The sequence below is a fragment of the Calonectris borealis genome, chromosome 3 (genome assembly GCF_964195595.1).
Source record: "Calonectris borealis chromosome 3, bCalBor7.hap1.2, whole genome shotgun sequence".
In the NCBI taxonomy this organism is placed as follows: Eukaryota; Metazoa; Chordata; class Aves; order Procellariiformes; family Procellariidae; genus Calonectris; species Calonectris borealis.
The window spans coordinates 63388014-63448961 of NC_134314.1; the positions used below are offsets into that span (position 1 = coordinate 63388014).

Consider the following 60948-nt stretch of genomic DNA (forward strand, 5'->3'; position numbering starts at 1 on the left):
AGTGTCCGTTTTAGCCTTGAAAAGCGTAGAGCAGATACCACATGCAAATCTCTCAGGAGGCAGCAGAGAGTGCTGTTCAATAAGCAGTTATATTTTTTTTCAGTCTGGTTCTCTGTTTTTTTTCAAGTTTTAATGCAAAATCGAAGAGGAAAACATGAAAGGGGGAAAAAAGATGTACTTGATTCCTGTGCTCATAGGAAAGAGCCCTCCGTCCTCTGCAAATTAAGTTGGAGTACTAAATACCAGCTGGTATGGGACCAAAAAAAGACATGAACAGCTTGTCTTGTACAAGCCGTACATCTCACTGTGCGCTTGGCAAGTCCATTTCTCCTGCCTGGGTATCTGAACCGCACATGGCTTAAAGGCGAGTGGGTGGGGATAGTGGGGCAGATCCATAGCATAGCGTGGGGAAGGTGGCAGTTACCTGCTACCAAGTCCGGAATTCAGCCCTTTAAAATTCCTCCTCTGCTGTTACCCAGCTCTGCAGGCAGGAGCAGAGCAGCACCCTCGTTCTGGTAGCCATCAGGGATGAACAAGCAAAATAACTATTTCTTTATGCCAGCCAGATTAAAATAAATGGCTTTTCTTCTTAGGAGGCAAAAGAAAAATGAAAACCTTGGTAGTAAAAGCAAGATCAACAAGGATCTTGTGTTACACGTGATGAGGTAGCGGAGGAATAGGAAATTTCCAGCTAGGGCTGTGGAATAGGGAGGGAAGCCAGAGAAAGGAAATTATAGAAGTAAACCAGCCAGCAACTAAATGCAAATCAATGAAGATAACCCCCAGACCAGCAAGTACTGATTGAAAGGGAATAGCCCTACTTTTCCTGTTAGTGCAGAATTTGAGTACTGAGAGTTTTCAGTGAAAATTAAACTTTGAAGAGGACACTGTATAGATGGATCTATTTTGCTGTCTATGATGGGGTTGAGGCTGACTAGCGAATTTAACACATATATTTTTCCAATATGAAATCTTTTCATCAACTTGCAATTTCCAAAATTTCTAACCTGTTCCAATGTCACACAAACACTTTTTAAAAACAAATATATAAAGACACACTCTGTGAACTCATATTTAAAAAACAAAACAAAACAAAACAAAAAATCCAGAAAGGAACCATTTCTGAGTATCAATTTTGGCAAACAGATATTAGTTCTTTAACACAGTTTTGGTTATGAACATGGTGCATGCAAAAATATATGCTTGGAAAAGGCATGTTTATCTTTCTATTCGCAAGGGAAAGTTCTTATCTGGTTACCAGACTGTCTTCTGACAATACAGGAATGTTCTATAAAGTAGACAGTTTTAGTCAAATCTAAGATTACCCTTCCCAGACAATAAAGCCCCAGGATTTCAAATAGGAGATGAACAAGCAATTGGACAGATTTCATAATCAAGGAGTCTTCGCTAATTGCCTTTTCCAGCCTTCCAAAATTTTAGTTTGCCTAATTGTCCCAAAAATCCTTTTAATAATTCCTTCTCCTCTTCTGCACCAATGCATCCCTCTATGTTTCTGGCAGTCCTCTATCTCTGTGGTATCCAGCTCCCACATGCACATTTTCACAGATTTATCCACCATCGCCCTCTTTGGAGTGGTTTGGAGTGTGTATTAGATTAACTGCAGGCATACTTCTGGCGATGGCATGGGTGGGCTACTGAACCCGGGACTCCTAAGCTTCATTCAGTGCATTAAGCCAGTTGTTCTTTCCATCACACCTTTCAAAAATACCCACAGATTTCATATATAGGCATCTCTTCTCTCTACAGCTCAGTTCTTCCCCACCCTAGCTAAAGAGCACTAGCCTCTGGAGGTATGTTCAGCTGGACACACTTTACTTTTTTTCCTGCTGTCTGGTTCCTGTGGTGCCTTCCTCAACTTTCTGACCTGCTTTTCTACATCTTGCCAACCTTGAAGGGCCAACTCCTCTGCTGTTGAAGGATGAGGTAGACTCATATAGCCCTATAATGGATTTGTGTCACCTTACATCAGCAGTGAATCCAACCTGTTAAGTCTAAAAATATGTCCAGGTTCAGTATTTCAATTACGGTCTCCCCAGAGAGGCACAATCTGGGAATAGCTTCTCCCAGACTTATTACATGATGCCACAAATAATGGCCAACACTTGAGCAGCTTTTATGGCTTTCACAGCATATTGCAGACCTGTAACTTGATGTCTAAAAGACATAGGTATTTATAGAAGTTTGCTGTATTCTCCAGAAATGCCTTGCAAGGTTTTGCACAGGTTATGAAGAAGTTTTCAAACCCTATCCCCTTAAATATCGTAAAACATCTGATGACAAGCCCATCATACAATCTTAAGACAACCAGTAAAAAAGAAAAATACACTGCACAGTATGCTCTTTTAGACCTGAGAACAGAAATTCTCAGTAAAACCAACAGGAGACCCACAGAAATGCTCTTTGTCTTGATGAAGTAGGCATTTTTAATGTATTTTCTCTTGTACTGATAATCTATGCTTAAATAAACCTGAAAGGCATTTGAGATTGTCACATTATTTTTGCTCCTTCATAAAGCAAGACTCTTCACAGTATTGTGTCAAGGTGTAAGAACCTTTTATCCCTGGTCCCTAGGTTAGAGCAGGGGAAGGAGTCAGCATCCTGGATTTTGCCAGGTTTCCTTTCAAGAGATTAAAAATTTCCAGTGAAAAATACCGTTATCTTTGTTAAACATCACTGCAAACAGGGAATTTAAATCATGACTAAATAATGACAATGTGCTGAGGAAATGGTTGCTCAGGCCTGTAAAACTAAAAGACAGAGTAATTTTTTTTACTTTGCCACTATTTCATAAGGGAGTTGTAAATCACCTGTAATGAGGCTGCCTGGTGGTTAATTAGTAAGAGAACTACATCCAGCTCCCAGCTTGTTTCTTGCTCACTAGGATGGAAGAAGCTGGAAGCATTTACAAGGTGATGTATATGTAACCCATGGGAGGCATACATAGGAAGGAGAGAACAGCCTCACAAAAGGCAATTTACTTTGCCAGTAACTTTCTGAGTCTCCAGGAGTATTTATACAATCTGTTTGTGTTTTACAATAAGAGTTTTCTGTCTCTCAGAGCTCCCCTCAACAACACAGTGTTAGTTGTCATTGGTAGTGAAATTGCAATATGTTGTCCTAGATCAGATGTGATGCACCAGATTTGCTGTTACAAGAGTCTGTGGCATACAGAGTGGCAAGTGTAAAAAGGCATTCGCTTAAAGTAAATATTTTGTTAGTATGATCTTGTGCAAAGTGTTCCTTCACATGAAAAACTGTCAAGGGAGGGTTGACCTTCTAGGAAGACCCACGTTCTGCACCGTCCTCCTCTGCTACAAAGAGCAACTAGAAGCCTCAGCTGGCTTGAAGCTAGGTAGAGGCAATAACACTCGGTGTCATTTAAGGAGCTCTGGCATATCCCAGGTAAAATCAAAGTATGTAGGGATGCATAGCAGCTAGGGAAAAAGGGCGGCCTTTTGTACAGTAAGTACAAAAAAAAAAAAAAACAACCCACGTACGCTTTTAGCATTTGAGGCTTAAAAAACAAGGAAAAGGTATAAGTTGAATGAAAAATATATCCCACTGCATATTCTGTATCTTTTCAATGATTAAAAGGTCATGATATTTCAAGATAGACAGTCAACCCTCTCCCAAAAAGCATGCTTTGCAAGCTAAGAACTGCTGCAATATATATCTAGTTAGTTAGTTATCTATATGCTGCCTATGACATAGTAAAAGTTGATTCTTGCAGTATGATCTGGACTTGATCTTAGTAATTAAAAACATAATAGAAATAGTTTAACTCAAATAAAATTAAACAGAAATAGTTTAATCCTTGTAAGTCTGGGAGATGAAAGCTTTTGCCTGTCCTAGCTGACACACGCCGTGCTCTGTCCATCCGGGACTCTTCCAGTCAAGGGAGCAAGCAAAGAATTGCACAATGATTTTATTCTGAGCAAGTGGTGATAAGGCAGTTGCTACCATCTGAGCCTGTAACATTGTCACTGCCAGCATACTGCCCTTCCTCTTTCTGAAGTCATTTATTTACACTTTTAGGGTTTGTTTGCACTTAACTAAAAAGGTGGATATTTAATTCAAAAGACCTTCTTAAAAATCTTAACAATACAGTTTAAAATTCAGTAATTTTAAAAGGACACTCCAACAGTATTTAATCAGCCACCTCCACACCATTCATCAACCTTCCTAACCATGCATGATAGTTATATGTTATAATGAAGATTTTGCTTCTAAGGCAGGTATTCACATGGTACTGAACATTTTCCCTGTATATCAGAGCAACTATCCTCCTTTGCACTGTTAAAAAGTCCGACTTTCTTTATACCTTTACATTCAGCAGCCATGCATATTTAAAATCCATGTAGTATATATACAATCCAATTATGTGGTTTCTTCAGTTCAGGGCTCCTGTCACATATTAAAATACAGTTTTACCCAATTTTGTGAGTGTATTTTAAAAACAAGGAAACATATTTCACCTACTCCTTATCACTTTCATTGAGACCCAAGGCAACTTGCATGAAAAAGCCAGTGGCCCCAGCCAGTTCCAGCCCTCCTCACCACGGCCAAGGGGCAAAGAGCAGCAGAGCCTCTGAACTTCCCCAGGCACAGCCAGCGCAGAAGTCACCGCTGAAGCCATAAATGACAGGTCGCCATCAGTGCTACAAAGACTGGAAAGGCAGGTCATGGAGCAAACAAATGTTGCTGGAGTCAATGGTTCACTCACCACCGCTGTCTGGGAAAAGCTTCCTGTTCTCTGCATATTTTTACAGCTGTGGTACATGTAGTCTCGAAAGTTTTTACAGGTTGTCTTGAAGGTAGTCAGATTTAGTGAAGGTACTGGAGACAGGAGTTACTATTCTTCTCTGCCTTCTGCAGTTACATAAACCAGGGCAAAGTAGATTTTAGAACAGTTATGTTAATGACAGCATTTAAAAACCATTTTGCACCATTTAATGTTGGCACTTTCACATTATGCGGAAGAAAGTGGTCCTCCATGAGCATTACCTCATATAGCTAATACTCAGCTTACGTTGAAGAAGAGCAGGATGAGTAGGAGAAACAATCACAAATTTAGCAAACACATTAGTACCTGTAAAAAATTTGCGGTGTAACTGTACCTGTTGAAAATGCTTTTCAACATTGAAGTCTGTGGATACAATGCAAACCGAGTGGGTAATAGGGAGAGTTGCATCTAATTATGCGGAATGGTTCAAGTGGTGATAGGTGTGATTCTTGTTCAGTGGTTTGGAAGAGCTTGTACTGAATTTTAGCACCTCTTCTTTTGAGCAGGATGCAATAACTCATCCTAAAATGGCCAGCTCTCAGAAGCAGACGTCATGTTTTTAGACATCTTAAATCAGCTTATGTTCACCTGATATCTTACAGTTTTCCTGCAAACTAGAGTTACCACAAAACTAAAAATTCAGCCTGGGAAAATATTCTACTTTGCTAGTTTTGATGTACAAACATAAATTATGTTCATACCTTTATCCTAGGTGAGTGCACTAGGCACCAGTAGTCGGGGGTGGGCACCTGCACCGCAAGCACTTTGCAGGGGCTGAAGAAGGGAAACTTCATGGCTGCCCCCACCCATTTGTTCACCCTGTGCCAGGCTCGGTGTGCCCACAGGACACTGGTGTCTGGGGGGGCCGATGCTCCCAGGGGTACTCATGGTCTAGGGAAACCTCCGTGGGGCTGGAGGAAGCAGCCCATAAGAGCTCTCTGTGTCACAGCTGTTATTTTCTTCATCCAGCTTTCACCTCTGCTAAAAGGTTCGGGATAAGTTTGCTATGTCTCTCATGCAAGACAGGGATGTACCAAAAATCAGAAATAAGAGGCAGAGAGCGGAAGGAGTGGAAATTCTTAAACATTCCAGAAGTAATAATTGGTCTAAAAATAGTCACTTTCTCCATATGGGGAGGAAAGAAGAGAATGAGGCCAGTGTTTCTGCTAGATTTTATTTATTAAATTTGTGCCTCTTCAACATCTGGGGTAATATGGCCATACAGTCCCTCTTTTTAACCACCCAGTCCGGTTACCAAGCCAGACCTCCCCAGTGAAAGGGCTTAAGCCCAGCAGAGTTGCACTTCCACTGGCTGCGGCTCTGCTTCTCACCCTTGCGTCGGTCCACACTTGCACCCAGCCTAGATGTCGTTGTGATGCAGGCACAGACAGGCTGACACGGGCTCGTACGATGGGCCTCGTGAATGGGATATGTGAACAGCAGCAAATCGATGAGCTACATAAATTCCAATGCTCCCTTCTCAGTCTCCCTGCATCCTGGTTTTACAACAAACAGGCAAAATCCCAAATGGTTGCTGATTCAGATAACGTGAATATTTGAAGAGAGCCATATATTCATTAAATGGAAGCTTCATAATGAATAAATAACAAAACCAAAAGGGATTAAATAGTATTAATAACATATCTATAGGTAGTCTACAGGTAACAGGCAGATGGACCATTGTGTGAGGAATTGGATTTTCAACTGCTATTCCAGAATGCAACTTCTTACCCCACTAAAACAGTTACATATTTAGCTTCTCACTAGCAACTCTTAATACTTTTCTTTGCACAGAAAAGCTCTGAAGAGCAAATTGTTAAAAGGAGGTATTACGTTTAGTCATTTTTTGCTCATCATTTCTAACTCATTGATCTTCCAGCTTATACTCAATATCCTCTCCTCTACCGTGGTGTGCTTGAAAACAGTATTTAATGTATATACTGTTAACTATAATGTTATGAAAGTTTAGGTAACTATACAATGCAAGAGTATTTGTTTTAGCATAGCACAATATTGAAAGAAAACCACAGAAATCTGTGCCTGAGAGCTTTTTCATGTAGGTATCTTTTTGCCCCACCTGTTTTTTCTTCAGTGGCATGGTGTTAGCTTGTGACATTTCTCACCTTTGTCCTTGCTTTGAATTTTTGACAATTTCAGACTTTCACCTTTTATTTATTTTCTTATCTTGCGTTTCTTTCATAATGTAATGTGCTCATTGTTTTGGATCCTTTTAGTTGGAAGTATCCCAGAACTGTATCACCAGTCTCTTTATTTACCTGTGAAGTAAAATTTTCCTTTTCATTCCTCCAGAAGTCATAAAACAGTTGCAGGTTAAACAAAAATGAACTTTTAGTGTTTACGGCAAGTCCTCCTGATATACTGGCAGTTATCTCTCACAGACATCCTTTCTGAGCCAGCTTTGCTTTACATCATCTCGTGGCCTACTGGATGGCAACAACAAACACCCATCTGTTCACATGTTCTTCTTAGGATGGGTGCCCGTGGAAAGGAAATCCCCATAGATAAGAAACTGCATCAAATCAGAGAACAGCCAAGTGAATGGAAAATAACCCTAGATCTGCTTTATCTCTGTTGCAAACGAAGTCAACATAGGACTGATGCCAGTAGCCCACGTCTATTAGCAAATGAGAGACCACACTGCATGTGAAAGGGCTTCCCTGTCCAACACAAATACTCTTTTTTCATTTTGTTCCCTATTATTTTTGCCCTCGCTCCCTGACAAAAAGCTGTTCAAACATGCCCACTTTGAGGATGGGTTTAAGTGCAAGAAAGACCAAGGCTCCTGCTGACTGCTTTTACAATAAGGTGCACCCTGGACTCTGTGATATCTCAGTTGGAGGATGCCCTGGCTTTTCACGTTCAGAACAGATATGTACAAATAATCACTGGGAAGATTTTTCTGCCATTCACCGTGACTGTTATTTTTTTCTCATTTTTCAACCAGTTCTATTCAGGAACATGCAACAGAAAAGTGTATTTCTTCTGCTGGCAGGAAGGAGACACCTAAAAAGTTACATTTCTTTATTGAAACTTCACGGGTTTGACCCCCAAAAATCCATATGCTGTTTGGCATACACCTTTTCCTTACCTTATCCAGCACCAGTGGGAAGGACAGCAGAACATACCACTGTCCAGGTATATTTAGAGCAAGCAGCTGCCCAAAAATGGTGAAGAAATTTCCCAGGATTTGGTGGGAGTTGCTCTTACCCCAAATGCAGACTGCAGCATCAGGAAGATTTAGTAGGCCCTGTGAACCTCTATCTTCATGCTCATTTTAAACTCCCTTTATGCACAAATTTTGTAATGAGATTGTTATATCTCCTAGAAAATTAATCTTGATTAATTCTCTTATGTCTACTTGAGGCATTAGCTACTTCAGTGCCTCTCTTCTGTGTCGATTATCGCACACATTGTCATTTTGGCTACCCACAAAGGAGCCTTACCAGCTTTGTGATGCTTTCCTGCTCACTTCTCAAATACAGAGAAGACAGTTCCGAAACCCTCTCCTTCTTTTGCTTCTTATGTGATATTTCTTTGCATCAGAACAGCCTGCCCTCTTTGAGAGGGCAGATACTTGCACAGACAGGTATCAGTTGTTAACAGTCAATGAACAAAAATGTTCAGAAAACCACTTTATCTCAGCTCGGTCAGGTTCTTGATCTATTCTGGACTCATCACACTGCACAGGAGTGCTCAATCTCATAAAATGTATGTAACAAAGTCCGTAGGTAACTAAGTCTACAGAGGTTAGTTGTAGTGCAGGTGCTGAAGCGGTGAGGGAAGCACTCTCAACATCCAAACCAACTTATTTTTATAACCACACTCCAGTAAAGATTATGCAGCACTGTGGAAAAATTATAGTTTACTGTAACTGCAGTGTGGCTATGAAAAAAAGGGGTTTTTTGGATGTTCAAAGTCCTTTTCTACTGTGTTGCATAATTTCATTGGGGAGCAATAAACTAGGTATGTTTTGCAAATCTTCCCTGCCCAACACTATGTGAGTGAAAAAATTGCAGATTTCCAAATAAATAAAATAAATAAAAAATTTTACACATAAGACATAAAAATAACCTCTTAATCAACAGTTTGGCCTATCGTGATGCTCGGCATGTGCTAACAATAACTCCTGGAAGGCTCGTACTCTGGTTCCCTGTGCGTGCCAGAGCCTGGCTGTGAGATAGATCTTTATTGCTCCTGCTATCCAGATCAAACCTAGCAAAGGCATGCCTACCCCTCGCCAAAACTTTACTAGCTGTACAAATACCTTAAGACAAAAGAAACACACTGAATTGCCAGGGACTGAGAAAGAGATAAAGAACAGAAAAGGGGGAAAGAAGTTCCTGCCAAGTTGAAGGACTCGTACAGCAATCGCTATGGGGAGATTTGGGGTTCATCCCTTTCACACCCATAGCGCTCGCTTCTCTTAAGGTGGAGAGATGGTTTGCGATGTGTTGCTCCCAAGAATGTCCTCCCGGAATGAATCCTTCCTATAGCTTTACAGCAGATGTCGGTCAGACATGCCCAAATACATGTTTGCAATACCTGTCCATACAGAAATAAGTTCATAACCTGCAGATGTCAAGAACCAAGACAAAATAATACAGCACACACCAGGTTGAATGTGGTTAACTAAGTTGCTTTTAGTTTATTAATTTTACCCATACACATAGTTCGTTTGGAAAACACCACATGAAAGAGCCAGGACAAAGTGTAACAAAATGGTACGATTCAAGATTTCAATATGCAACGTGCCAGTGTACCTACTGTGTTTTATACATACTTTACATTGAAAACCAAAACCCCACAGTTTTCAGAGGAAGTACACATTTTATTTTGAACGGAAAATTTAGTTTATTAATATGTAAAAAAATAAATCTACAATAACAACAGTGCAAACACATCAAAACTTGCATGGCATACAGAACACAAATGAATAAAAATTATTATACAAAGGGCCCAATGCTTCCTATGGTACTGGCTGTGACATGTACAACAAACAACAGGGTGAGGAATAAACTGCAACGTAAACAGGAACATGAGCTGCATATTACTGGTTCTGTCTTGTACGGTCTCTCTATTTCAGGTGGTAAAGCTGTCATACCTTGGATCTGCAATTAAAATAATAAAAATTGATCACAGCTTTGTCATATAAGATTAGAAATCTGTATTTTGCTCTCTAACTAGTTGGCAGCTTGCATGAGAATCTATTGTTAGTTTTGTACTGGGGTTGTGACTCTTGCTGTGGAGACATCAAGCTCAGTAAAAATATCAATATGTTGCACGCCAAATGATCAACCAGTGTGCACATCTGTTGTTCTCAGCTCAGGAACAGCTGTACTCACTGGCATCCTCTCCAGTAAAGCGAGGTTAGGCTTTTGTTGGTTGATTTGTATGACCTCATTTTGCTTTGTGGGATTGTTTGGTTGTTTCGTTTTTGTTTTCATCTTTCTGGCAGATAAAAATGGAAGTTTATAGTGTTACAGTGCTGTAGGGATATTGGATGATATTTAAATGCATTCATTTGTACATACAAGGCTTACACTTGCATGCACAAGGCAGTTAATTGTGCACATACTTATTTCACAGAATCACAGAGTGGTTGAGGTTGGAAGGGACCTCTGGAGGTCATCTGGTCCAATGTCCTGCTCAAGCAGGGCTGCCTACAGCAGTGTCATATTTCTATATATTGAGCATTGTTTACTTTTCCCTTAGAACTCAGTGCAATTTTTATGGAGTTAGATATAACCACCTACCTGTCCTGGCTTTGACACGAAATTGGAGAGATTTGGGTACACCTCTTGGCTATGCTTTTCCTAAATGTACTCCCTACACGTTAAAGAACAGAAGCTATGCAAAAATCAAGCCCCTGGACACAAACATTTTTGAAAGTTTGAATGCCCACCTGCACAGCATGTGCTTGCTTTGGGTTTTTTCCATTTTTGCAATTATCCTGCACTGCAGAAAAAAACCCCTAGATATTGACTTAATCTTAGCAAACACAATACAAATCAAGGAACCATCCCTACAGAAGGTTGAAGGTATTTTCAATTCACTTCGTCTGCTTCAAGTTTTTTCCTTCCTCACTGATTGTTTGGCCATTCAGGTTAAATCTGTTCTTGATTTTGATGAGGATGGCCAATTTAATGTAATGTCTAATTACTAATAAGGGAAGGGAAAGGAAAGAGTCCTAATCTTAGCTTTGATGAATATGCCCTAGTCATTTGAAATAGGAAACCATGATTAAAAGGAAGAACTAAGCACTCCCAGTTCCAGTGAGCTCACTCTTTGACTACATTCTTTAAGTCGTAAGCATTGTTCCTTCATCCTGTAAGATAAAGGGGAACAGCATTTCCCAGAAAGCATACCATTTTTAAAAAAAAAAAGAAGCCTATCCCCTCCTGATAAAATTTCTGTGTGCTTTTCGTCATCTTAACTTGTCCTCTGACAAATAACCAGTGAAAGAGTGGCTACGCAGCTGGTACTGGCCAGCAGTTGCAAAGGTCAAGAAGTTTAACCAAAACTGGCAAATAATCACATGTACTGTCAATAACTACTTTTCACAGAAGGTCTGCAGTGGGACAAATATTAGAAAAAAACAGAACCTCTTTGGTTACTTATAGCACACAGCATTTCATTGACACCCCATGGGCAGAACAGTTTGATCGATGTTGGAAAGACCCCAGAACGCTGCTGCAGGAAGGGCAATTTCCCCTGAAAGCACTGTGTGACCCACTATGAGGCAGCGTGGGCTGTTTTGCGGGGTGAGGAGAATGAGGCAAAGGTCCTTTCCTAGGAAGTATTTCATCAGTTGTATCTGGTATCAGCTCTGATAGGCTGGCCTAAAATCATGGTAGGAGATAAGCCAGTACAATGAGACAATCTCCCTGTCTGAGCAGAAAAGCTCAAAAAAGTAAAATGGAGTCTTGAATTTGGAGCAATACATATTTTTCAGCATCTCCTTCAGGGATGATACTACATGCACTAGCAGTTCTTTATAAACACACATCAACGCTGAAGATGACAGCTTTTCCCAGCAGTCCTGTTAAAATACCAGTAGACATTTAGAATAAATAATAACTTACTGGGGAATTATTTTTTATCTTACAGTTTTTTTTTCACCAAGAGAATTGGGAAAGGAAAACTATAGAAGATCAAATCTTCCAAAGGTACACAAAGGAAATGGACAATCCAAATGTACTTTTTTTGGCCCAATACTATAGACATCTCTAAGACATAAGACCAACAAAAAAGCAAGAGATATTGGAAGAGTCCTCATACAACTTTAGGTAGTCTAGATGCCTGAGTTAAGAAGTTAGATTCCTGGGTCTTCCTTATGCAGTCAATAAGCTTCCTCCTACAGAGTGACTCAGAGAAGAAACCTGATTTAGGGATTTTGATCCATCACAAGACCCTAACATCGCAAGTCCCTGACAATGGATGCAGCCAAGGGAAAAGAGCTTTCTAACTTGGTCACCTAATCTGGACACATATGGTTATTCTCTGATCAGTCCCAGACACACTGAAAGGCTCCATACTCCTATTACTGATCCCAATGCTGATCAAAGCTCCAACTTTTCTATTCTATTTTTTTTAAATACTTCCAGAACTCAAGTTAGGTGAAAGCATTGATAAAACATTCTCATCATTTGTTATTGTATGTAAATGCAATATAGCCATGTAAACAGTCTGAAGACATATAACCAGGTATTATTCTTACACAATGAAGCACAATAAATCACATTTGTTTCATGGCATTGTTGCCTCCTTTTCAACACTTAGACTTACCGACCATTCTGCGTTATCTGTTTTTGAACATCTCACGTTCACTGGCAGTTTAAGCACAAGCTCATTATAGGAGACACCCTCCGATCTGGACCATTTGAATTTGTTCATTGCATCCATAAAAGACAGGTTTTTATATTGCTTAGGACTCTTGATAATGAAAGGCCAAGTCCTAAAGAAAAATAAATAAATAGATTTTAAAAAACAGAAAAATTCCATCAAGTTGGAAGTGATGAGGAAAAGCTTTCGGAGAATCTACTCAGAAAAACAAAAGTACTATTAACATGTATATTATGCCTAATTCACATTCTCAGCTAAGTTCTCTGCTACCGAAAACTGATGCAGTTTCATTGATTTTAACGGACTTATGACAGTTAGTCAGCAGTTTAGGACTTGCTGCCACATGCTTTTAGAAATGAAGGACTTTAAGTTAAGAAAAAGAATTACATTGCTGTTCTCTGAGCTACAAACTGAATACACAGGCAATAAAAAACAGGTCTTCTGTTGTAACTTCTCAAAAAAAAACAAAACAAAAAAAAGCCACACCCTCTACTAGGCTTGGCACACAGTGTTGTAAAGAAACGTTTGCCATTAGAAAGCTGCTTCCAGATGGTTCCACCAAGCTCTGGTCATAACTCAGATAATAGGACAAAACTCAGCCTAGCACACCAGTTGCTCTAACATGCATTGGTCGGCAGCAGTGCCAAAAGATCAAATGAGAATAACTGGTGGTGTGGGCATTGCCTTTTGACATGTCCCTACATGCTGGCTGCAAGGGGACTTTTGGCCAGGGGTGGGATAGAGATCTGCTGTGCTGCTGTGAGAGACCTGACTATTTGCCCACATGTGGGAATCCTCCCCATGAACAAGTGTCTTTCATTTAGTAAAGAAAACTCAAAAATAATAGCGAAGGAAAATTAAAAAAAAAACAGCTAAAGAAAACCTTTTCCATTGTTCTTGCTTTCTCCTTGTTTGACTCTACTGGGATGAATGGAAACAACATGTTGGACGGGTCAAGTTTTTAAAAACAGAAAGTCCAATACAGCTAGTGGAAGAATGAAAGTAGCTAAAACTTTATCTAAGTAACCTAATTAATACTTTGTTTGGAGCATGAGTTATCTTAGACACATCTGTGTTATCTTGCAGTAGGCTGTCTCCCACTTGCTTTGGGTAAAGTGCTGCCTATGCCAAAGTTCTGCTCTACTCAACACCTAGGCACGGAGGACATAATTTTAATCAAGCACCTATTTTACACTATTGTGGCCCAATCACTTTCATCTCAGCTCCTCATGATTTATACCACTGTCTGTGCCACCAGACTGAGGAAAAAAAGAATTTTAAAGTGAGCCACAGCACCTTGATCCTGCTTCCAGTTTGCCTTCATGTGTAAGTCAAGAGAGACTTTAGAGGAGTCAGTGAAGCAATTCCAGTGTAAGACTGACACAAGAGAGATGAGTATCAGGTCACATATCCTTAGGCTGACAGAGCTTAATGAAACAAGAATTGTGGATTAGGTCATAAATACTAGAGGCAGTAATAATCTCTTCTTCTAATTACTATTCCATTTGCGGCAGACAGTCTGCATACTTGTTCTATTCAAAACATCTTTATTTCCCCAGGCCAAATGTGCATTTTTTCCTTAAGTACAGTTATCATGAATGAACACTCAAGAGAGCATACATTTGTTAGAATATTTTCTTTCTAAGCTCAGAAAGACTCTTTTAGCTAGGACTAATTTAGAAACTGTGTTCTCCCTCTATTAAAAGAGATTTTAAATAGAAATAGTGTGGAAAATGAAGTAGACATTGATTGCATTGTGACTTTCTTCAAACTCTTCTGTCTTGGATATAAATTTCAGAACTAAGACCAGTAAGCCTGTACATCAAATTACTTTGCAATAATAGTTTTATAGGGTTTTGTTAAGATAAACTGTATAAGGAAAGACAACTTTTAAAATTTAAATGTGATGACATGCTATTAGTCTATCCATTTTATTTTAAAATCTTACTATTACCTTACTTTAGTGCAACTAACAATACAACTGTAATTCACCTTTCACCACTAATAGTGCATTCTACTTTCTATTGTTTGATTATTTTTCTGCATTTCATTCATTTGGGAACTTTTCTCTTTAGACTATTCTCACTCTGTTTACAATCACTTCCACTGCTGATCTGCTATTGAGATGCTTTAATTTTAAACACTGTAAGGAATACTTAAAAACTGAAATACACTATTTATTGATTTTTATATATTCACACACATTTATGCTGTCTATAGTGGGCTTCCTCCCATCTCCTACCAAAACTTAAATTTTATGTTAGATTCTGGAAATCACTCTTGCTCTTAGTGAGCAATATCGTTGTGCAGGTCATCCCACTGACCTTAAAGGGCAGAAAAGCCAGATCCAACAACACACTGGGAAGCATTTTGTTCTTGCCGAGGACTCTCATGATGAAGGACAGCAAGACTTCTGCTGGCTTATCAAACAAATTGTAACACCTTGTTGAAAATTCACCAGCCCGTGGTTTACCCCAGCAGTCAGATGCCAGCTGAATTGCACGGACCTTCGAGGTGGTTGTTATAGATCCTGAGTGGCCTAAATGGTAACAGCCCCCACCCCTCGCCATTCACAGAGGGGATATTTAATATTTGTGGAGCACTGAAGTAGACAGCTCTTAGAACAAAATGGTATTACCCCTTTTGAGCTGAGCAGCGGGCCAATATTCAGATTCTTGTGGGTTATTTTTATTAGGAAGAAAAATAGGTGAATGAGCCTGGGATTTTTCTTTCTGACACGGATTTACATCTCAAAAATGTGCAGTGTCCTGCTTTTCTGAACAGTAGGAGTCCAAGACTCGTGAGACAGTGTTTTTGCACAGCATTGCAAGCCCCTGAAGCCAACAGTTCACCTAAAAAGCTCTTTCCTTCCTCCAGATTCCTACCACTGGTTCCATGTTTTTGTCTCTACTTACTTTGCATGTCATCCTCTGACTTGTTATTCTTCCAAAGCCTCCAATTCTCTCATTTCTCTCCATCATGGTGCTTATCTACCATTTATCTTTTACTATGAACAATTTAATATTCTCTCAATCCCTCCATTTCCTTTCCAACTTACAAATTCTTCCCCTTTTGTGCATTTTTGTCAGTCACCAAGACAGCGTTAAGTACTATATGTGAGCAACAGTTCTAGGATCTGGTTGCGCTGATTGACTTCAGCAGAATTACTGACAGCAAATCTACCCAGGGTAATTCGATACTCAGGCTCCCAAACCCCTTTTGCAAAATTATCTCTATATATGGGAAACACTGATATGTTTTAATAAATCGATAGATTTGAAACATTGATATGGCATTGATACATAGTCTTTTTACAGATGGTTGTAGTGAAAAAAAAGTGCTGGGAGAAAATATTATTTCTTTAATTGAAGAAACTGCTTTTTTATTAAAAAAAAAAAAAAGCAAAATAATTTGGCAGGAGAAATAAGTAGCAGCACAGCGTATCGACCAAAAAAAAGTGGCATGAGTGACCCTGCAACATGTTGCACTACCAGAAAGAAATAAAGGTCGTATAAAAATGACCCTGTAATCCCACAGACAGAAATAGAGGTGCTACACATATTCATAAACATTTTCATAAACTTGCCTGACTGGTCTATAGATTTCCTTAACACCAATGAACTGGAGCTGTTCCATTATATCTGGAATACTTGCACATCGGGTGAGGTTGATTCTTGGGTAATAGAGCAGATATGACAGGCACATTTCGTTCCTGGTGCTCAGACCACCCTGAAAAAGGTATTTTTCTTTTAATCAAGATAGCATCAGAATCCCACAGATAAAAACACTGATTAGCATTTATATGCTAATGAAACGTGTATCAGGAGGCCCAATTCAACAGGTTTATCTTGCACATTACGTTATCAAGTAGCAAGAAGTTATTACATAATTCATTACAAAATACACTGCAAGCTCAAGCAATAGCTCCCAAGCTTAAAAGATGTCAGAAAGAACAACTATCAATAAAATAAAACTCCTATTATGTTGAAGAGAACTATCTGAGAAGTCCAGGTTTATTTTCAACTATCTCCAAGGTATCTACCATGTTTCAGAAAAAGGGCTTCAAAGTGGAGCAGATGTAGAAAAAATCTGGTAGGATAATTAGGTTTTTTAATAAGAAATTAAATGAGCTTTGTCTAGTAAAATGGAGGCTGGGATGGAATATGTATCTATATTGACTCTCCTTGTAAGTACATATACAGATAAAAAGTAAGAAAGAAAATAATTATTTAAATTAACAGATAATTTGACTCAAGAACAACAGAGCACTGACTATAAAATAATTAATTAGAGTAAGGTTTTTAGCTAGCAGAAGAAAGAGACTCTTCAACAGCTTTCCATTGAGCGCCATGAGGCAAACAACTAATTTAAAATTAATCTTGGTAAATATGGACAAGATTATGAGCTGCACGTTCCCAAATCCCATGTGGGAACAGTTCCACAAATCTCACAGAACCACAGGAATAGGAATGAAGAAGGCAAAACACAAGAATCAAGGCCCAAGAGCTAGTATGGTCACCACGCAGGAAAATAGGACAAAAGCTCAAACGCCTTCATTCTCACTCTTTTGCTTTTCTTTATATACCTACTGCATGTGCCTACATGCAAGCCATGATTCAGGGAGAGGTATCCTTTTGCTCTCTGGATGCCAGGAACAGGTCTTCCTTGCCGAACAGAAACCTCTCAGGTCTCACCTCCTGGAGGTCTAGATCCAGCCCCTCCTGAGGAAGCGGGATCAGCCCCTGGCGAAGGCTGGGTGCCGGCAGCTACGTCCCTCCCATAAACATAGTGGGTCTGGCATCACTCACTGGTTTCGTAGCCAGCTGGCACAGTCCAGCTCATGTCCCAACCGAATTTGCTTCACCTCCAAAACCAAGTGGCCACATTGCAATGGTCGGTGCCTGGCCTCTGCTAACCTAAAAAGCTGCAGTTGGGAGACCATGCGCTGCCATGCGCCAAACCTGAGCCGGACCCCCTCAACCCCGAAGGGGATGCTCCCTCCGGCCATGGCCCTGCCTTGTCCACTGCCGTGGACATGCACTCAGGGCTGCGGCACAGCTGCTCCTCGTGCCTCGGCTGCAAGGGCGCGAGAGTACGGTGCAGGCTCCTCCTGCGCCGCCCCAGGGGAAGCAGTTGTCCGGGGGGGTCCCAGCCACTGGAAAACCCACCGCGTGAGAAAGGTAACGCACAGAGGCTCACGGCACCCAGCCTCCTCCTCCCAGCCCAAAGGACCTGCATTCTGCCTGGATTCTACGTTAGGCACAAAAGCAAGCGGTCCCATCTTGGTCACAGCACAAGTAAAAATCAATATGTAAGAACTGGCAATTACAACCTCGGGGAAAAATGCGTAACAAGTTCATAAAAATAATTCATTAGAATATGCAGAATTTGCATACATAATACATGTTATGAAGAAAGCACTCCTTATACTAGCGAAGTCTGATTTTTAAAGATCTTTTATGAGCTGGTTGCTTATTTTTATAAACTAGTCACATGAATGCCTTATGCAAGAGATCAGACTATGATCATAATAGTCCTAATGAATTTAAAACTTAAGAATCTATGAAAGGAAAGATAATACATAATTACATACACCCAGGCGTTAGCAAGTAAGTTCACACTTTTTAATAGCATTTTATGAAGAAGATTTTAGTCTCCAATATTATTATCTGTGTGGTTATTTTGATCCATTAAAACTTTTCTTACCCATGTCATGCGAATTCGGTCCACAGTACTGTAGTGGCATTCTGTGATTAAATTATCCCCCTGAAACACAAGATTTAGGAAGTTCACAGTTCTGAAGTTTATCAACACCAGCTTCAGGTAACCACAGATGACAGCAAACACTTAAGAAATAAAGATCAGAGCAGTGGATATGACTTTTTGAAAGAGCAAAGGATTAGGTAATTGGCGCATGCTGAGGCCTTGGCACTTAGCATTCATATTATCCCAGATCCTCAGGGATCCCCCATGGATTTAAACGGTGTCTTATTAAGACTCTGGTCTGTTTTTTTAAAAATAGCAATGAAGGTGCCCAGTTATAATCCTATTTTCAGGAAAATTATATATGTAGATGATGTATACCCATGATTCTTGCTACTTTGGATAGCTTTCCCCAGGCTAATTTATCCTGCCAACTTCAATAGAAATACTTGCCAAATGAGGAAAAGAAGGTTTTCCACATCATAATAACAACTATTTATCTGCCAAGCCTGGGAGTAGAGGAGTGGCAGGCAAAGACTTAACTACATTGACAGATATGTATGGGAAAGGCTGAATACTTACCTTCTCAAGTATATACAATTAACTTTTTGCTGTCTTGACAAACTGATCTGCAGTTTGGTAGTACCTTTATTCCCTGTACCTAATCAAATACAAATCTCAAAATCACCATGATAATCAAGTGGAAATTAAAATATTGAAGAACATAGCCAGACGTCAAAAACTGATATTTTTGGGCAACTTCCTATCACAAGGGTGCCAGAGGTTTATTTGCTTTGGTTCATTTTTTTTGAATCAGCATCTTCCCGTATCACCCATTGTATTAATCTTCCCTGAAAAAATCAGGTCACCCTTCAAAGGTTGAGAATTTCTCCTCTCCTGCGGGATATCTCGTGCCAGATCAATGCTAGCACTAACCGTACTCCGGGCTGCTGGAAGAAGGTGCGTCAGCCTCGTGTCGGCCAAGCGGAGACAGAGCCTTCTGAAGCAGCATGAACTGGTACAGCTTTGCTGCTCCCAGCGGGAATATGCTGGTTTCCATTAGTGAGGTCTCTGGCTCTCATCGTTTATGGACTGGATAACATTCACTGAAAGTGTTCCTTCTGTGAGATTAGATCTTTTGCTTCCAAATTCAGAAGAGAGTGCTAGTACGTGAAGAAAACAAATAACCTGGACTCCATGAGCTGAAAGAAGGATACACCCTTGGAAGAGCTGGCAGAAGGAGAGAATAACAAGAACTTCTATGAAAATTTTTAATATTAATAATTAATTGATTAGACCATGGTCCGAATTACACCAGAATGATGTATGTAAAGCTGTACTGGTATGTTTGCATAAGATGAAAACAATAAAAGGCATGAAAAACGCTCACTTCAGAGAAAGAATTCCTGCTTCTACTCGAGCTGTCTTTTTTAAGTTGCTGATACTATCAAATACCTCTTTTAGTCTTTCTGCTGTCTACTCCCTTTTCTTCTTGAATTTTAAGAGGCCTTTCTCTATAATCTGCATAGATTTTCCTAAAAATATTACAGGCTTTTTCTGCAAACCTGTCATCTTCTGCCAGCCCTCTTCCTAAACCCTTCAACACTTCTTTCCTGGAGGAGGTAACACCGGTTTGTCTTTGAAGTCCCCGTGGAGTACAAGCAGTTGGACTTCAAAGAGTAAATGCTGCACCTGAACATCCATGTTTTGCTGTAGAAATTAAACTAGAAAGTTAGCATTTTAGCTTCTTGCCTTTAAAGGACAAATATCAAAATATCCCAGGGTGGGAGAAGAGACATAAGAGAGGAAGGGACTTGAAGACAAGCCTGGAAGTTTAAACCATGGGGCTCCTGACCATACTTGAAGTTCAGTCATTCCAAAGGTCTTTCCACCTCCCTTCCCTTACTGGCTTCAATCATTAAAAAAATCCAGTTGTTTGATATTTTGCATCTGAACAATTCCATCAAGTAACGGGCTTGTTCACATGCACCCGGAGAGGCACACCTCCAGCTGCTCTGCTGGTCAGATCTGAAGCACCCAACCTTTGCAGCACTAAACTTTCTGTCCTCAGGCCAAAGCTTCAAAAATAGATGCCAGCTGGAACTAAAAAAGGTTGAGTGAATGATTTTTAAATGAGTGACCCAATCAAAATATATAGACTGTTTTCATGCAATACCTATGGATAGCTACAGCTTTATAATATAACTGTAGCTGGGATTTTTCTAAGATATATTACATTATTCTCACAAGGACAGCAGATAGAATTGCATGATTTCTTCTTCCGAAGGATTTTGTTTACTCAGTGAAACCTCATGTGGAACATGAGCACAGAGTTTTACTCCCAACAACAAATAAGAATGTGAAACAAACAGAAGACTTGGCTGATTTGTAGACACATGTTTGCAAGGCTGGATACTTGCTGTGTGCAAATGCTCAGGATGTGCTACTTGGCTCCAGTGGCTCCGTAAAGCCATGCAGTGGTATTCCCATTCTTCAGCTGGCTGGACGCACAAAGATGACACAACCAGGCACACGTGTCATTTTACAATCTGCTTTGTTCAAACATGTATAACAGTAAAGTTCAAATCAAGTAGGTGTGGACACCAAACGCACCCAAAGAATAACTTGAATTGATGGGCCAAGCCAGTTCTGTAGTGTCTCCTGAGACACTGCAACTTTAATGCATTAGTCACTCTGCAATAAGTGGAAAACATTCAAGAATTCTGTAGCAAAATTAATCCTAAATGTGAGTAAATCTTAGGCACACGATCTCTTAAACACTTTCAGGGAAAGAATTAAGAGTGTTGTACCGGCAAGATGGTTCTTTCTTCTTTCAGATACTGAAACTCCTGGAAGTTGAAGTCAAACTCGTCATCATAAGCAAGCAGCTTCTGCTCCTCGCCGTTGTGGAAGTGGCGCATCCTGATCGCTCTGCCAGCAAGATGAGCATGAAGAAGTACTGCAAACACATGAATCCCAGCAGGTCTCTCAGCACCTAGAGCCTGGCCAGGGGAAACCAACACCATCAGTGTGCCCAGATGCAGCGTAATGTAATGTAATGTAATGCAACGTACAAACAGCGTGAAAATATATTAATAAATGCATTTTACATTCCCTCAGTTTACAGCAAAATGCAGTCTGGAGCAGAAATAAATATGTATGTGAAATTAAGGTTTTATATACAAAAAAGTCTTGGTTGTTTTCTGTGTTGTGGGTTTTTTTTTATAAAAACATGTTTTGACTCCTAATGCACACAATTTTTATGAAAATCAACTGGACTGCCAATAATTCTCAATAGATTAAGATTTTCAAGGGTATTATACTAAACCCTGCACATTATTTTGCTGCTATTGGCCAATACTGCTGAATGTGGATGTTTATTGTGAGAAAGAATTTCTATGCAGTTATGAATGATGTTACCATCAATATTGTGCCAAGAGAAGCACTTTAAATTAAGAAGTTGTAATTATATGTTCTACTTCCCATCTTCAAGTCAACTGGTAGTGCAATACTATGTGTTCACTTACATCTGAGACTTTTTTCCAGGTCAAAAACATTTTAAAATTAACTTTTCCAAACTGACACAAATCTGACATCACTCCCATTCTAGCTGAGATCTACAGATCTAAACTTTTGGTATGCTAAACTTTGATTCTTGTTCAGAGCCCAAGCTAGAAATAATCTGTTATCACAATACCTTTCAAGTACAGCCTTAAGGTCAGAAACCTCATGATAATAGATTACTTAAATGTTTTTAGGCTGCAAAATGCTATGACAATATGCAACATTTAACACCACCAAGAACAGATCTAAATTCCATATCTAATTTGTCTTTCACTCCAAACCACATCATAACAAGCATTGATTCAACCTTTCCCTATAAATGACAAAGTATATGAGAATCTCTTGTGATATATTAATCACAGACTTTAGACAATGCTTCCATTGTAGAGATATTTAGATTATCCTAATGAAACCAAGTGTTTAACGAATGCATAATTTTGTACTTTGGGCAAAACCATTTCAGGTCTTTAGTTTCTGGGGTTGATCTAAGAATACCTTTCGGGCTTTCACTTCACTGTTAGGAGACTTTTGCACATGCACAGATCTTTATTAGTCTCTCTCAACATTTTTTCTGGGCTAGCTATTCCAGGCTATTTATAGCTTTGCCATGGAAAGCAATGTATGCTTATATATTGAAAACACAATTAAACCATCGCAAGCACTGTGTCATCCGGTATTACTCATATCAGTAAAGCAGCCTGAATACTGAGCACCTCAAATACCCAGATCGAAAAGATTCAACATTCTGGAGGGCAGCCTGTAGCAGATGCCTTTGCTCACATGTCTTTAACTGGTAACTATCAATCTCCCCAAGAAGTTAAAGAGGCTGTCCAAAACTGTTTCTAAGAATGAAAACCAATGGATTCAGGCAGGAGACATACCTCTTCCAGACATTCCAGTGTGCAGTGACCCTCTGACACAAATTCAGGCATGCCCGGTGGGATATTGTGGAAGAGGCTGACCCAAAGACCGGCTTCAATAACCCCAGCATCGTATTTCCTTATAACTGGAGTATAAATTAGCCTCAGACCAGAGTTATCTATCAAGCCTGCAACAAAAGAACACAGTCAGTCATGGCTGTAAATCAGTATTTAAAAAAAAAATCAAAAATCCAATTGTTTCACATTTTTCAAGGCTTGTCTTAAGTTTTTTACATGAAAATCAAGAAATCAACCTCAGTAACTGGAAATGAGTCAAACTATATGCAGGAAATAATAAATAGGGGCAGCCCACAGGAGGATTGTTAAACATAGTATGTTGGTGTCTGTGGTGCTCAGATGAGAATGAAAAATATGTGCTGCCCGTAGCCCCTGTGTCCCTTCCACTAAGTTATCCAACATGAACCTCACAGAAAAGAAGGTAGATCACAGACAGAGCAAACAACACAAGGAAATAATAAGACCTCAAAAGGTGCCATGTATGATTTTCAAATGAAATATTTAAAGCAGAGCTTAAAGTTGTTGTGGTTTTTTTTCTTTAAGATTTTTAAGCCATGTGTTGTCTTCTACTTGTGGATTTATCTATTCCTTCACCTTGACCCCTAGCATTAATTATATTTTTTCTTTGTTTTGGACGGCTTGTCATGTTACAGCATACCTCAGATGACCAAATACATCCCTTTTGCAATCTCCCCAATTAAGATAGCATCAACTAAACCTATGAAAATTGGCTTCCTAAATCCCAAACTTGAAGATAATACCAGTACCTTGAGTAAAGCAGAAAAGAGAACTACATAGGATTTTAATACTGCACTCACTCAAGGACTTCTCTTGATTTCAAAAAGTAGTTTAAGGAACCAAAGCCTGATGTAAAAAGGTTGTGGTTTTTAAGAGTCAAAATGATATGAATCTATTTCATTTATCTAAATGTTTAGCCATGTGCATTTGTTTGTGTATCTAATTAGAATTTATGTTGCCTCTATCATCTAACTGCTCATAATTATTTGTCTTGTTTTAGTCTTTTTTATTAGGAAAGCTACCAGCAAAAAACAAAGATTAATTTGTGTTGCACAAGCCCTACATTCTGTTAGCTCGTTTCTTACCTTCTTCTTTGTTGTCCATTTTCAAATTCCGGTTTTGAAAATTAAAAATGCAAAAAACCTACCCAGTATCTCAGAGAAGGTAAGAGCTTCCTAGCAACCTATATCGGTCTTCTAAAAAACATAACAGACATAGCAGTGCCTGAAACCAAATTTTACATCAACATGAAACCAACAGGCTATTTTAAGATAGGCAAATGACAGAGGGGCAGAGCAGGGACTAAGTTACCCAGTCACTAAAATACCTAACAAAGAGTAGTATATAATTATTAAGAAACAAAGGATATGAACTATGCATAGCCAATTAAGAGTGGTAATCAACTATGAGACATTCTGCAGTATACAAATCATGACATTTCAGGTGGTATATACTGTCCCACAACATCCCAATTTTCACGTGTTTGGGAATCCATACTCATTCCCTTTCTGAAGCTATTTGCACAATCTCATCAATTTGAATTTTTCCTTGGTGGTATTTCCCCTTCAAGATTGTTGCTAACATATAAATGCCAGAAGTTTTTACGATATGTAAGAGTTTTTGATAAACAATCTCAAAAGAGGCCACCTTTCCAATTAAAAGTGTATGTTAAGGATTTCATAAACAGAAACATTCAAAACCAGCCAAGTTAGGAGCAGTTCAAACATTTTCGAGTCTAACTAGGAGCCAATGCTGACTACCAATCTGAGTCACTTAGGAAAACATTACCCTGGATCACAACGTGAGGCTAACAATGCAGCCTTTAACTGCAAGACCTAAGCTGGGAAAATGCAGATCCTGAAACTGGAAAATGAAGGTGACCCAGTGGCAGGTTGGGTGCTGTGTCAGGAGGACTTGTGTGCCCCCACCCGAAGCAGTGGGAGCACCCAGGTCTACTCCCTCCCACTCCTATCTTATACCATGTATTTTGTCAGGGAGGAGAGAAGCATGACCTGGATTACAGACACCCCACTCTGCCTATGCTGTCTGAATTTTCCCAGGTCTTTGGCGAGACCCTGTGTTCACCTGGGACTGTCCCAACACGGCAAAATTGTCCCTGTTGCTTAAAAAGGAAACAAAACATTATTGATCCCCAGTTTTTGTCTGTCCACTTGAACTAAAACAATGGTATCATACAACACAGTCGATTAAAATAAAATCGTGAATTTGGGAACACGACCAATTCGAAAACAGTTTTTCTGCATGCGACTTCTCAGGCTTTTAGGTAATATTTGATGGAAAAACAAGCAACACCAAGGATGCAAATGAAGTTTACTGTATCCCACACAAATGTGCATGCTGAAGGGCAAGAGTCCATCATTAAATAAAAGAGTTTTGAGATAGTTCATCTAGAACAACAAAAAGAGGGGGAATAACAGTAAGACAGAACACCATAACCCACACAGAGGATTTTATTTAAACACATGGGGGTGTAAAGAAAGGCCAGTACACTGTGCTGCACTGGATTTTACTCAGTTCATATATAGCAATCACCAGAATATTCTCAGGTACCGTGGCTCAATAAACTTTTGTTTAAGAACAAAAAAGTATCTTTCCAAAAGTTGGCTTCAAAGTTCCCTAGATTTTCTGGGGCTCCCTGGTTTCTTCCTTTTGCTTCTTCTAAATATAAATGAATTTTAGAAAAAAGATTAAAAAACACCATTATAAGTGAAAAGTTTATCTTTTAAGATAAACTGCTTTTACCCAGTAAATGGTCTAGCAACCTGAGTCTATACTTCACCTTCAAAAACTGCCCACAGTTCAGGTAGATGTCTTAAAAAAATGTTTAAAAAAAGTAATAAAAGGCTTATTCCATGTGTTGCTGTCTCACAGGCTGGGTGCTGTGCTGCCCTCTCTCAGTCTGATTAGATTTCCCAGCAAAAGGAACGGAGAGAGAGAGAACACGGAGAATGTAGTGATAAAAGAAGATGTATTTGCCTGGTCCACAATTCTTGGTATATCTGAATCTCCCACTGACTTCAGGTTAAGCTTTTGAGTGCAGTGAGAAAAACACTGGGAATCAGAAACTATTGAGGAGGGAAAAATAAGTCTTAGCTTTGTATTTGCTCTGTTTGACATGCAATGCAATGAGAAGCACTTGTGTCTAGTACATTTTCCAATCTTGCATGTTTTAAAGAGTGTGAGGGTACAAACCTTCTGTGTATGATGGATTGTCATAATGCACCTCCATAAGAACGAACTGAGGGTCAGCTGCTGTGCCAATGGATAAGCCGACATGAGGAGGGTAGGTGAAGCCCTGGAAATCAACACACACATACAGAGTTAAGGCATTTTTGCTATGGTTAAGAGTTAATTTCATTTTATGAATACATCTACTTTTTTTTGCAATGATACAATCATATTAATGATAAAATTTACAAAGGTAACTTCTTTTAAAACTTTCTGAACATGGTATTGTGGCATAATATATGTATTATATACTCAATACACTAAATCATTATGTCAATATAAAATAGTAGATCCTATGCTTGCTAGAGGATAAAGCCCTGAGCAAACTGGTCTGACTTCATTGCTGACCCTGCTTTGAGCAAGAGGTTGGACTAGAGACTTCCTGAGGTCTCTTCCAACCTGCATTATCCTGTGATCTTATGATTATTTATCCTGTATTTATTGCTTGAGTGGAAAAGGAAAATTCCATTTTAGATGTATAAACATGGCATCATCAAGCAGTTAGTCTGGCAATAAAACCCTTATGAAAAAGTGAATCTACATTTTAAATGTTCCCTGTTTCTAAAAGCAGTAATTTCCAGAGAATACTGAGGCTGTATGTAATTAGATTGTTTTTCCTGCACAAATCACTGCATTCTAAGTAAAATGATTTGAACAATAACGATGACCTTCAGGATTACATTTATATTAGCAAGCCATGTAGTGCAAAAGAAATAGCTCTGAACAGTGCAACATCTTGTGCTGGACCCACTGTCCCCAAACGATGCTCCTTTGGACAAGCTCTGGTCAGACCCTGTGCACTGAACCCCATTTAATGCTGGGAGGTGCTGGGTCCAGCACGTTCAGTTTAACTTCATCCCACAGGGGGCTGTGCAAGTTCTCAAACCACTCGTGATGATAAACAGAGCTTGGTAAGTGGGGATAACCAGGAGATTTACTTCAAAAACTCACTCCTGATTCAGAACGAAATACCAGTATCTTCTAAGTGAACTCATTTACCATATCCACTTTTATAGGAATTAATCTGCATAATTTTAGAGTATATAGCTAATATTTTAATATGCAATTTGATACTCTAACTTTCTGAAATATACAATTTGAGATCTCAACTTTTTTATGCTTGATGGACATTAATGAATTAATCATAGTATATAGTAATAAATACTATCACCTCCGTTCTACATAAGGGTAAACTGAAGTAAGTGAAGTGAGTACTCCAGTAAACTTGAATGTAATCCAGATCTGCCAGGTTCCTCTCTACAGTTCTTTAACAACGGGATCATCCTTGCAAAAGCCTCCATAGTGCTTGTCAAATGATAACTTATTTATATGAGTTTTTTATTTCACTTAGATTAAGACAGTTGAAAGTACAAATACTAGGTCAGAGCATAGCTGATGGCAAAAGTGCACAAAGCGTACATCAGAGATGATGCTTATAGTGGATTAAACTTCTTTTGATGGGTCCTTGTAGCAGCTCTGGCTTCCTCACACTGCAGCACTTGAAGGCAGTTTTGGATGGCAGGCTGGCAAATGAAGGCTCCAGAAACTATCGTCACCCCAGTCCCTCTCTGTGCCCACACCATCGTCCGTGTGGGCACACAGTCAATCAAGGCGATAAAGAAGGGGTGGGATTCTTTTAGCAGTGATGCTCCCTTACATCAGCTGAAAGCATTAACTGCAGCCTAAATTAACATATGAAATAAGCTGAAAATACAGCCTGGGGTCAACAGACACTGTGTTTTCTGTAGCTATGCCCCATTGCCATGAGCAAAGTGGTCCTTGTGCTGGCTCTGCGTTGACACAGCATCACTCCTACACTGAAATGATGTCTCTTTGGGCTGGGTAGGTAACTTCAGAATGATATGCCTGAATGGGGCAACACTGTAACCAGGTTCCTGGTGAGGCACAAAATGAATTAAATCCATGTCGAACTTCATTTGGAAAATATTGCCTCCATGTCTTTTATGCAGTCACCTACAGAGACTTACTTTTCTTTCTGTCATTCTCCACAGATAACAGATACTGGTTATTGCTGGAGGCAGTGTGTTTCCATATCAGATGGGCCAAGCTGATATGGAGACAGACTTCCATGCTCCCAAGTCATCTTTTTTCCCCTAAGGCATCAGCTCTCTCTATACTATTTTCATTACTTTTAGCCTGTCGCTCAGGATGTTCATTGCATTTCATACTTAAGAGGCCAACAAGAAGTTGAGGACTTACTGGTGAGGCATTTAGGGGTTGGGATTGTGTACCCTTAAAAAAAGACAGATTAAGTAATCATCACAGGAAGAAGCTTCATTATGATACACACCCTCCTAAAGCCCCATTGATGAGCCATGCTAGACAGACATTCATCCTACCTCTCCTCCAATGGCCCAGGCAAAAATGACCGTCTCACATGTAAGAAAAGAGTCTGGCATGTTGGGGTGGTAGCACTCATGCCCGTAGTCCAGCACACTGTCATTCAAATTGCTGCTGCACTGGTAGAGCAGGATATGGTGCACCAGATTCTCATGGCCTTTCTGGATCAATGGCTCAACCTGTCAATGTTAAAATGAAAAAGAAAAAGAAAGAAAACACATCTCAAGCATGACTGTTTCAATCCAGGTATGCAGACAGAACTAAAAATTATATGGTGCATTTATTTTAAAAGAGGAGACTTGACGTTAGATTGTAGTTAGTTTGAGATGTTACTTCAGCACTCCGCAACCCCAAGCATTAAAAACGTCATTGCCCAAGTGCATCAACAGGGGGCAGGAAGAAAATTCTGTGTCTTGATGAAACCTCTGTTGCCATCTGTCTTCTTCTCCCTTCTCCCACTCCAATCTTGCACTGTCACTTGCCTTTCTCCCTGCCCAATCTTGTTTAGCCACATTCCAGCATGAAGGGGGTATAAACCAGCTGAAAGTCTGTTCAGTTAAACCAGATTGGTATCTGAACTACTCAGAACTTTTAATCCCTGTTTCTGCCTCTTTTGTACTATTTCTAGTACAAACTAGAGCTGCCCGTAGATTCTGTACATCTAGGGTGAGCCTGGAGGTATACCCCACATTCCTCAGCAGCTCAAGATGGACTTTCAAATTTTTTTGACATCTACAAGAAATTAGAATTATTTTACAATCTGCTCAGTTGTAAAGACTTTATTAACATGAAGTCATTCCTGAAAGGTCGGGTGCTGAAGCCTGTTTATGGCAGTGATGAGCTGGAGGGCTCGCAGGGATGCCCGGGTGCCCCCAGTATAATTTGACCGTTGAACTTGAGAGTAGGCTGAAATTATTTCATTCCCATATAACAGTGTTCACTCACTGGATGGATGATGTTAAATCATCTCTGTCAGAGATTACAACCCTGGAGCAAACACGAATACTTCTGAAAAAAAATATTTTGCTTTTCAGAAAGATCATACTCCACAAAATATCAGCATATAGAAAACAGTATTAAAATTAAAGGAGTTTTTCCCTTGCTTTTGCTTTCAAAGATTGCATCCCGTTCTATCATATCTTACCTTCAAGTTGAATAAGATAAGCACTAACTTTTTTTACAAGAAAAGTAAAGCTTTGGCAATACAACTCTTAAGATGTAGGGTGCCATGCAGTATCGTCTTTTAATATTAGGAAAGAGAAGGTATTTTAAACAGGCAGAAAATGTATATATATCCTAACTTTGCATCCATTCGCTTTACAAGCACATGAACCCCAGCTACCAGAGGACCAGAACAGGGTAAGCAAGAACAGTTTATTATATTATTAAAATATTGTCAGCACAATATTGTTCCCAGAAATTTATCTCTCTGCCCTTTTTTCAAACCACTAAACCAATTACAAAAGAGGAAGGGCAGGAAGAAGCAACCAGAGCCTGTGCATATCAAGACCACCCTCATTGATATGAATCTGCAAAATACCATTGAAGTTGGGCTCTTGGGGAGTCCAGCTGCTGCTGAGTACCTACCTGCATGTCTGTCCAAGAAGTGCACAACCCAAAACCACCCACTTTGCTGCACTTAGAAGTCAATGGAAGGATGCCAATTTACATGGATGCACCAAAGTTTTGTTCTGATGGCAAGACTGAAATACTCCACAATAGATCTTCTGTACTGTTCTCAGTAATCCCTATTTCAGTTAGCGTTACCATCATCATGAATTACTGTACTATGGAAGTAAAAGGTATTTTTGAAGGAGGTAAGAGTCAGTTTTCCTCTCAGGTAATAATTTATTCCCAGATATATCAGACTGACTGGCAAAGATTCAGAAATCCATTTCAGCTTAATGTTCCTTCTTCCCTCTGCTCTGTCATACACCTGCATATTTATCCAAATACTGCAGAATGAAAACACATTCATATCATGGCAGCTTATACATTAAATGGCAATATATATCTCAAGAATTCAGAAGCTCCACATAATGTATAGGTTAGTCAGGGAAATGATTATGGGAATATTATCCCTGTATCTACCAAGAAAAAAAAGAGTATTTTTGTCCCAACATGCGATAGTTCTGCCTGCTGCTACAAGATCCCAGCACCTGCTGTGCTTACAATCACTACTTCAAAACCGGCTTCCTCTCAAAACAATGGGACATCACCAAAATTAGAAACTCACATCCTGTCATCGCTTTCTTAGTGTCGGTTACCTAAACAACAACAGCACTTCAGAAAGTAGGTTTGTTCAGCTTTATTAAAGAAAAGCAAAAAAACTAGAACAATCCCTTAAGCATCTTTCTGATGCATCTTTAGGACAATTTATCTTCTTCAGATGCACAAAAAAATAATGAAAAGCAGCAGTGAAATTACACTTTTTACACATTTTTATTACAACTTGTTTGTGCCACCTTTCTCCTGTTTTAAACAAAAAAAAGAAACTATTAGGAGTGGTCAAAAATCTATTAACAAAAATCTTAGGAAAATCTCATCAACCAAAAATTGTTCATTTCCCAGAAATGTATGGAAATATTTTAATAGCCAGCTCCTTAAGGATCACAACATCATTTCTGATTGAAACGAGAGAAGGAAGAGGAGCAGACCCCTAGACATGTTGGGTTCCCTTTCTCTGATCCAATGAATAGCTAACTGTATTTACTTGCTAGAATAACTTCAGCAGAAAAGAAAATTAAGAAATGTGATTTAATTCTCTACTGTAGTGATTAACTGGAACAGGGATTTAAACATGCCATTCTACATCCCAGGTGAGTGCTGCCCTAGTTACTCAGCCATGTTATTTTAGCTTATAGAGTAAGTCGGTTGTTTAGGCTGCCTGCCTCTTCCTCCCTCACTTTCACAAAGAGCATCTGTACAGCTTAGTTTGCTCCAAGCTGAACAGAAATTCCAAAACCTAATTTTTTTTCCAAATAAACAAAATTCTTGTTTTCTGGCCAGCCTTACAAACAATGATGAACAATGGGGCCAAATTCAGCAAATCACTAATGCATTTAAACGTGCACATAAGTAGTCCCAGGTGTAAAATTAGTTGCTAAAGTAGGTATCTACAATTAAATATCTAGATCAGGGTGGTCTGGTTTCCAGAGTACTTGCAGCCCCAATGAATGATAACACAATTTGAAAGGGCTCATCTCCTACAAGCTTATTCCTATTTTAACAGCCCTTTATCAGCCTTGATCCCTAACTATAGGCATTCATGTTTAAAACATGGACTGTTTAATGCACACATTCAAAGTTTCCAGTTATTTGAATTTTTTAAACATAAAGTTTTTGGTTCTTTGATAGTCTTTAACCCCCAAATCACACATCTGAAAGCTAAGCTAAGCTAAGGTCTACTTTTGCAGATCTCCAGTCACAATAATAGTAGACCAGCCCTGAAAAGTCACCATGCCATGACTGTCTTACTAATTTGTCTCGGGAAACAGAGAATACTTATGAAAAGATAATAATTTACTGTGGTAAATTAGGGCAAAGGAGTGAAAGACAGAAAAAATGTGATAAAAATAGGCATAGTACATAACAGTCAATGAACTCTGCAGATTTAAGTGAACAATTCATTTTTATTTGGATTCTTATTTATACATAGCTTTGTTTACTCTGTTCTCGTAGTGTAAGGGGACTCTCAAATGACACTTTCAGCCACCGATAACTTAAGTAATTTAGATGAGTTGCAGTGAAAATGCGAATCCGCCTTTCACTTTCAATAATTATGAGGAAACCTGCGACTTTGAAACGTAGTTCCTTCTTCTTTCCTTGCTAATTCCTACCCACCTCTTGTTAGTCAAGGGAGTCAAGAAAGAGGCTGAAAGGAGACTGAAAGGGAATATGCATATAGCTACCTGTTTTCCCCAATTTGCCTCATTCTTTGAGGCTCATCTGTGGCCCTTTTACTGTTGCTGACATGCAAGGAAGACCCAGCTGCCAGGGTTCATCTCTTTGCCATGTCGTGAATAAGCCTGCAGAGACACTGCACCACCGGGCACCTCGGTGGCTTCTTCCCCTGAGGGAAAGTGCATTTTCTGCTTGACATTTCCTAACTGCCAGAGGCTCAGATAACAGAAGCCCTATTTCCACCCTACATCAAAATGTCGAAAGCGTTTGGGACTGCAAAAAATAAGTGCGTGCAACAATTTCCCCTGCTTTTCATGAAAGCAGAAAGAAACTCCTGTTTTATTATTCATGATGACTTACTTTCTGCATCCTCTCTACCTTTCTTGAAAGCTTGGGCAAAAGATCTTTCTAACTGTGCACACTGACGTATACGAACCTACCTGACTCCCACTAACAGAGATAAAAAATAATAGATGTACTATAATCCACCACCACATCAAATCAGGGTTTCCAAAGATGGAGGTATTTAAAATACACCGCATTCAAATGCAAAATGAAGACACTGCCTTCTGCAACTAAAAGTATGTGTTGCAGTTATGGTGTTGGATTAGCATGACCTGTACTCGTCGGGCAGGTTGAAAGGTTTTATACAGCTCCTTTCATCGTACTGTATCTCTTAGCACTTCTCAAAATACTGATTTTCAAAGAATATAACAAACAAATTTTCAATTTATTATCAAGTTAGTTAACACAGATAGGACATGTGCTTTCCACCTGTTAATTTAACAGAAGCTCTATTCTAGTCAATAGGTTGACATCATATGAACAAAGAAAATGCTTATATCTGCCAGTGCCAGGTTACTCAGCTTCAATTTTTCTTCCTGTCTTCTGTATTTCCTATTATCCCTTTACTTACTGCACAAACTGAATGCACCACATGTATTTGTTTCTTAAAAAAACAAGCCAAAATTATAACATAATAGAGCCTTGCATCTCAAGCTGCTGCTAAGCAGGGTCAAGATACTAATGTATAATGTATTAAACAGGATGAAAATGCAAACGGTTCAAATGGTCCAAGAAGTTAGATTCCCTACAACGGAAAAATATCTCCAGATACCTGGAAGTCTCTTGCTTATTCCTGTTTTTCTCCCTTTTTATTTGCTTTGCTTTCTTTGATGTTAACAGCTGTGGTTTGTTCTTCATGCTTGCTTGTATGAATGACGAAAGTTAGTAAACTGTATCCATAGTCTTTCCATAGTGTCCAAATATAGCCCACTGAACTTCAGAAAACAAAATGCTGAATTTATTTTTATATACAAAAATGGCAACAGGTTTTTTATCTTGTTGCAGCGATGCTTCTACACTGAAATATCAGTGAAAAATATGATTTTGTTTTTTCCAGCTCAAAAGGTAGCTTCAACTTAATCTTACAGTTTAAAGACTTTATGGGATGGTATATTGCCATGTAAGTGACTCTGAATAAGGCCACAGCCTCACACAATACCTTGTGTATGTAGCCAGTGGTGACACAGGGAAAAAACATTATTCTATAATCTCAAAATTGAGAGCAAAAATTTGACACAAGATTTTGTCCTGGCACTGCTGCATCTAAGAACGTTTCTAGCCTGTGGTTGGTTATTTTATTTATACAAGTTTGCCATGTCCCTGATTAACTCAGACCAAAAAGTGATGGTTGTGAAACTGAGTATTGGCTGAGTTTACTTGAGGGAATTTTTGTAGCAGAAGACTAAGTTATAGGGTCTCTGCTTTCTATACTTATCCCCAGGAAGAACTATTACCTTCTTACTGATTACTCCGGTCTTTGTACTTCTTTCACAAATGTGTACCATGTACATATATTGAAATAATTGCCTAACTTAGAAAAGTTCGTCAAAGGTAGACATGATGTCGTCTTATTAGGAATCATCAAGATTTTTTTCTGATTTTTTTTTGCTTTTCAAAAGTGTAGTTGTGGAATGAAAAAATATTTATCTAAAACATCTCTTTTAAGGTTTTAGATTTTTTCAGAAAGGCAAATGCTTAGAATACTTGGCTTAATAAAGTTGGGTCTTTTTCAGTAAAAACTCCACGTATTCCAGAAAAAAACTCAATAATAATATGGGTTTATTTTCATATAAGTGTTCTGAAAGAAAAACACTAGTTGCTTTCTACCTAACATTGCTTCTTGCATACAACCCAGAGGTGTGCTGAGCAAAAACCCAAGAGCTGGAAATATGCCTCTGAGCTGGGGTAGATGTTTAAGTCCATGACTCCAGGGCAGACCAGGATTTTAACCCTAACAACTTAACAGCTATCTCATGTCAGGAGAAAAGCCTGCCTAGGCCAGCGTCACGTCTGGGACACTAATCTGCTGCAGACTTTCAGCCCGGAGTTCAGGCATCCGGGGGTCAGGCAGGGACCACCCTCCCAGTGACCCCACCCCACCCTGTCTGTCAGAAAGCATTAAATTAATGCCACAGAATAGTTAGGGCTGAAAGAGATACCTCCAACGTTCAACCGGCTGCAGTCTAGCATGGGCTAGCTGCCATAATGTTTCCTGAGATCAACCGTATCAGTTGCATGTACACAGCCCATTTCTGGTTTTCTCACTGTACAATCCAGATCCTAAATTCAGTCTTCATTACCAGCAAAGCCCTTTAAATTGCTCTCTGTCCCAAGTGCTTCTGAATTTATACTGTGCTTCTTACTTAGAAAGGTGTACATTTTGGTGAGTGAATTGCAGGAGAGGCAGAGCATTACTGCTTAACTTGAATTGTTTTTCAAAAACAAAACTGTTCATCCAAATTATTTTCATACACATTTTTCACATCTTCCAGTTGGAGGAAAATGTAACTTGTGTAGTTAGTGACATCTCTTTCTTCTCATATTTTAATACAAAAGAGATGGAGATGAGAAAAAGGTCCAGGCAACAGCAATCATCCCCACCCCCAACCTCATAATGTGATTAGGTAAGGTTTCCTTGGAGGATGGAAATTTTCCATACCAAAAATAGAGGTTCCATACAACTTAAGGCATTTAAATTTGCATGATTTGTCCTTAATATGTGTGGAGGGCTTTTTTTCCAAAGCAAGATTCAAATACAGGACATAATCCCAAGTTGAAATAACAGTGCTGACTTGTTTATTTATTTATTTAAGCTATATTGTTGGCATTTGGGTTTAACTGGTTTTGGATATATTTTAAAATGCAGAACAAAAATTCTAACATCATCGTGGAGAAAAATTCCTTACCACATGAATGGAAAACCTTATTCAAAGGACAGATATTTCCTGTTCTTGGTGTAAAGAAGAAAGGATTTGTTTACTTAATGACTGTATTGTTCAATGAAGGTTCTTATTAAAGTTTTATTAGTATACCACATTAAGAAGTAATTACCACACCTCCGTTTTAAGCTGCAGAATTTTTATTGGAAAAGAATATGTACTTTCAGCTAAAAGTTACTGTTGTTGTGCTGTTAACTTGGAGAGGAGTCTATATCTCTCAATTCACACAAATCCTTCCATCCCCACATACTACTGCTAATGACTACACTGTATGTCCAGAATTTCCATAGGTCAGTGTGCAGAACAACTTAAATATCTTAATTAGGAAGGAGGAATCAAACAACAAAATAACCAATAAAACCAAACATTTAAAAATGAGAACTAGAGATGGGTTTAGGGCTTTTTGTTCTCTCTGCCATCAAGTCCATTCCTAAGTTCTTATTCCTAATTAATCTCCTGGAACTCCCCCACTCATAAAGAGTTTCAGACTTTAAAGGCATGCAGTAATTTAGACTAAATCCAAAAGAATTATACCTCAAAGAAATATTCATAAAACATTGTTTCTGCCTGAGGTATGTCTGAAGATTTAAGATAAGGCATTTAGTAACAGTTAAAAAGTATAACCCTGAGGAGCAATCTGATAAAAAGCTCAGGTCAAGAAAAAACTTGTTTCATTCAGTTACGCTTCCTGGCAATACCCTCATTGCACTCCTAAGCAGCAGAAACACTGGCAGAGTGGTTGTGGTATTCGGTATGGACATAGACTCTCAGCACAGTTGACACACACCAAGCAGAATTAATCGGCAATTAATCAGCAACATCTTTACTTTCTTGTGAAAACAACATAATAATAAAGTAATATGTAACCAAATATGTTTCAGATCTAAAGCCAAAATGGGTAGTCTATAAAGAGTTTATATTTATTCAAGAGGAACATATAATTTGAATAGTATAAATAATAAAGTCAACGAAGGTACTTCCTTTTGTTCATGAAATTACCATTCAAGCACAGTGATGTCTATCTATTTCTTTAAGATGGCAATGGAAGAGGTTTTAATTCTATTGTACAACTGCAAAATGTTCCCTTCGATCTTGTAGCTTAATAGCACCATACTTTTTCTCCTCCTGCTTGGGAGTCAATGTGCAGCTTTGCCCAAAGACAGGGCATGTGAGAATTTACAGTGTGTCCATTTCTTGTTTTACACATACTGGGGTGTACTGTTAGGAAACGTGTTTCCTGACAAGGAAATGCTGACTTCTGTGAAGGACTACCAAAAGGGAACACACACGAGAAAGACCTTAGGCATTCAGATACTGGGCTTCTATAGGAGTTACCAACCTGGACGCTCTGGCACCTAAAGTTTGCTGAAGGGAAAATGTGGGATAAAATAAGCACAAGGCTCATGATTTTGACATGACACAGCCTCCTGAGTCAGCAGAACAAATCTTGGGAACTATTGCTCATAACCCTCTAAAAATTTATATTTGCAGGGTTAACATACAAACATGAGATGGCTTACAAAATAAGTGCGGTTAGGTAATGCCTACATTAATACTATGATTTCCACATTTTCTCACCCTAAGCCAGATCCTGGTACCCTTGTGTAGGGCTCCAACACCCCTCAATGGCACCCATGAAGTCACACAACAAGGGCGCTTTTCAGATGACATGGTTCTTTTGAAGTCACTTGAGAATAATATATTAAAATTATACTGTATTAATTCTCTAGAAACCAAAACTGTAATTGGCACTTCATAAAACAGAAAGACACAGTTGCAGTCCAAGCAACTTAAGAGACCGTAATGGAAAGGTCACTGAAATGAGGGGATGGAGAAAGGAGACTGAAGATCATTAGTTTGCAGTTTATAATAATTTGCTTAGATACATACATTTTCTCAGGTTAGGGTGTTTTGGATTTAAGGGGGGTTTTTTTGAGTATTTTAGTTAAATCCAAGTTGTAAATTATTTTCATACCAGGTAAAACTTCACTTCAATCTTGGTGTAAAAAGAAATTATTCACCATCTACCTCTGGTTCAGTTGTCATCTCTGGATTTTGATGTCATGTACGCTATGTGTGGACGTGGTGAAGTGATATTGTCTGACTATTGTCTGTCTATATTTCCACTGTTATTAATGTTCTTTCTTTCTATTTTACCCCTGGGAGTCAATGAATCTATGCTCTGGACACAGCTGCCTTGCAAGTGGAATCAGAGATGGAGAGGGTATCATAACATTATTCTCTGAAAACCAAGCCCAGTGGCTAATGCTGGTGTTGCAGAGGGAGAGGTTGGTGCTGAAAAGAAACACTTTAAACAGTTAGATCGGAAATGAAATTTTTTCCCCATTTAAATGACATTGGAGCAATTAAATGTGGCCCTATAGAAAATTTGCTTAAGATGCTGCTACTATGTGACTTGTCTGAATTAGAAAGTTGATCTTAAGAAGTAATGCCGAGATGCTAGTAGGACCAAGATAGATCTGTCCTGTGATCCATCCGGAATCACACTGTGCAAGCCCCACCAAGTCAGATTTTACTACCTATGAACCTGCTGTTCTAGTATTTACACAGAAGATGCTTTATAATTGCTCATCTAAGGCCCAGTTCTACTCTGAAATATTTTATTGCCTGCTATGATAAGAAGTGTTGATCGGTTGGCTGCAGAAAATTCCTAGACACAATTTGCTTGTCTTTTCAGTGCACTACCTAGTCACAGGCTTACTCTAAAACCACACACAAAGCTAAGGATGAGGAAGAAGAAACAAAGACATGGTACAAGACAAAATGGGGTTAATCAATAGCAATCCCCTCCTGAAGATCACCCCACAGATCATCTCGGAATTGGGAGATGAAACTCAGAGAGCTTCACAAAAATTGTACCCTCCCTTCTCCATGCTTACTGTTGGTCATATTTTAAATTAAGGCTCCTGTCATCTAACACTTGTATGCAACTAGAAATTACATAACTTCTGACTTTCATTTAACCAGAAAATCACATGAAATACATATTTTCCAACCACGTGCTGGCATAGTCAATACATTGCCATAATGGATGGATGTTGTTTAATTAAAAAAAAGAAAAATCAAAGAAACTGGATTAAATTAACTAGACGTTCAAGTTTGCTGATGACAGAAATTAAGTAGATTGGTTTTGCATACCAAATATGGAATAAATAATGCAGCAATAGCTGCATAATTTAAGTATTCTTATTTTAAAGACATACAAGTGAAATGGAAGAAGTCTACTGCAAAACAAGACTATGTTCCACTAAGAAATATGAAATTTGATGTGACAGTAAAATCTGTGGTCATATGTAGTTTCATCTTTGATCACAGAATGAAATAATATATGAAATAATTTTACATATGAAATAATTTAGCAGAATATGAGAGAAGACAGTGTTTCTGTTATTTCCTGAGACAGTTGCTTGGGAAACTTTTAACATCCAGCCAGTTCAGCTGTACGATTCTTTAACACTGCAAAGCCTAATGGGCCAATTCAGGCTTGCACTGAAGAGACAGCCCTCCAGATCAAAGGGCAGACAGCTTGCAAAGTCTGCAGTGTAGGACGATCGTTTGGTCTCCAACCTAATTTACCGAAGCTGAAATTGCTTTGCAGGGGAACGTACAGGAAAATACAGAACATTTGTTTATGTCAGGCTGCATGATGCAATTTGCTAGAGTTATCACATTTAGCAAAACGTAAATGTTCAAGCCAGAGAACAACAAGCAGTTACTGTCTGGTATCACTCAAGTTAAAAATCAGTGCCCTCGTTTAGGTCCTGAAGGCTGCCCTTCTGGCTTTCAATCAATCAGTCTCTTAAACTGGAGTCCCTTTGTATTTTCACACTGGGGTCTGTGGTATTACTAAAGCATTCCACTGTCAAAAAGCAGAGTTACCCTTGGCAACAAGTTTTTTTTGGAGTTTTTACTTCCTTATCAGAGATTGCTCTGAAACTGAACATGAAGATTAACTAGCAGCTGCTGGTGTGCTCTAATACAGGCCTTTCTTTAACTGAAAAGAGGCTCCCTTTTCTAAGGGAGATCAACAGTGGAAAACTTTGGTGCTTATATAAAAATATGCCCAATGTAACGTTTTTCAGTTAATGCTAAATAATTAAGTGTTTTAAGTAAATAATTAAGTTTTTTCTGGTGATATGCTTGGCCTGTTTTCACTAGTCACATCCTAAGCTCAGTGCCAAAAAATTACATAGGGTTATAGCTGAGAAAAATCCATTTTTCCTAAAGGCAAATTTAAAATAAAAAGGGTTATTTTGCAATTTTTGCTCCTATAGCAATCTCTTCTGTCCCCTGACCATTTTGGTGGGACACGTGTCCCCTGATTCATCCATCTGAGAGCTACATATCTAATACAGGCTGGTTATCTGGGTTCTCTCTTCAGTCAATGAATGGAGAGAGAGACTGAGTCACCATCCCTGGAAGTATTTAAAAGACGTGTAGATGAGGCGCTTAGGGACATGGTTTAGCGGGCATGGTGGTGTTGAGTTGATGGTTGGACTCGATCTTAGAGATCTTTTCCAACCTTAATGATTCTATGATTCTACACAGGGGATGCTTGAGCTCATGTATTTCAGACACCTCCTCTAGGCTGATACAAATGGCTATTTTTGCCACTGTAAGGTCATTTAAGCAGCTGGCTCAGACCTGTAGATAAGTCAAGTTAGATGAGAGGAAGTCCATCTTCATGGTTGGAAATTTACTGTCTTTAATATGTTGCCTGAGTTTAATTTAGTATGCATGAGGTGTACTTAAGAGATACTGAATTTTGACCACATAGTCTAATCCCCAGCATGGGGCTTCTTCTCCATTTCAGCAGCACTAAACCTGCTCACTCCATTCTCATAAGCAGGTTCAAATTATGCACACAAAAGAAGTGCTTTATACAGGCATCCAAATGTTTAAAAGCTTACAAAATGCAATCTACTATCCTCCTTTCCAACACCAAATGCCCTCTAAAACTGGGCATCCCATTAAAAAAGTTCTTTTACAGACTCTGTAGTATTTTATGCTCTTGGGCACAGCCGCACCACAGCCTTTCTGCCAGTATTTCTCTGACTATACTACTTTCAGAAAAACCCAGAAGGTTTGGAACTGTAGGAAAATGAGCAATTCTTAGAGAAAAGACATGTAGATACAGCTAAATGACCCTACTACCCAACTGATTTTGTTATTTTACATACACTGTTTTTCCTACTCTTAATAGTGAAATTCAATGTCGGACATGTTTTTGTCTGTGGGATTATTGTTACTGAAGCCCAGGAACTACTTTCCCTGAGGAAAACACAGTATATTTCAAAGAAATTAAGAAAATAAAGAGGGAAAATTTACAAAGTGTTGAAACTAGCATGGACATGCTATACACTGAAGCTGAAAATCTTCACGCAAATCGATTATGGCATGTCTGGCACGTAGAATATACATACCATTCCTTCACCAGTAAATACTGTAAATTTTCGGAAGTCTATACACAGCATTAAACAATTTGTCAGGTGTAGTGGGAGACCACAGGTACAGAGAATTCACAGGAAATCTAGAGGCAGTAGAGAAAATACTGTATCTTAAGGTTTTTTAATTGCGGTGGAAAAAACAGCGGAGCACATCGGAGACCTACAGTTAATGCAAAGCCAAAGTAATGAATATTTAGCAGATGCAGTTACATTAATAAGCAATACAATTAAATTAAACAAATGGAAGACATGGAGTATTGAAACCTAAACTAAAGACAGTAATAAAAAAAAGCTGTATCTGTAGAATCACAAGTAGAAAGAGCAGTAAAAACAAGCTTTGAACATACAGCAAAAGCTGTATTTACCGAAATACTGGGAAGTATTTCTCATGAATGTGAAACAATTTTTCACTTTCATGCCGCTGGTAAACATCTGCATGATGCCAGCTCGTGGTAAGAAAAAAATAAGTTCAGCAAATAGGCAGGAAAAAACAACCATAAACAAATAGTCTTACAAACTGTCAGAGAGGGACGTGTCAGCACACATATCCACGCACATTGAAAATCATGAAAATCAGACAACTCAATGGTACAAGAGTGAAAGGATCTGAGTGTGCTGCCATCGAATAACTCTTTTTTAAACTGAAAGAGCAATAACAAAGAGACTTTAAAAACGGGCGATTTACAAGAGGGAGGGTGCGGCAGAGACTCCTTTTTTCAGTGCGTGCTCCTCTGGGCAAGCACCTCTCGCTCTGCAAGCCCCGGCTCCCAGCCCTGGCGCGGCAGTGACTCTGCCTGCAAGGGCTCTCCGCACCCGAGGAGCTGCCTTTAGCGTGGCTTCAGCAGGGAGACAGAAACCTTTTCATGCAGAGGTCAGTGCATGGACATGCCTGTGTGTCTGCTCTACCAGCGGGTCCCTCCCTCCCTCTGAGAGGACCTGCCGGAGCGGAGGTCCTTCCCCAGGTGCAGTCGGTGAAACATCAGGATTCTTCAGGGATGCGTTTAAGAGGCACATTCAGGACCAGTCAGAATAAAGATATTTACAGAGAACTGCAAAAATCCTAGCAAGAAATAACCTTAAACCCATCTCCAGAAAGTCTGGGCTAATAAGTGGAATGCTTTTTTCCTAAGAAAGCTGCTTCTGAGAAAGCTCCAGGCTAAATTCCGTATGTGAGAAAAGTAAAAATCCCTGTAGGGTAGTAAACCTGAGGCACATACCACAGCCTGAAGCTCAAAGCAGCAAAACAGGCCAATGCACATGTAGCTGCAGGAGGATTTTGCAGCCAGGCAGCGATGTATGCTCTCCCACGTGAAGAGCAGGCAGGGTCCACTGCTCCAGGACCACTGCGGAGCCATCCTGCAAACAGCTGACTTGACAAAAAAGGGTTGCCTGCGATTACCTCCAAGCAATCTCTTTCATCTGTTCCACATATTGTTATTTTCTAAATTGACCTATTACCCTGATAATCGGTTCTGCTAACAAAAAACACATGGGAGGGAAAAACCCATAGAAGTTTAACAAATTTTCAAGCAACCACCGCTCAGCCAGGTAGGCAGCTTGAAGCTGAGGAGTGATGTACTCCATCAGAGTCACAAAACCAGCTCAGTGCCTGGTGTTGGTTGTAATATGGGTAACTCTTATCACTATTATGCTCAGCTATTGAGAAATCATCTTATTTTGTTTTATTTCTTAGCAGGCATAATGTTATTATTGAGTTATTTCTCCGGGAGTTCACAGAGGCATCAGCGAAGATCTCGTAACAGAAGGCATTGTAGAGACATGTAGGAAGACACAATCTCTTCCCTAGGGAAGAAGTTGCAAGAGATATGAAACAAAGGAAGATTAAACAGAGAAGTCCTAACCCTGGCTGGGTGCCCCGATATCGCAGTGAAGCTCTGTTCTCCATCGGTAAATGCAGCATAAGGAGAAATTACTTATCCGTGTCCTTATTCTACCTATGAGATGAACGCAAGATTACAGTTTTATCTCTTGCACAATTTACATGTCATATAGAGCAGCTTGATCAAGAACAGTCAATGAAAATACGCTGTTTCTCATTACCTGAGGTTCTTGGAAACTAGCATGAGTATTATGTAAAGAGAAAGAAAAGACATAAGATCTGACATAATTTACCTTCGACCGATTTTGAGATCTCTTATGCTAGTTATTTCTTTACCTTATGCTAACAGAAGAACTCAGACCTTCCAATCGTTACCCAAACAAGCCTTTTGATTCACTGCAAATCAACAGCTTGCTTATGCAAGCAATCAGGTGGAGGACCATGCCCGAGCTACCCAGAAGGCAAAGGCAGTACATTGTGACATCTGCAAAACAGCTTCTCATCGTCCAGGGAGTCATTCAGTTTGAGGGATTTTTTTTTCCATGAGAAAAAAAAGCACAAAAGAGGAGAAGGATGTGGTCCCGACATCCACACTATCCAGCATCAGAAATGTTTTGTTTGTACGAGCACCGGTCTGGTCCCATGGACCATTGGCCCATGCGACTTATGGGGGACTTATGTTGTGCTCCTGGTGCACACCCTCCTGTTGAGTTTCACCCAAAGGGATTCAGTTCATGAGCCCCACAACTGCTCCATGGCAGTAACCATGCTGAAGTAAACAAGAACATCTTGAAGATTCGCTGCAAAAGCGTGCTTCTCATCCAAAATACGACGCTACTGCAAATGCACCCTAAGACCAAGTGTTATCACTTACCCAGCTGTTGCACCACTAGATTGTATTTATGAAACATATTTATAAATGGTTTGAATATGTTCTGCCTGACAGTATATAGGTACTCCTTTCTAAAATAATGCATGGTCAATGGAAGTTAAAAAATCCTTTTTAATATGGAATCTGGATTCAGAATCTGGCATTCGTTAACCAGAGATGATTAAATGTCTTGGCCTCTACCATTAATGATAGTTCTAATTTTTTCTCAGACAGTTTCCTTCATTAAAATATTGTGCTTTCCTGATGAAACTGATATTTTAAAAAAGACATTATTATAAAATGCTCAGAGCAATTTTCAAGAAGAAAGAAATGACAGAGAACAGCTGAACAGTATCAAAAATATTCTTGTGGCTGTTGCACCTACTTGAGACTCCAGATCACCAGCAGATTTACACATACACGCAGCCAAGCGCACACTTCTACGGTGTTGATGGCACACATTGTCCAACAAGAGCTGAACTGCACTTCAGTGCTCCACAAAATCATACAGGAGGACAGAAATGGCCAAAGTCAGCTCACACGTACACTACTTAAGTAGACTGAATTATACCTGAGACAAATTTGTACCATTTTCTAAACTTTGGTTTTGTCTGTAAAAATGAGATGTGTAGGTTTGTATGAAAATGATGCTACAGAAGAAATCCAGAATCAACATCTACGTAAGTATTTAACTAACACAGACAGTTTGATCTGGCCAAATAATTAATCTGTCCTCCCCTTTGTGAAATTCAATCTTTGTTTGCATAGCTAATAGCCTCCTGAGTAGCCATAAGCCTCATCCATTGTGCATCAGTAGGCTTTAGGAAATGTTTAATCACTTTGCAAGAGTGCGTAGATACAATTCCACAACAACCCTCTGTGTGTCATCTACAAAGGTCACGTATATGAAAATATAAGTTGTGCCCCTGAAAAGAAATGCTAAGTGTTCCTACATAATTATTCTCTCTTTCTGTAATTATTTTTCTCTCTCTAAGCATTTTTTAAGTGGCAAGATGAAATTTCTGAAGGTGGAAAACCACTGAGGATTCTACTCTAATTTTTAACTTTATAAAAAACCAAATAAATTGCTGATTTCAAAATATGATTTTTAAAATTATAATATTCTTTATACATCATCATAAAAATAAAGAATATAAAACTATTCTGAAAAACTAGTCAATGTATTTCTGAGCTAAAATCATGTTTTAGTCTCAACCAACCACATTTTTTTTAAAAAATGAATAACCATATGTGCAGTCAGGCAAAGCATTTAAAAATAAATTCAGAAAATATAAATAATAAATAGTTCCAGAGAACTTTTTAGCAGCACAGCATGTATCTACAACTTCCACCAAACTTAACAGGGAAAGCATGATTCTGATATACCAACATTTTGAAGCTCTCTCACTTGAAAGCAGAAAGCTAGAAATCCTGACATATATAATATATTACAAGCAAATTCTGCTTTTCATACAGATCTGTGAAAGTAGCAGTCACAAATTTCAAATGTCATTAAAGATCAAGTACCTGAAGGCAGAAATTTGGACCTTGCAATTCTTCATTCTGATAAAGTGCGGAAACCCACAATATTTCAGAATAACTATAGGTATTTCTCAGACATACACTGGAGATCATGTTAAGTTCTCTGAGTTAATTTAAAATTTCAGTCTTTCTGAATACATTGGAGAAATATGACTGACAATAATCCAAAAAATGGAATAGAATTGCACACTTGAAAGCATTGATGTGTTCAAAGAAAGATGAAAATGAGGGCCAGAGTTATCTCACTCTGCTATCTGAAGCAGCCTAGAACAATAATAGGTTGCTCTTTTAGGAGGTCTTCAGTATATTGCTTCTGGGAAGGAATGTGAGAACCATCTTTCCCCCAACACTCTTAAGCTTTCAGTTCCAAACTGAAAGAAATGATAGAAAATGTGCTATAGGAAAACTTGTTTATGCATGTGGGTTTTGAAATCACCTTGGATCCTGCTGAACCTTGGGTAGATGTTTACACACTTTCATTAATTTTTAAATAAACTACAACATCCTTCTCTTTTTTCATAATATTTGGTTTTTACACAGCTGAAGATAACAAAGTCTGTGCTCACGTGATGTAATGTGGCATAACTCCACTGTGGTCATCGCAAGAGAGGTGATTGGAATCAAATAAGAACCTGGCCCTTTACTTGAGCAAACTTCACCATTTAGTTCTTTTTTAATATAAAGTTACTCTCCATTAAAAGAAATTAATGACATTCTTATATAAAAGTAGAACGTTGATGGAACATGCTTTTAGACAATTTTACTTAGTCTTTGCCAAAAATGTTTAAGAACAGAAATAATTTTCAACCTCATTTTCTTAAGGGAGGGAGGACATAGGAGAAGAGAAAGAAAGAGGCTCTGTCACTGCGCGTGCCGGTTGTCAGGGCATACCAGGATCAGACCCAGGGCACACACACACATACACTTGTTTGTGAAGACAGACGAGAGGTCTTGTTTTCACTCCAATAAGTAGTGAAACAAATTTTGGAAGTGCAATAATTGATTTGAAGATTAGTCATTATCTGAGCTCCTCTAAATTTGCTCAATCAGAATCACTCACCTTTGTCACATGATGCTTTTCATGTTGTACGGGAATCTTAAACATTTGGCACCAGTATGTTGTATCCTTGTCTGGTACAGGCACCTGTCTTAATAAAAAGGGCAAGAACACAATATTATAAAAGTCACATTACCCTGTTGCATAAGCCGAAAGCTTTGGCTGCCACCTTATCCCCATCTCCATATAAATCCAAAACCCGGAGTAACTTACGTCTTTGTTTGTCAAGTCAAAGTATGGCAAAGAGGCAGATAAGACTTCTTCTTCTTTCTCAGGATTCAGTAAACGTAGACTCTTTGTACCACGATTAGACCCATGGTAATTTTGACCTGCTTCTCCCATGTCTTTGTGGTGGTAGGCCCATATTACCCGCACCGTGCTCTCCTGGGGGGAAAAAAAAAAAACAAAAACCAAAAAGTCCGTAAGAATAGGAACAATATCTTCCTTACATAGTTCATGTAATTCCTACGATAGGTATGATGTACGTATTGCTCTGTTTGAACAATGACAATGTATACCAGAGGAGCAGTCACCTACTGACACAATTTTGTCTTTAAAATTAATAAAGTTTTATACCCAGAGGGTTCATTGGAGATACGCAGAAGTTCAATCTCTCTCTGATAGATTCCTTCATTAATGTCGCAAATTTAAATCACATCTGCAAATAGCAGAACAGACTCATAAAGAGGTAACCAACAAACGCATGAAAATAGTTTTTCTAGAGAGGTCACTTATTTGGCCAGAAATCAGAAGGTTTCTCCCCACAACATTTTCCAGGCTCAGCTCTGTAAAGATGTGAATACTTTCTGTGAACTGCTGTCCTCACATGCTAGGGAAGATAGACATTCAATTACGGAACAGTTTTACGTCTTAACAATCAATCTACAGCCACAGCACGGATCAATTCTCTGTAAACCATTCTCGGATTGCAATAATCACCTTTGAGACAAAGTACTCAATAAATCCTGAAGTATCCCAGATGATAAATTAGACTGAGAATTTGGAGCAGGTGCGAAGACCATAGGTCTATTGACTGCCTGGAAATCTGGCAGTTTGCACAGCTGTGGTTCTCTTCCTGCATCTTTCAGCTCCTCATGTTGTTATTATTGCATATATTGTGAAAACATAGATAATGAAAATAGGGTTACACTACTATAGCAATGCTTGCAAAATGAGTAGTAAACAAGCCAAAGCATAGAAAATCTTGCAAATCTCTCTAACCTATCTGTCATTTCCAATACAGTCATCAACTCCATATAATTTAAAATTATGCTTAGGAAACAGTACAGCAGTGTCCCTAGGCCACAGAAGAATTTACCATGTGAAGTATTTTACTATGGAAAGAGTTTTATCATAAAACTCTTCGACTTCTTAATTTTGAATAAAGAATTAAAGAAATATATACTTTAAATATATCTGCTCCAAACTTTTTAAAAAGTTTAATTTATCTTTAAGATCAATTACAAGTTAGCGTAAGACCTAAAAAGTGTTTCTCAAGTTGACATCTTTTGAATGATTGTAACTGTGGGATATGTGACTTGATGGCCCAGAGGTACCTGTTTCAATCCTGTGTTCACCTGGTGTGTTAGAAATTAGAAAACATAATGCATTAAAGTAGAAGGACAAAGCAAGCTGAAATTAAAATATATGAGCTTAATAAAACGAGCACAAGTATTTCACATGGTTAATAAAGTTGACCAACAGATGTTTTGGAAAGTGAATTTTTCTAATTCTGTCCTTTTATTAAAAAGATATTTTAATAATCAACTTCATAACCACGTATACATTTGGCCTGTATTAATTACTTCATCTCTCTACATATAGGCAGAGCCTCTTACCGTTATGCTTTTATCATTTGTATCACAAGTGTGCAGTTCTCTGCTAAAAGCCAATATTGTATGTGTGCTGTTTTCCATGGCATATTCCAGATGGTAATCCTGCTGAGGGTCCTTTTTAAGTACTCTGTTTTCATCCGTAAAATAATCCTGTCAAAAATAAAAGGTGGGCCATTATTAAGATCTAATATTAAATTAAAAATAAAACTTTACGTCCAATACTGAAGCCTCTTAAAACACATCTTTATGTAAAATGTTGAAGTATCATAGTTTTGTATCAAATGATAAATTTGAGGTGGCACCAAACATTTTTTTGATTAAAAATCTTCAGAAAGGCAAGTCTTCTTGATAAGCAGCTTAAAGAATGTCTTGAGCAACTTTAACAATGTGCTGCCTGTACGTAACTGCAGAAATAAAGGCTGTACGCAACAACCAAGAAGCCTAATTTATCGTGACTGGGGTGTCGTGAACTTCGGGGGAAATTACAGAGAGAACGAATTTCACTTAATATTCACATCAACACAAATTTTTCTTTCTTTTTTCTTCCCCACAAAAAGCAAAACTCTTGCATGAACGTCAACTAGAACCAGAAACCCTACGGCTTAACTAGCACAGAAAGTGCCCAGTTCAGACAAAAGGTGCTGGGTTGGGGTTGGGTTGGGGTTTTGGGGGCAGCTGTTTGTAAGAAAGACGCTCCCCGACTGGGGTTCAGCAGAGGCACCATACAATGGAGGAGAGGCTGCAGCGATGCCGGGTCATTAACCTCCTCACCCCGAATTCCTGCAGCCCCACGAAGCTGGGACCCAGCCCTCCCTCCCCTCCCACCCCAGCCACCTGGAAAGGGCTCGCCACCACCTCAGATGCACCTCCTCCGGCCGCCCTCCTTTGAGGTTTAGGCTGTTTCTGCCCGGTTTGGGATGGGGAGAAGGGGCTTTTAACTAATAGATATATTTCTCATGCTGAACAGCCACAGGCAGACACCATTAATCGTGCGGCATCCTTGCAGAATAATGCAGCACCAGCTGTTCCTGGAAGGCATTTACTTCTGTAGCTATTTGGACCTCCATTCACTTTTAGAGAGATTTCTACCTTTCCCCTTTTGTTAAAGTGGAGGTAACCAAGCAGAAAAATTGTAAAATATTATGTCCAAGTCTTTTGATACCGGTAAAAGTAGCCGATACCTTATTAATTCACTAAAGGATCATTTAGGAGCTGTAATTTTAAGCTTAACCCCACCCTAGAAATGCGTGTGTGTGCAGGAGACCACATGCACACCAGTCAGCATTCACAAGCTGGTCTGCCTTTTATAGATGTACAAATAACTGCATGCCCAAACATTTCATTAAGGTAAATTAATTTGGATGAAAATTTGTATAAAATTATTTCAGTCATGATGCAGTTTCAAGGAAGAAAAGGGTAAAAAGCTGACCATTTTTTATCAGTATGAAAATATTCAGATTTAATTCTGTCTTGCCAAAACTACTGAAATAGTTTGGATTTTTTCAGTTCTAATCTAAATTTAAAACATTTTGAAAGGTACTGAAAAGAGTCCTTCTTTTCCTGTCAGCACTTCTCGTGACTACAAATGAATAAGTACATATGTGAAAGAATACACACATGGAAAAATAATCACCAAAAAGAGCAAAAGAGGGGACTGGAACCTGAAGTTGTATGCTGAAAGAAAGGGAACTCATGAGTTATGTTTGTTTAGAGAAAAAATTTTGGATTTGCTTTTCCAGAGGGAAATAATGGGCCTGTTCTGGGATCGTACTTGAAGACAGGTACTTTATGGGATCAAAATGCTTTGCTTCAACCCTGCATCAGAGCTTGGAAAGAGGCAGTGTACGTCTATATGCAATACCATCCCTGCTCTGAAAACACGCCTCTATGGAATCTCCGCTTCCATCTTAAAAATAGTAAGGGCTTGTCTGGACAACAAACGTAACCTTGTGGACATCAGCTTTTATTAAACTGTGATCTCTTTGCTGAAATGTTACATTAAATCTAAGACCCTTGTATTAGAATAAGCACCCACACATTGAATTATTGAGGAATACAAATTCAGCAATAGCTTTTCCTCATGTGAACAGAATGAAAGTCTTTGCCTGAAACAGCTGTGAAGGAAAGCTCAGAAATGTGAAGCAAAGTTAGGTGTGCACACTCAAATATTTTGCTGGTAAACTTCACCATTTCTTAACAAGTCTAGAGGACACAGCCGTATCCAAAAAAACCTCTTGAAATATAGCCCTGACTTCCATAAGCCTGCAGGGAGAATGCAAAAATAACTCAAAGAAGTTGTGTAATTAAGGTATTAGCTCAGATGTTCCTTGATAACGTGATTGTCAGTGTAATTATCTCACTTGCCTGGATGACAGTCAAAGACAGGTCACAGCTCTGGCTCGGTGCGAGGGGCTCATTTTGTAGCTGCCAGCGAATGCTTTGGGGAAGGCGGTGCGAAAGCCCAGGCACCAGGAGAGGACCACGCTGCTCCCCGCGGCAGGAGAGCTGCGCTGGGAGAGCTGCGTTGGGCGCTGGCAGCGCTGCCTGCCCGGGCGCTGGCTGCCTACCCTTGCTGTCGACGTTGAACAGCACCTTGCTCCGTGACTCACCTTAAATTATTTTGTGGGTAGATGCTAATCTGACCGACTAACATTAATCTTTCCCATGTGAAAACTTCTGTGAAGTAATGAATTCTTTGTCTCTACTTACTTTCTCTGCCTGATACACGCCACCTTGAAACAGCCTTTGAATATCAGTGTGCTGAGAAGACCTGGGAAGCAAATTTATGTAGTGCCCAGGAGGCCGGAGATGTCCGTTTATTCCCCAAACCCTACAACTCCACTGAGTGCAGTGGGACTGCCCTACAGGAATCAAGTGTGAGTATGCTTGCCAGGAGCTATTTAGGAGTTAGCGAACTGCCTCTGTTACTATTTTTATTTTCTTTGTTGAAAATGATCCAGGTGTTCATCACAAAAATAAAATCAAATAATGTAACAAAAAAATTTCTGAACAGCTCAGAACTTGATTGCTGAACCTCTCACATGAAAATGGTCTGTTTACCAGTTTTAAAACAAAGTAAGGCCACATGGCCAAGGAAACATACCGATCTCTTCCTGTTCACAGAGAAGATTTTAAGTCAAACTACGCAGACTTTGCTCAATTTACTCATCAGAGCTTAAAAGCCTTCAAGATACATGTTTGTGTACAAAACGTAGTGAACAAAAGGAGGTTATCAAAAATGAAGACATGCTGACAAACTGTGATGCCACATCCTTTTCAGCAGCATCTTAGAAAAGTAAGAAAAAGTTAGTTGTAGATACATCTATATAGATACATCTGTATCTTTATACACCTCCTATGCTTCCTTTCAGAGTAGAAAAATAAGAATAAATCCCCCTATGGTACAAATGCAATCATAACCACCACATTTGGACAGCCTACACTCTGTTTAAGTCCTTGCGTCTAGTCAAAGGAGAAAGCTGGGCACCTCTAAAGGCCTTTGAAAAGTGGCTTACAAGGCCAAAGGACAGCACAGAGGATGGATCACCAGAGGCCAGAGAGGGGAGTTAGGCATCTGGGCTTCAGCTGAACTGAGGATACCTAAATATGGTTCGAAACTCTCTCAGGGCCAGACTGCTGTAACACAGGACTCATCTAAATTCACAAGTTTCACTCATTTAATTCTGTAGAGAAAGGAGTGTGACATTTTCATCAACAGAATTACAGTGCTTCGATATCTATCACAGATGGTCTGAAACGTGCCTCGTATTGAAACAGTTTATTCTTCCTACCAGGTGGGAAAAGGCTCTAAAGTGGCGACCTCTTTTACACAGATTTGGTTTTGCCACTCCATACAGTTAGCTAGAAAAACCTGTGTCTTTTGCAGGATAGATTATACTGATACGAGTCCCCCTGAATTTCACAGAGTCCCAGCAGAGATCTACAATAATTATCAAGTCCTTAAAACTGAATTTCTGAAACACTCACAGCACAAACCTGACGACATGGATTTATGTGCCGATTCAGCACTTGCATCCAGATTCTTCAGTTTCTTATACACACAAAAGTATATATCATACGTTAAATAAAGATAAAGTTTTCAAGTTTCACATCAACTTCACAGACGTGTAAGCATTACAAAAAGAGAAGATAAGGGTGAAATGACTATATTTTTCTAGTATGAATATCTTTCTTTGGTTATTTAAATAGTAAGTGTTTAAAACAAAGTTTCAGAAATATTATTGGTCATGCTACATAATAGCAAAGATGTTATTTTTATTTCAGAATTTGCCTGTGTAAACTGTTTACATGTGGAACAGTTAAAGTTTCTGTAATCCCTTTGATAATGGCATTTTAAACTCTGGACTAAGTTGTGCAATCAGTCAAAAAATTAGGTATCTCCTTCCTCACATTACCTAGGAATTGAAACAACATATGGAAAATGAAAAATCTTCCTGACAGTACAAGTTATTTTATGTTCTTTTCCAGATGTCAAGCCGATCATGTTATACTGTTTTTCAGTTCCCATTAACCTCTCTCTTTCTTAAAAAAAATGTTTTGCAGCATATATGGTTTCTGATTGCTGCTCTACGAACAGTCAGGAAGAGTAATTTCTTAAGGATGTGAAAAGAGGCTGGTTTCTCCTTCGAGACTGTAAGCACAGCTGCAGAGGGAAGCCTGACCCCGAAAGCACCACCAGCTGTCATCGCAGGCTTGAACAGGTGTTTATGGGACTCCCTCCCCAGATCTTTACAATCTACAAGATCATTTTGTTTACGATATCCATTTCCCATCCTAAATTATATATGGCACCTCTCAACCTCAAGAAGCATAAAATAACTCTCACACTGTGGCCTCGTCCAGCAATCGCCTTGCCGGCTCGGCTTGCGAGCAGCTCTGCCGCCGGGATTTACACACGCTGCCCTTCTCTAACCGGGAGATCTCTTCCTTTTTCGCAGCAATTTAACGCTTACAAGCAAGTAAAGGGACAAGCTAGGAAAGGGAAAAACAAGCTGTGTTGCAACTAGTCCTCACCTATGGTCTGTAGTCAACCATGGAGTTTTGAACATCCCCAAACTACCACATTGATGCCTAAACCAGGCTGAAGACAAGTTTGGCAAAAGGAATCGGGAGGCTGTAACCAAGATGAAAGTTGACGCAGGAGGGGATCTATCTGAGTATAAATAGGATGGATAAATTGCTACAGTACGCAAAAGAACTGACCAAAACGTTTGTTTGAAATAAGCACCAAGCTATGCCTTTCTGGGTTTCCAAAAAAATAACTGTGGTTAACATTTCTCTTTTTTATTGTTGCATTCAATTTAGATGGAATCCTGCTGCTCATGGTTCCAGCACACACTGGATGTTACCACCAAAAAGAAGCTGGTTTTACATTGTATTTGGCAAGAAGCAAACAGAGCATGAGTTTACAAATAAGCAAACTAAACTTTTTTGCAACCTCAAATAAATTTCAGCTTGAGTTTCAAGCAAAGATCTTACTATGCTCTCATGTTAGGGAAAAACAGAGCCCACCCACAGAAAACTAACACGAAGCAGGAGACTGAAAGCATCACTGCTCCGTATAAGAATACCTTGAGAGCATTCCAGTTGACTGATCCAATCTTGGGATTGGCCCCAAATGAAAAAATATCCACAGAAAGGGTACAGCGACAGCAATCAAGCAGTTGCAAGAAGTTCCTAAAGTAACCGGGATCAGTAAGTTCAACTGCTGCCCTATGAGCAGTCTGTTTGTAATTAATTTATTGATTGATTTATTTATTTTTACTTACAAAGCAGATTAGTATGAAGTGATTCACTCCTTGCTAGGAAGCCTGGATCTCGCTCATGCAGTCAGTTCCGAGAAGCTGTACACAATTCCTGGTACAATTCCAATTAAACTGAATTACACCGGAGTAAATGTGGTTTATTTACTTCAGGTGTATTACTAACTTTAACAAGGACAGAAAAATTTTATCTGTAACAAATAATTGTGGGTGTGTCTGTATATATTCACAAAGACACACATTTTCCACTTGTGTATTTACAGAAAGAGATAATGTTTGTGTGTGTGTGTACATGTACATATATTTTCTTTGCAAAAAGAAGGTGTGTATTTGTTATACATGAAACACAATTATTTACTTAGAGACACATCTTTCCTCATTCAAACTGTAAGTCATTTGATACACTTCAGTGTATTTCTTATATCTAGTGAAATGCTGCCCAGGGCAGCTTCCGGGTAGTCTACAGCCGGCGGTGACATCCCTTGGTTTCTGTGGCATTCCTGGTAGATACAAAACCATCGCTTTCTCCACACACAAATGAAAAACACTGAAATGTGGAGAGCTCTCTAACTTACCACACGAAGGTGTAAGAAGCACGAGCAGTTGGAAGTTGAAATACGACATCGCGTATCGGCGTGGAAAATTTGACTTTGCAGCAGAGTCCCAAGGACCTATTTGAGTCTTTACATCAAGAATAAATGTTGATTTAAGAAGTTATATTCCAGTTATATCAGAAGCTATAAAGCTAGATTAAAGGCTGTCCTAACACAAACAGACTAGACAAAACATGTAGCAATGTGTTTTAAGGGGAAGAAAACCTGTAAGTAGGAGATACCTGCGTGATCCAATCTCACAATAATATTTTATCACAAGGAACATTCCCTGCACAGGAGCCACATTTAACCAGTACAAGTTTTATTGTTTTAATTACTTTAATTACTTCAATTATGAGGAAGTTTTTAAAACTCTTAAGGGATTTTTGAGCACAACTATTAGTGATACTTGTTCCCAAAATCTCTGTATGTTCCTTCAAAAATCTCCCCTCCTCCCTTTCCTACTTCTAAGATACTTGTTTTTATCGAGAATGAAATCATTCCCCTATTATTTTAAGCCTTTGCATCGCTCATGGTGGCTACATTTCCATCCTGCCCCAGGTACTTATTTTTAGGGAGCTGTAAGAATATTTCATTTTCTTGGTGTTCCCAAAATCCAAAGGACAAGAAAAAACACCATAAAGAACAAAAAAAGCCTTGCAAAACAGCCCCCCAAAGCCTGCAGAATACAAGAGCTACAGAATTCTTCTCTTCTTTTGTCCACCAACTGTTGCTTCCTTGTCCCAACTATTGTACCTCTGAAAGGGAACTACAAAGCACCCAGCCAGCGGAGATGTACGCTGGAGTGTCTCTTTATGCCCCATATCCAAGCCAAGAGGGACTCATTAGTCATCTGGAGATTTTGCCCCAATGCCCAAAGGCATGAAATACCTCCAACAAAGCACCGACTGAGATATGTCAGTGTGGCACTCACTTTGCATCTCTCTTGGTGCCTTTCAAGTTGTTTTCTAAACACTTCTTTTGTTGCTGTTGGCATGAGTGCACTTAAAAGCAGCATATCGTTAAGTACAGAGAATGCTCGCTGTTTTCTGTCCTTTAAAATCTCTTCCAAGGACTTCCCTATGAGCAATTAAGCTAACTCTATGGGATACATTTGATAACAGATATTCTTTAGTCTGGGTGACAGTTAACAAGCAAGGCTGTAATGAATAATAAAGTACTTTTTAGTGACACACAGTCCCTATTCACCCTGTGTAGGGACTATTTTTGTGCAAGTTCAACAGAAGATTCTAACAATGCAACCCTCTTGTATAACTTGCACAAAATAGGCATTCATCAAGGAGGATTACTCTCCCCAAAATGGGGCTCTCAGCAGCTACGTGCTGTGGGTGGGGATGCACAATTCCAGACAGGGGTGGAGACCAAGGAAAAGGCATGGGTCTAGCATGAAAACGCATGCTGTGTCAATTCATAAGCACAAAAGAGATGCATTTAAAAAAATAAAAAGAAAGAAAGAAAGAAAAAAAAGAGGAAAGAAAGCTAGATGCAAAAGCTAAGGCTGCCCCAAGAACTTTTATGAAGAGTAACACATGCTGCAAGTGACCATGGCAATATTTCAAGGTAACATTTTGCTAAGTATGAACTCTCCAAGTCCACCCCACCCCTATAGCGACAAAGGCAGCTCCCAGCTTTCCAACACCAGCTCCCACTGGTATCTTCTATCTTGTTCTCGATCACGCTCATCCAAACCCCACATAATCTGCTGCTCTGTCACCGCCACAGGGCACTCAGTAACATGCTAGAATAATTTGTTCACTGATCTCCCTGTTTTTCTCACTTTTTCTCCCTCTACTTGGTAGAGGTGTGTCCCTTATGACAATACAGTAAAGCTACGCACGTATGTATATATGTATTCATGCTATGTCCTCTACATCCTCCCAAAATTGTCTAGGTTCCATTCCGAATACCGAACTTCTGAAATGTTAGGGTAGTAAATGTATAATTCTCTGATCGTGCAGTGCTCTGCAAAAAAATAGTCTGGTACACCATGAAGGTTTGTTCTTCTGCTCTCATGACATCGAAACAATTTTCACCCTGATGTATTTAGAGAGAACTAAACCTCGGACTTTAAAATCATTTTAGCCTTTACTTATTATGCCAGACACCCTTTTAGCTTAAATACAGCTCAAACATGGAAAAGCAAACCAAAGCAAATAACTCATTACACCCACGTTCAGGATACACCTAAAAACTGAGAAAGTAAAACCCAATCTCGGATATCCAGAACTTTGAGTCACCAGATTTTTTCACAGAAAGAACTGCCTGCCGATGGTGGGAATAGCATCTACTTGCTCTGAGAGGATGAAGAAAAAATGCCAGAGGAAATATTTCTCTCTTTTCTGAAAACTATCTGGAAGTTTTCCTCTACCTCAGTACACCAATATTCCACAGACTAAGGAGTATCTGCTTTTACCTTTACTGACGGCTGTAGTCTAACTACATTTACATGTTTGTTCCCAGAAGAGGACTCTTTCCTCCAAGAACACTTTCTATTTTTAAAGGAGGAGGGAGAATTTAAGGGCGGGGAAAGAGGGTAAATTCTCCCAAGAGACCAGCAATTTCAATGCCCACTTGAAAGGCTATAAAGGTGTTTCAGAACATCTTCTGAAAATCAAGCCACGAACAAGCATCAAGAAACTTTCAAAGAAACCAAAAAATGACCCTTCTAAGAGTTTAGACCACGATGCACATTTTCCGACTGATGATCATGGAATAAAAACATATTTCTAAAACCAAAAAGAAAAGTAAGTTCTTTCATTATAGGGTGTACATATTTTATAGAGTGCAGCTAGGCATAAAACCACATACTTTCAAGGGTACTATCTATGAAAAATTCTTTTTTACTAGTAAATAATGTAAATGAAGATGATATACACTTAGCACAGGACGTGTTTCTAAAGTATTAACTGTATTTGTGTGTCCAGTAAAGGGAAGAATTAGGTATTATTGAAATAGCATTCTAGAACAAGTTACTCATTTCATAGCAATCCCTGCTGACTGGCCAGAAGAAGCTTTTGCACAAATTTTGCTTCTCCGTCATCTTTGTTTCTGGCCTTTCCTTGTGGTGCAAGTACGGAAATATTTAAACCGAGCAACTTTTTTAAAAGACGTCATTCCAGTTTAAAAAGAAACCTTGCTGTCTAGAACTGAAGAAAAAATGAAGAGGGAGAAAACCTCAGGCTGCAAGCAAGCTTAGCAGATAGAAGTGTTTCTTCTATGCCTTACCTACTCAAAAGTGCAACAAAATAACTGACAGCACTTAGCGTAGCAGATGTTCATGTGCCTAATTACGTTATGTGCCTAATGTTTCGGGAAAAATATCAGGTGCTCTGTAACAGGAGGTGCTTGCTACAGTCCTTGCTTTCTCTATTTCAGTCGTATTTGTCATGGGATGCCAGTGAATAAAATCTTTGGAAGAAGAATGGAATTTGTATGAAGCCATTTTTAAAGGATGCAGAAAACCTGTGAGAGGTGCTGAAAAGGGCCACAGAAGTGCTTTGAGTGGCTGGGGAAAATGTCCTGCAATGGGATGCTTAAAGAGCTCCATCTATTTATTTTATGCAAAAGAAAATTGAGGAGTGACTTGATTACAGCATATAAATAACTTTACGGAGGCGGGATGGGGGGGAGTAGACTTTTTAATATAGTAGAGAAAATACATAGCTGGAATCTGAACCCAGACAAACTAATACTGGAAATCAGGAATAGCAAAGCCTCACCATTGCCGCAAACTATCAAAGGAAGTGATGGATCCTCTGTCACTGGATGTCTTTATACTAGCTTTGGATGCCTTTCTAAAAGGCTTGGTTTTCCCTAACAGGATCTATGAGCTAACCAAGCACAAAGTTTGTGTTTCTTTTAATGGTTAATAGGTGTATCCCCTGAAAAGTAAGGCTCCAGCAAGCCTTACATTCTGTGAGCTAAGAGCTCATTGCTTGATAACCAGAATAGTTTTTTATTATTATTATTATTCATGATTTATTTAGACTGAGGTTTTTGGAAAAATTACCTTCATTTTGAAATACGGAGAAAAAAATATTCTGAAAATCATCAGTCTGAAATTAGATAAAACAAATATTTGCCTAAACTTCACATAGTGAACTAATAGGAAAAAAAAAAAAAAAAAGACATATATATGCTAAAAACTCTCTTTTTCTGGAAAAGGTTTGATTTTATAAAAACTTGACAAATATTAAGCATTCAGTTTTCTTATGATAAAATGTTGGTAAAAATTCATACTCCGAAAGCAAAATCTCACAAAATTTAAGCAGCAGCTTCAAAGATCAACTAGTTGTAACACAATGAAGAAAAGACAATTTCTCCTAGACCATACTCTAACAACTGGGTGTTGCTCTGCTCTTGAACTGCCTCTCTAAAAGTTATTATTCAGGCAACTGGGGGTGACAAGTCATCATGCCCGGCCTGATTCCCCTTTCACTCACCCATGGGACAAGATGTCCCTGCTCCCCCAGCCCCAGAGCAACTCCTCCAGGCTGGATCTCAGGTTGCTGAGAGGGGACCGAAGGTGTGGGTCCCTTCCCCTCTCACAGCTCCTACCCCACCAGCCACCCGTGCCTCTTGGAAGGGATGTTTCGCTGGAAGCATCAGTGGAGCCTATGTCCCGCACTTCTGTTCCCAGCCGTAGCCCTGGCAATATGTAGTCAGCTACAGAAACATACCTAGAGAATTATGCCAATACAGTTGGGCTCCTCTGAGGTTGCTTTACCAGACCAAGAACAAGTACCAGGAGCTCCGGTGGTTACCCTGTAAATCCTTTTCAGTCGGAGCCAAAACACCTCCAGGTGAGGAGACGAGGAACGCCAAGGACAGGAGCAGCACCGGCTGTGCCCCAGCAGACGAGTATGTCAGCAGGCTGGGAAGCTAGTGGGATCGTGCCCTCATGCCAGTGGGATTACAAAGAGGAAGCTCAGGCGGCACCAGGATATCCAAGCTGCCTCACTTGGTGGCAGGGTGAGGGGAAAGGCGCCGCACCTCGCTGGGAGAGACTCTGCCATCCCTCCCCTCTCCTCCTCGGGTCTAGGCTCAGAGGGCCGGCAGGGAGAGAGTGCCCAAGGAGAGAAAGGGGCTGTTGCATTTTCTAGATAAAGAGGAAGGAAACCTGACACCTTTGACGAAACCCATGTAGAAGTTTAGAGGGAAGGATGGCAGGGAGCGGACCGAAAAGGAAGAGCTCCTCCGGGCAGAGAGGACCGCAGAACAATAGGAATAACCAAAAAGCTGGAAGGAAGAGGCAAAGAGGTACGGAGACGAGGGGCGAGGAGGCTGCAAAAGAAAGAGGGGCAGGGGAAGCGGGGCGTCCCGAGAAAGAAACAGCAGGAGGAAAGTGGGCGGACAAAGAGGACCCGGGACGCGGCGCGGGGAGCGGGGTGCCGGGAGCGCTCTCCCCCGGCAGGCGCCGGCGGCTTGCGGGCAGGGGAAGGAGCCGGGCCTTACCTGCAGGTAGGGCTGGCCCCTCTCCACGCCCCCCACCACGATGTCGGCCGAGGCCATGCCGCCGCTGGCCGAAAGCCCGAAGCCCACGTAGCCGCGGGTGCGCACCTCCAGGCGGAAGGCCAGGGCGCTGCCGCGGCGGCCCCAGCGCAGGCGGTAGGCGGCCGCGCCGTCCAGCACCGCGCTGTGCGGGTAGCTCCGCGGCGGCCCGGCGGCGGCGGCGGCGGCGGCGGCGGCGGCACACAGCAGCCCTCCCAGCACCAGCGCCCAGGGCCGCAGCCGCCGCATCCTCCCGCCGCGCACCGGCGGCCGCCTGGATCTCTGCGTGTGTCCGGGCGCGCGTGTGCGTGTGTGTGTGCGCGGAGAAGGGGGGCTGGGTGCCCCGGTCACCCCGCCCCCGCTGCGGGCGGCACCGTGCCGGCCGGCCCCGTCGGGGCAGCGCGCCCTCGGCAGCCGCTTTGTTCGCTCCCCGCCCCGGCCCGGCGCTGGCGGCCGCCCCCGGTTCTCCCCGCGCTGCCCGTCGGGGCGGGCCGGGCCGAGCCCCCGCCGCGCCGGCAGCACCTGCCGTGCGCTCGCCGCGGCTGCCGGGCTCCCGCGGATGCTTCCCGGGGAGGCGCTCGGGGTTCGCGTTAGCGAGCGAAAGTCTTCCTCCTGACGGGGGAAGCGGAGAGGAGGCGGCGGACGGGGCTCCCCCCGCTGCTCGCTGGGGACCCCCCCGGCCCCACGGGAGCTTTAACTCCAGTGGAAGAAGTCCGCGGGAGGAAGCCTGGAGGCAAAGGAGCACTTTCCAGCTCTCAGCC

The 60948-nt window shown here is 39.9% G+C and overlaps 1 protein-coding gene across 1 annotated transcript; it reads right to left on the reverse strand.

The window, feature by feature from the left end:
• Nucleotides 1–9443: 9443 nt before the first annotated feature.
• On the reverse strand, nt 9444–60475 carry MOXD1 (monooxygenase DBH like 1). Its single transcript, XM_075148096.1, has 12 exons — nt 60152–60475; nt 48304–48450; nt 46679–46849; nt 46469–46552; nt 28500–28679; nt 26104–26206; nt 22816–22982; nt 21181–21372; nt 18374–18433; nt 16254–16396; nt 12611–12779; nt 9444–9933 (listed from the first exon to the last, which is right to left on the reverse strand). The coding sequence occupies exons 1-12, from the start codon at nt 60434–60436 to the stop codon at nt 9769–9771; spliced, it is 1866 nt and encodes a 621-aa protein (XP_075004197.1). The 5' UTR covers nt 60437–60475; the 3' UTR covers nt 9444–9768.
• Nucleotides 60476–60948: the final 473 nt, after the last annotated feature.

Coding starts and splice junctions, on each gene's coding strand:
- MOXD1 (XM_075148096.1), bottom strand. CDS start 60,436: ATGCGGCGGCTGCGGCCCTGGGCGCTGGTGCTGGGAGGGCTGCTGTGT. Junction 46,850..48,303: donor CAAATGATAAAAGCATAACG/GTAAGAGGCTCT, acceptor TTTTCCCCCCAG/GAGAGCACGGTGCGGGTAAT. Junction 26,207..28,499: donor CCTGGGCCATTGGAGGAGAG/GTAGGATGAATG, acceptor GTTGATTTCCAG/GGCTTCACCTACCCTCCTCA.